This window comes from Kogia breviceps, chromosome 5, assembly GCF_026419965.1.
Source record: "Kogia breviceps isolate mKogBre1 chromosome 5, mKogBre1 haplotype 1, whole genome shotgun sequence".
NCBI lineage: Eukaryota > Metazoa > Chordata > Mammalia > Artiodactyla > Physeteridae > Kogia > Kogia breviceps.
Window position 1 is genome coordinate 124149414 of NC_081314.1, and position 72089 is coordinate 124221502.

Sequence of the window (72089 nt, forward strand, 5' to 3'; positions counted from 1 at the left end):
AGTCTAAGATCCTTGTATTATTCAGGGGAAGAGTAAAGATGTCAATTCTCTTCAGACTTTCAAAATTTCAATATTCATGGCAACATTTCACCCCAATTGAGGGCAGATTTTTGAATAAAGATGGAGAATTAAACACATGCATCTGCCTCTACTTCTCCCAAAGAAAACCTCGCTAAAATCACAGTAAATAGACTTTCAAAGGCCTCCAGGTATAAGGACAAAGAAGACAGAAGATGAAGTACCAAATTTTTGGAAACTGAAAAGCAAATGGGTGCAAGTTTACTGACTGAATGCACTCAAGAAAGCTGAATTCTAGGCCAGCAATGGTCCAAATGAAGCTTCAAATAGTTTCAAAACCGACAGGACCCCATGGGGCCCTCCAGGGTACAAATCCTTCCAGTGTCCCCATTTCTTGTTTGTAGGAAATAGGTTTCAATCAGCCTCTTTGACCTTCCCTGGACTTCCCTGAAGTCCAAAGGGCAGGTTCAAACAGTTGCTAATCAGAAAAGTGAGGGAATGCAGAAACAAAGGAAGAGCAATCAAGAAACAATAGCACAGCAATAAAGCAGGGTCCTGGTTCCTCCTCAAGGAATATACATAAGAATATCTTTGAGTTCTTCTGCAGGAACTAAGGCCCCCCCCACCCAGGCCCAGGAAGGTAACTCCAGGCTGAGCACGAGTCCTGGAGTACCAACCTGTCACCTCACCACTAACCAATCAGAAGAAAGTCTGCACACAAGTGGAAGATAACAGACTCTGAAATCCTCCCCAAATGATTCACTGCAATTAAATTCCCCTTTTTCCCTTTAAAACTTTCCATGGTCGAGCTGTCTTTGGAGTTGGTTCTTGAATAACTCCACCTGGGGAGTCCAATTTCTCCCCAGGTTGCTGGCCTGCTGAATAAAGCAACCTTTCCTTTACAACCAACACTTGTCTTGGAGTGCTTGGTCCCTAAGAAAGGGCAATTTATTTACTGGTTGTGTGCTATTTGTTACCTTGGTTTGAAGATACCAAACAATCCATAATTTGTACATTCCAGAATTAATGAGATTATCTCATTACAGATTCCAGGAGACATAGTTTCCAAGCTGACAACAATAACAAAGACTATTTAAGGTGTCATTAAGAAGTTTCAGACTACTGCATAATTTCAGCTGTTTATATGAAATAATGCACTCATAAGCCAAAGTCTAAAAATGACTTCAATTCAGATAACTTTTTTCCCCAGTTTTAATGTAATTTCTAAAAGAAAAATAGTTCACTAAATAAGATAAACTGCTCCTTTCAAAGTTAATTAAATCTTAGAGATGATACATTTGAAAAATCTGTGTTCAGTAATCTAAAGAAGTAGAAAACATTAATTTTGTGAAATTTACCTTTACTTGCTAAAAAGCTATATTAAGGTGTAATGATTTGTGAGTTATTGTACAGATATTTACAAACACTTTATTAATATATGAATTAAATATATTCAGTTCTACAAATACTAGAGAACCTACTATGGGCTGTGCTCCCAAGAGTAAAAAAGATGAATAATGTGCCTTTTGGCCTTCTAGGAATATTCAGAGTAACAGAAGTGATTGATAGGTATGAAAATGCCTACCACAGAAGGAGGCAAAAGGTAAGGAGTGTAAAACAAAGTACCAGAAGGAAAAGGATTAAGATGAAAATCCTTTCGGGTAATTGCTAAAGATTTCCTCTAGATGACCCCTGAGATGACCCCTGAGGGTGGGTTTTCTTTCTACTGAAGGAGACACTCAAGGTAGCAACCTGATAACAAAATGTGTGCTGCTTGGAAGTGATTTATACTAGAAGAGTCCTCTTAAACAGTCTGAAATAGATATGAATTTTAATACTTAATCTCTTCTAATCTCATAAAATATAACGTGGTGTGTAAAATTTCAAGTTCCAAATATTTTATACCTTCAATTATATCCAGTGGAATTCCTATTTCCTCAACTAATAGGAAGTCCCTAGCAGTTACTCTGGACTCTCCTTAGATCAGCCAGGATCCCACCAGAGACAAGTTAAATCAGGATCGCTGAAGTAGGGGTTCAGGTATTCGTTCGTATTTTACAAAATTTCTCCAGATAATTTTAATGTGCAGCCAGGGTTGCAAATCACCTGCCTAGATTGTAGCTGGGCAATTTTGGTCTTCCCAATAACTGGTTTACTTTCTTTGCTAGTTCAATAAATGACAAGAATTTTCCAATATTATTTATTATTAGCTTCCACTTTACTGACCACTTACTATGTGCCAGGCACGGTGCCAAGCATACTTTTGTGCATTGTCTCTAATTTTCATAGCTACCCTTGGAGTAGGTGCTGTTTCTAAGTTACTTGCCCAGTTACTACCTCATTCCGGAGCCCAAGAAGTTACCCACTGCACAATACTGCTTCTCTCCTCACTAACTGACTCCTCATAAGGAACTGTTGTGAACATCAAAGTCTCTCAGCAGATATAAATAAACGTTATCTGGAAAGACCAACGAAGAACAAGTAATGGAGGGCACCAGGAGGCAGAAGCGACATTGCAGGGCTGACCGGGAAATTCTGCTGAGATTCAAGATCTCTAATACCCTGGTCTCCCAGCTACCGCCCGCGACCCCCCACCGCCCCAAGCCTTTAACCGTCCCTACTTAAACCCGCTTTTCAACCTCACTGGTCCTTGTTGGCCAATTTCAGAGCTGGAATAACGTTTAAATACAAGGGAGGAAGCCCAATCCGGGTTATTTCCCAAATTAGCTTAGTCATTACTGGATGGGGAAAAGCCTTCTCTAGCCGCCTTCTACATCAGCCTGAAAGGATTCTACGAGATGGCAGCAAATGCCAGGGCTGCCCACTGGGATTCCTCTAGGGCCTTAGGTGGAAGACCCCGCCCCAGCAGCAAGCATCCAGAGATAGGAGGCGTGGCTGGAGGCTCCCACCCCTACTACCTCGAGGGGAGGGTGGGGTAAGTGCAGGCGGGGCTGACTGCTTTAGTTGCCTTTCAGGGTCCGGGGTCAGGTGGGTGAGTTTTGTCCCGTGCCTTGCCTTTAAGCCGGGGTGCGATAGCAGTTTCAGTCGTCTGGGGAGAGGGGCTCGCCCGACCCACGTGCACAAACCCAATTTAACTGAAGGCATTGAGGCGGGGATCCGAGTTCTGGCTTGGGGCGAGTGGCTGCCGGCGCACGTCAACGCCCGAGCTCCGCTGGCAGGAGTTCCTTACTCGCGTGGGTCGCAGGGCAGCCAGCCGGGGGCTCCCGGTTGCCATAGCAACCCCACGCGCCTGGGAGGGACGGAGAGCGCCGCGGGGCTTCGCTACTACCGGAAGTGACGTGTTTCACCTGCCGAGCGAGGGCGGGGTGGGACCGGGCTGCGAGGTGCCGCCGCAGCCAGCCGGTCGGGAACGCGCGGGGAGCTGGGTGACTGAGACCCCGGGTGAGAGCCGCTTACCTGCAGTCGTCGCCCACAGCTGGGCCGCCACCATGGCGCTTCTGCTGCGTTTCGTGCTCCTGTGCGGAGTCGCGGGTGAGTGGGCGAGAGATCAGTCCCTCGGGTCTTTATTGCCTGGCCAACCCTGGGGCGCTCGCTGCCTACGGCCACCCGGGAACAATGAGGCTTGGGGGAGGGGGCGGGCGCGATTTGGGGGCGCTGCGGCAGTGGTGGCGGTGCGCGCGGAATTGCACCGGGGTGATTTTGCCGGACCTGGCGCGCGAGCCCCGAAGGTGGGGCCGCTGGGAGGGGAGCCCTGCGGGGCCGTGGGGTACCGGGGGAGCGTTGGAGTGGGGGACCGAGCCCGGGGATGTGGGGCGGCGGTGGAGAGGGCTCCCCGGGAGCGGGTGGGTGGGCGCGGCGTGCCGGCTGCGCCTGGCGTCTCTCCCAGACTATTCTTTGCGGCGGGTGCGGGCTTTGCTTTATTTGCTCTTGCCCTTTCCCTTGTTAGCCGCGGTGTCGTTTCCAAAGGGGTTACCCGGTTTCAAAAGCCTTGGGCGGCGAGTTTTCAGGTGTCGAGCAGTCCAAGCCAGGAGACCGAATTACAAACGCCATGATTAAATGGACACTGAGCTTTTCAGTGCCTCAGATCGTCCAAGGTACCTCTAGGAAAGAGGCGCTGAACGAACTGTAGGCTGAGTATTCTTAGTCTCATGGAAGAGGCGAGCCCAGGCACGAGCTGTTAACTAGACGGTAACTCGACGAAGTGGACCGTGTAAAATCAGAAGTAGATTCCTGCAAAAATGCAGTATTGATTTCTGCAGTCGCGGGGCAAAGTGCAAAGGAGAAATTAGTAACCTTGGTTTTGAGTTTATAATGTTTTGATTCATTTTGATGATCAGATGAGTTGTACAGGGGATTTCGAAAGGATTCGCCAAGTAATACATGTTCGACTGCGCCTTTCTCGGCAGGGGGAAAAGGGCATTTAAAACTGCGTGGACATAAGGCATAATCGTTCGATATCTTTAAAAAACTGATTTGTTGCCAAGTCCGTGCTTTAACCAGCTGATATTGTTTTGTCAAAGTAAGCATTTTCGAACCAAAGTATTCATTAAACCAACCACCACAACAAAAAAAATCCATCGGTGGGACCCTAGGAGGCACACTTTGTGTAGCCTCCGGAAGGATAATTTTTTTAAGCGCTCGAAAGCTGGATCGAGTGGCCCTTTCTGTTGGGATGGCTCTCTGCTTCCTGTTGAAATGTTAATTCCATTGTTGGATGCCCCAGCTGTGAGCATTACTCATGGGATCAACATTCTATTAACAAGTCTAATCTTCAATATGAATCTCTAGCATTACCTCCACCTTTTTAATACATATCATTTAGACGTGGCTGAAATTTCCAAAGTAAAGCTCCCGGAAAAGCTAAGTCAGTAACCATTTTACATGATACGTTACACCTTATTTTGGTCAAGGACTAAACTGAAGTAGAAGTTGAGAACGTTGTGATCTCTGTGGAAAAAAATGTTTTAGCCTATATCTAGAGCAGAGAAGTGGAAGAACATAAACCATATAGAGGATCCCCACCCCCAGGGATATCAGGATAATTGTCTGGATTTCATTTATTTCTGAATGCCTCACTTTGGTAGGCACAATCTCATCCTAGGATATTTTGCTACATATAGAGTCATTATGCTCATAAGCTGTACACTGTGGTACAGTGAACATCTCTTTAAAGGACTGTTGGCTTCAACTACACTATTTTACTTCAATTTTCCAGCTTAGGAAACAACTCAAAAACTGTAATTGATGTATGGCTTTGGGCACTTTGGATACTTCTTGACATCTTAGAAATTTATTGCCATGAACTCAGTTTGAGTGGTAACACGATTGGATTCTGCAGTTGGCAAAACAAGGTGGAGGCTTACATATTAAATTGCAGTGCTATTAGTAGATCTTACTCTAGAGCTGTCTCTATGTGGGTTGTAGAGTTTTGTGTTGTACTCTGGTTGCTGATGGAACACTTTTTGATGCGTTTTTATCGCCTATCTAGTAGCAAGTCATACCACTAGTAATAGTAGTGTCAGTAGTTGTGGCACACGGGCTCTAGAGTGCAGGCTCAGTAGTTGTGGCGCACGGGCTTGGTTGCTCCTCAGCAAGTGGGATCTTCCCGGACCAAGGCTCGAGCCTGTGTCCGCTGCATTGGCAGGCAGATTCTTAAGCACTGTGCCAACAGGGATGTCCCTGATTACTCAGTTATTAAATGCCAGGCACTGTTCCAAGGGCTTTACATACACTCATTTAATGTACCTTGCAGCCCTAGAGGATATATATTATAATGATCCCTACTGTACAAGTGGAGAAACTGAGGCATGAAGTGGTTGTATAGCTTTACTTGCTAAGGTCACAAATTTCTTTCTGAATCCCTTTTCTTATCACTGTGCTGCCACTTTCCTCTTTGATTACCTCTAATCAACATCTTAAATTTATATCACTGGTTATCTGTCATTTATTAAGAACCTGCTGTTGGTTTGACCGTGTGCCAAGTACTGAAGGCTTTTGTCATTAGCCTTTTAATTTCTTGATCTTAGTTGAATACTTTCAGGCCCTCAGCGAACACGAGGATCCAGGGCTTGGACTGGTGGTGCAAGCTTAAATAGCCCATGACCCAGCAGCGTCATTGTCACCTAGGGATGACAGTGTTAAAGTTTGGGGTACTGCTGCTTTTCACGGTGTCAATATGAGTGAAAGTAAAGTACCAGCCAGTGATTCCGGTCTCCAAACCACTTGTTAGCCATGCAGTGGCGGCAGGACCCTGTTCTCTGTGCTTCAGTTGCTGCTTGTGTCAAGAATGGGAATCCCACTATATCAGCTGATATAGTGGGAAATGTTTATTGTTTTGCTTTACCTGGTGTTTTTTCCTTTACTTGAAAAAATGAAGATTATTAGATGTGAACTTTATTCCCTCCATATGCCTCTCTCTTAATTACATTCCTGTCATTATACCACCACCAGCGCAAAAGTTGCCCTTCTCCTAGGCAAGCCACCCAACATTGGCTCCTTGCCCTATCTGTTGTGGGGTTTCCGTAAAATTACCCAAGTCCCGGTGTTAGCTTGTGGCTCCTGGCAGATAGCAAGTGTTCAGCAAATGTTGCACGGCTGAACATTTTCAGCCTCTTTGCCAATAGGCCTATGTATGTGATATGGCTCTCATCAGTTATATCTCTTTCCCTTCTCATCTAATAAAGATGGTCCTCCACTAGTGATCATTCCACTAGCCTTACTTCATTCCATTGTTAGAAGTTAAGCCTCTGCTTTATCTCTGACCTCATTATTCCGTCTCACCCACCTGCTTCAGTTGCCAAAGGTATCAGTAACCACGTGCCAAATCCATTTATTTCTTTAGAGCTCCTCGACACCTGTTTTGGTTCTTTCCTACTCTGTTAACCTGCCCTTCACTACCTTCTTGAATAGGTCCCTTAAATGCCAGCCTCCCCCATGATTTAACCCATAGCCCTCTTCTCAGTCTCCATCTTAAACCTGGGTGACTTCATCTATCCATCACTGTACACTCAGAATTGTTGCTAGTGACTTAAAAATGTTGCCAACTCACCTCTCCTTTGAATTCTGGGCCACTATATCCAACTGCCTAACATTCAACATCCCACCTGAATGCACTTGAGTACCTCTGCAGGTCCTCAACTGAACTTAGCATTAATTAACTGATTAAATGATCCAGTCATTCAAATATCTGTGGCGTACTGTATACTATGGCTGTGCTAGATGCTCCTACAATAGTACAGGCGTTTGCAAGGTGCAAAAGGTTTGGTGGAACATTCCCAGCAGATGGAGATCTGAAAGGGTATGATGTGCCTTGGGTTCAGTGCCTATAAGGCATCTAACTAACACTTCTCTTTTTGATGTGCACCTGAGTCATTATAAGGGCGTGTGGGGTGGAGCTTGAGAGTTTACATTTTAACAGGTTCCACCTGACGTCACTGCTGAGTACACTTTGAGTGGACAGAGACCCAGAGACTGTGCCGAGAGCTTAGGAGAGGATCCCCCAAGAGTGGCACTGAGAAGCTCGTGGAGGTGTTAAAGATGTGAGGTTATACACTGAGATTTATTCTCTTGAATTGTGTAGAACTCTGCAGCAGTTCTGGAGGCAGGTAGGACCAATAGATCTAAGGCATTAATGCATCTGGGATGACCTGTAGACGAGCAGTCTGTGTTGAAATACAGCAGAGTGGTGCTGGGCTTCCTCTTTCATCTGAAAATTGTTGTGAGGGAGATGCAGAGGAACCTGGTATCTGCTTGATTGGATAAGTGGCAAGAAAAAGTTGGAGGGAGCCAGTAAGGTTTCTGGCTTGAGTGAATGATCATGTCACTAATCTGTAGGGAATAAAGAAAGGAGAAGCAAGTTTTAGGGAGATGACAGTGAGCTTTGGACAAGTCGTATTTGTGGTGCCTGAGGGGAATGGAGGTGAAAGATACCCAGTAGGAAGACTTAAGCAAAGGACTGGATCTCAGGAGAGAGGCAAAGAGGGGTGATACAGAATTGAGAATCACTGCTGATAGGCGGCATCTGTGTCTGGTTAACCAGGAAGAGCAGATAGGACTAGAAAAGAAGGTGAAATGTGATGCTGGGGAACATCAACATCTAATAAGTAGGCAGGAGGTGAGGAACCCGGAGACAGTGAAGAGTGATGGAGAGTGCAGGAGAACTAGAGGATGAGGGTGTCCCAGAAACTGATGAAGAAATGAGGCCAGTGGGCCTTACCTTAGGAGATGATTGAGAACATTTGGGAAGGGATCGAATCCAGAGGGAGGACAGTACCTGTACTGAGAGTAAAGCTAGATTTTAAGAGTTTGAGGAGAGGGCATCAGGTAAGTAGAGAATAAGAGATTACTTTGTACTTGCAGTTGGTTTAGTGCATGTTGCACGTATGGCCTTCATTCCAGGGGACAGTAGCAAACTCCATGGGAGAAGGTAGAAGCCAGAAGATAAGAACTCTAACTCGTGTGTGTGTGTGTGTGTGTGTGTGTGTTTATTGAAGTTTAGTTGTTTAACAATGTTTCAGGTGTATAGCAAAGTGATTCAGTGTGTGTGTGTGTGTGTGTGTGTGTTCATTGAAGTTTAGTTGATTAACAATGTTTCAGGTGTATAGCAAAGTGAAAGTGTATAGCAAAGTGTGTGTGTCTACACACACACACACACACACACACACACACACACACACACACACACTTCTTCAGATTCTTTTCCACTATAGGTTATTACAAGGTACTGAATATAGTTCCCTGTACAGTAGTCTTCATTGTTTATCTAGAACTCTTAACCTCCAACCACCCAGACATAGAACCTTGTTCACATGATCATTCTTCTTTAAAACAGTGAATTCCTCTTTACACTCATTTCGGGACTCTGCACCCTTTGGCTTCCTAGAGGATGTCACTGTCTCATCCCATCTCTTATGTAGGGATCCCATCAACTTTAAAAAAGCTTAAATATCCCTCCTGACGTGGCTTCAACCCTTATACCCCTCTTTCAGCACTTCCTGTCTCTCCTTTTCTCCACCGGATTTCTTGAAGGAGTTGGCTGCATTTGTTGACTCCATTATTTTCCTTCATATCCATTAATTCTTCCACCCTTTGCAATCTGATTTTCACCCCCCTCTACTCCTGTGAAACTGCAGTGGCCACTGTGGCTGCATCCAGTGGACACGTCACACCTTCAACCTCTTAAACCTCTTAGCAAGGATGGCTCTATTTTTTTTTTTTTTGTGATATGCGGGCCTCTCACTGTTGTGGCCTCTCCCGTTATGGAGCACAGGCTCCAGACGCGCAGGCTCAGTGGCCATGGCTCACGGGCCCAGCCGCTCCGCGGCACGTGGGATCTTCCCGGACCGGGGCACGAACCCGTGTCCCCTGCATCGTCAGGCGGATTCTCAACCACTGCGCCACCAGGGAAGCCCAAGAATGGCTCTATTGACTAACCTCTTTCCTCCTTGAGCTGTCCCTCATTCTCCTTTGTGGGCCCACTTTCCTCCCTCTACTTAAATGTCAGTTTCTGGCTTCAGTTACCATTTATGCCTGTACAGCCTCGAGTCTGTTTCCTGTCTCACTCTCCCAAAGCTTTGCCCATAATGTCAAACCACTCACTTGACAGCTCTGCTTAGACTTCCCGCAGGTACCACCAGCTGAACCTGTCTCCAAACCACTGTGCTCTCTCACATTAAATGGCATTTTCAGCCACCAGAATGCCCAGGTACAAATCTGGGTACCTTACTTGACTTTTCTTATTCTCTCCCCAGCTTACACCCAGTTTCTAAGTCACTTGTATCCCTCCAGCCACTCCTGGAGGGATACAGCGTACCTCAGTGTATACCACCATCTCTTAAGACGGTTGAAGTAGCTTCATAATTGGTTTTTCATTGAGTGAGGAAATAAATGGGGAAAGATGTACTAGGCAGGAATTTCTGTTTGTTGGCTTGAGAAAAGACCTGGAAGGGAAACAGTATTTGAAGATCAAGAATAGGTATATCGTTGAAGAGGGGAGCAGGGCTGGGCTCTGCGTCCTGCACAGGCCAGCTCTGTGGGTGTCAGCCCCGCCATGCGTTCAGTATTGGAGTGAATTTATGTTACCACTCCAGTCTCATTTTAATTCCCTACTTGCAGCCTGTTCTCTCTCCCTTCGTTTCCACCTTTCCTCTATCATACTCAAATCATTATCAGGTGTAACTAAGTAAAGGCAAGAATTGAGACTGGGAGCTTTTGATTTGCTTCATTTGGTGGGCAGGGAGTAATGGATGTGAACGTTAAAATAATTTAAAAATTATTAAAGTAATTATTAAGGTAACCTGGAAAATAATTAAAAATTATCTAACTGAAATGAGCTTATGGCTTTATCTTACTGTCATCTACGTAGCATTTTTATTTTTATTTACTTATGTATTTCGGCTGTGCCAGTCTAAGTTGCGGCATGTGGGATCTTTAGTTGCAGCGCACATGCGGGATCTAGTTTCCCCAGCCAGGGATGGAACCCAGGCCCCCTGCATTGGGAGCTCAGAGCCTTATAACACTGGACCATCAGGGAAGTGCCTCCCTTGCATTTTTTAAAGAAAACAAATCTAATGTTCTAGAATAATTGTTAGATTAGTTTTGGAATTAGATTGGTTTCTATTAAGAATATGATGCTAAGTGGAAGGAAAGAGCAGTAACCTTTTTTAGCCCTGGCTCCTTTATTTTCTAGTTAATTTCTTCAGTGGGGCTGAAATTACAAATGGTGGCGTGTGAGGAGGATGGGAGGACTTCACCTTGGCACACAGGAAGCTGGTAGTTCATGGTTTGGTGATCTCTTGGGGCTCATTTATTGATATTCTTTGTAATTTGTTCACTTTGTTGAATCCATTACTGTCTCTAAGTAAAAGAAAATGGGAAGGAAGTTGAAAATGTTTCTGTATTCAGTGGCAAAATGGTGACTTAAAGGAACATCTACCTCTTTTGTGCTTTCCCACTGGTCTTTTCTGTAGGCTTTCCCTCCCTTCATTGACTCACCCTTTCTGGTTTCTAATAATGAGTTAGCCAATTAAAGTTTAAGCCTTAAAGGCCTTAGCTTGACTCTGCAGTATTTGCGGTCTATTTTAATTGGCAGGGTGCTGGTGGTAGAAAAGGTTATTGCCTGCTCTGTTGACAAAGGGAAGGTAGGATAAGGGAAGGAGGGAAGGAGATAGTAACAGTCTATTTTTAGGGTAGGTGTGAGATCAATGGCAGGGTTCAGTTTGTCCTTTGATAGTTGGTGAGAAAAGGATTAATAGTCACATTAACCAATGTTTATACATACTGAGACAATGCAAATTTCTTTACAGACTATTAAATCACTTTCATTCTTTCAAAGATATTTTACAGGTTGGAATGGGAATGACTGTTTCATTTACTTCTAAGAAATAAAACTTTAGATTTCAGGAAAAAGCAACATAACTAATCATGATTACTTTTTCACTTCCCTATCGTGTAGCTGTATGTTCTGTGTGAGCATTTATTTATCTATCTATCTATCTATCTATCTATTTATTTATTTATTTATGGCTGCTTTGGGTCTTTGTTGCTGCCCGCTGGCTTTCTCTAGTTGCTGCGAGCCGGGCTACTCGTTGTTGCGATGCGCAGGCTTCTCATTGCGGTGGCTTCTCTTGTTGCGGAGCACGGGCTCTAGGCACACAGGCTTCAGTAGCTGTGGTACGCGGGTTTAGTTGCTCCGAGGCATGTGGGATCTTCCCGTACCAGGGAACCCGTGTCCCCTGCATTGGCAGGTGGATTCTTAACCACTGCGCCACCAGGGGAGTCCCTATGTGAGTTTTATAGGTTTCCCCAAAGGAAGTATGGTTTGGCTGCGCAGATAAAAATGCTCTCAAGGAATCTCAAGGAATATGCAGATACGGTGAAATCAAATGTGTTGAGCCACGTCTTTGTTGAATTGTTAGAGTGACTCTAGTTGACCCTCCTCAGTCTCTCAGATTCCCCAGTGAAGAGTGCTTTGAACTCTTGAATACCAGACTATTCCCATGGGGGGTTTCTTTAATGGACCAGACAAAAACTTCAAGTGTTTTGTGCCCTGGATAGTTCTACAGTAAGAATTGAGAAGACTCCTTAACCTACTTGGTTGTACACTGTGAAATCTGATACTTTTAGAATGAGCTTGTAACTCTGGGCTAGAAAAGTGATCTTACTGTGTTTTTAAAGACAGTTTCACACGCATCTCATTTGAATCCACTCTCCTGACAACCTATGTGTAGGAAGGACACATTTTTTTTTTTTTAAATAAGGAATCAAGTTGTAAAGCCAAGGCCTTAAGTTCAATAAATTATGGCATTGGTCCAAGACAATGCTGTCCTAGTAGAAACATATGTCATTTAAAATGTTCTGGTTGGGGCTTCCCTGGTGGCGCAGTGGTTGAGAATCCGTCTGCCGATGCAGGAGACGCGGGTTCGTGCCCTGGTCCGGGAGGATCCCACATGCCGCGGAGCGGCTAAGCCCGTGAGCCATGGCCGCTGGGCCTGCGCGTCCGGAGCCTGTGCTCCGCAACGGGAGAGGCCACAACAGTGAGAGGCCCGCATACCGCAAAAAAAAAGAAAAAAAAAAAAAAAAAAAAAAAAAAAAAAAAAATGTTCTGGTAGTCACATTTAAAAGTGAAAAGGAAAAATCAATTTGTATATATTTTGTTTAACCCAATATGTATAAAATATTAATTCCATATATGATCAAATTGAACATCAGTAAGATTATTATTATTATTTTTTCATACTAAGCCTTCAAAATCTGGTATTTTACCTAAAGCACATCTAAGTTTGCACTGGCCACATTTCATGTGCTCAGTAGCTGTGTGTGGCTAGCAGATACCCTTTTGGTCAGCACAGGTCTAAAACTTGGAGCTTTAGTTCCCAGTCACCTTCCACTATATTTAGTTTCAGAACATTCCACTAACTGAAATAGCATGGGTGTGGTGTGCCATCAAAACAGCTTTGTCAAATGGAAAGTGCCTTTGGAACTGCTCCCATGAGATTTTATCTAAAATAATTATTTGTATCACAGTATTCCCGTTGACAACAAGTTAAATGAAGTCTCTTGTTATTTAGTTTCTTGTAATCATCAGAGCATTTGTTGCACACAATATTATATCAGCTGTCCTTTTTTGGTAGTTATATGCATTTATATTTTAGGTATAAGGTAGAAAAAACAAATATATGGACAAAAATAATATTGTTAGCTTGCCTTTGGGGGGAATAAATGCATTTGTTTATTTCAATCTCATGGAGAGATTGAAAGTAAGGATAGAGTGGTCCCTGGTGATGGTTGCTAGGAAATTTGCATTTATTTTGGGATATTAGAAAGGAAATCATGCCAAGATTGAGGCAATCTTACAACAGTTAGACATGCTTACTACAGGGTTTTTTTTTTTAATTGTAACTAACCTTTTCTTTATTAACGTCAGTATTTTCCGTAAGTAGGTAACGTTTGCTTGTTTTGCTGTTATGTCTCTTTGCTTTTTTTTTTTCCTGTGATCTCATCTTTATAAGACACTTCACCTGAATTTCTTTGCTTTTTTTTGTTGTTGTTTTTTTGGCCAGGTACTCACTTTTCCTGTTTCATGTTAATTAAAGGAAGAAAAGAGAGCCTGAGGTTGTTTTTGAACAAGGAGGCAAAGGCAGATTTCTTAAAATGAAGTGATACATGTTATTTTACGAAGGTGATGAAAATATTCACTATGGCAACGGATTTGCTTTACCCATAATGCAAAATACCCTATTTGCATTTGTTTTGCCAGAGACTTCTGAAATTAGCATCTCTGTATTAGAGAACATGGGAAAATAATACACTACATAGATTGAAAACAGGCTGAGACTTAATTTTTTTTTCTAAGTTTTAAAAAAACAAAACTTTTATTTAGAAAGGCTGAAATGATTGCATACTAATTTGAACAGATAGGGTGTATAAGAAAATTCCAGTTTTGATACCCTCTAAGAGTTGGATTCCATTATGTGTGCTTTGCTCTTTCTTCAGACCTCTTACCTTCAGACTGGAGTTGAACAGAAATGTGGCTTACTCCTTTCCATTCAATTCACTGAGAATTAATTTTATTTATTTATTTATGGAAGGGTTTTCTTTTTTTAAAATTAGTTATCTATTTTATACACATATTAGTGTATATATGTCAATCCCAACCTCCCAATTCATTCCCTGCCCCGCTTTCCCCCCTTGGTGTTCATAGTTTGTTCTCTACATCTGTGTCTCTATTTCTGCCTTGCAAACTGGTTCATCTGTACCATTTTTCTAGATTCCACGTTAATGGAATATAGAAATTCCATTCTGACTTACTTCACTCTGTATGACAGACTCTAGGACCATCCACATCTTTATAGATGACTCAATTTCGTTCCTTTTTATGGCTGAGTAATATTCCATTGTATATATTTACCACATCTTTATCCATTCCATCTGTCAGTGGGCATTTAGGTTGCTTCCATGACCTACCTGGCTATTGTAAATAGTGCTGCAATGAACATTGGGGTGCAAGTGTCTTTTTGAATTACGGTTTTCTCTGGGTATAGGCCCGGTAGTGGGATTGCTGGGTCATATGGTAATTCTATTTTTAGTTTTTTAAAGCACCTCCATACTGTTCTCCATAGTGTCTGTATCAATTTACATTCACACCTACAGTGTGAGAGGGTTCCCTTTTCGCTACACCCTCTCCAGCATTTGTTGTTTGTAGATTTTCTGATGATGGCCATTCTAACCGGTATGGGGTGCTACCTCACTGTAGTTTTGATTTGCATTTCTCTAATAATGAGTGATGTTGAGCAGCTTTTCATGTGCCTCTTGGCCATCTGTGTGTATTCTTTTTTTTTTTTTTTTTTTTTGTGGTATGCGGGCCTCACTGTTGTGGCCTCTCCCTTGCGGAGCACAGGCTCTGGACGCGCAGGCTCAGCGGCCATGGCTCACGGGCCCAGCCTCTCCGCGGCACGTGGGATCCTCCCAGACCGGGGCACGAACCCGTGCCCCCTGCATCGGCAGGCGGATTCTCAACCACTGCGCCACCAGGGAAGCCCTGTGTGTATTCTTTGGCCCATTTTTTGACTGGGTTTGTTTTTTTAAATATTTTTTAAAAAATAAATTTATTTTATTTATTTATTTTTGGCTGCAGTGGGTCTTCATTCTGCATGCAGGCTTTCTCTAGTTGCAGTAAGTGGGGGCTACTCTTCGTTGTGGTGCGTGGGCTTTTCATTGTGGTGGCTTCTCATTGCAGAGCACGGGCTCTAAGTGTGTGGGCTTCAGTAGATGTGGCACGTGGCTCAGTAGATGGGGCTCACGGGCTCTAGAGCACAGGCTCAGTAGTTGTGGTACACGGGCTTAGTTGCTCCGCGGCATGTGGGATCTTCCCGGACCAGGGATCGAATGCATGTCCCCTGCGTTGGCAGGTGGATTCTTTTTTTTTTTAAAAGATGTTGAGGGTAGGAGTTTTATTAATAAATTAATTTATTTTTGCTGTGTTGGGTCTTTGTTACTGTGTGAAGGCTTTCTCCAGTTGTGGCAAGCGGGGGCCTCTCACTATCGCGGCATCTCTTGTTGCAGAGTACAGACTCCAGACGCGCAGGCTCAGTAGTTGTGGCTCACGGGCCCAGTTGTTCCACGGCATGTGGGATCCTCCCAGACCAGGGCACAAACCCGTGTCCCCTGCATTAGCAGGCAGATTCTCAACCACTGCACCATCAGGGAAGCCCTGTGCAAAGGTCCCATTTGTTTATTTTTGTTTTTATTTCCATTACTTTAGGAGGTGGATCAAAAAAGATCTTGCTGTGATTTATGTTAAAGAGTGTTCTTCCTATGTTTTCCTATAAGAGTTTTATAGTGTTTGGCCTTACATTTAGGTCTTTAATCCATTTTGAATTTATTTTTGTGTCTGGTGTTAGGGGAATGTTCTAATTTCATTCTTTTACATGTAGCTGTCCAGTTTTCCCAGCACCACTTATTGAAGAGACTACCTTTTCTCCATTTTATATCCTTCCCTCCTTTGTCATAGATTAGTTGACCACAGGTGCATGGGTTTATCTCTGGGTCCTGTTCCATTGATCAATGTTTCTGTTTTTGTGCCAGTACCATATTGTCTTGATTACTGTAGCTTTGTAGTGTAGTCTGAAGTCAGGGAGTCTGATTCCTCCAGCTCCTTTTTTTTCCCCTCAAGACTGCTTTGGCTATTTGGGGTCTTTTGTGTCTCCATACAATTTTTAAGATTTTTTTGTTCTAGTTCTGTAAAAAATGTCATTGAAAATTTGATAAAGATTGCATTGAATCTGTAGATTGCTTTGGGTAGTATAGTCATCTTCAAATCCAAGAACATCGTATATCTTCATCTGTTTGTCATCTTTGATTTCTTTCATCAGTGTCTTATAGTTTTCTTTCTTTTTTTTTTTTTTTTTTAAATGGTAGGCTTTTTTATTTTTTTTTTTAATTTTTATTTATTTATTTTTTTTTTTGTGGTACGCGGGCGTCTCACTGTCTTGGCCTCTCCCGTTGCGGAGCACAGGCTCCGGACGCGCAGGCTCAGCGGCCACGGCTCACGGGCCCAGCCGCTCCGCGGCACGTGGGATCTTCCCGGACCGGGGCACGAACCCGCGTCCCCTGCATCGGCAGGCGGATTCTCAACCACTGCGCCACCAGGGAAGCCCTATAGTTTTCTGAGTACAGGTCTTTTACCTCCTTAGGTAGGTTTATTCCTAGGTATTGTATTCTTTTTGTTGCAATGGTGAATGGGATTGTTTCCTTAATCTCTTTCTGATCTTTAATTGTTAATGTATAGGAATGCAAGAGATTTCTGTGCATTAATTTTGTATCCTGAAACTTTACGAAATGCATTGATTAGCTCTAGTAGTTTTCTGGTGACATCTTTAGGATTCTCTACATATAGTATCATGTCATCTGCAAACAGTGACAGTTTTAATTCTTTTCCAATTTGTATTCCTTTTATTTCTTTTTCATCTCTGATTGCTGTGGCTAGGACTTCCAATACTATGTTGACTAATAGTGGTGAGAGTGGGCATCCTTGTCTTGTTCCTAATGTTAGAGGAAATGCTTTCAGTTTTTCACCATTGAGAATGATGTTTGCTGTGGGTTTGTCATATATATGGCCTTTATTAGGTTCCCTCTATGCCCACTTTCTGGAGAGTTTTTATCATAAATGGGTGTTGAATTTTGTCAGAAGGTTTTTCTGCATCTGTTGAGATGATCATATGGTTTTTCTTCTTCAATTTGTTAATATGGTGTGTCACATTGATTGATTTGTGTATTTTGAAGAGTCCTTGCATCCCTGGGATAAATCCCACTTGATCATGGTGTATGAACCTTTTAATGTGCTGTTGGATTCTGTTTGCTAGTATTTTGTTGAGGATTTTTGCATCTATATTCATGAATGATATTGGTCTAAGTTTCTTTTTTTGTAGCATCTCTGTCTGGTTTTGGTATCAGGGTGATGGTGGCCTCATAGAATGAGTTTGGGAGTGTTCCTTCCTCTGCAATGTTTGGAAGAGTTTGAGAAGGATGGGTGTTAGCTCCTCTCTAAATGTTTGCTAGAATTCGCCTGTGAAGCCATGTGGTCCTGGACTTTTGTTTGTTGGAAGATTTTAAATCACAGTTTCAATTTCATTACTTGTTATTTGTCTGTTCATATTTTCTATTTCATCCTGGTTCAGTCTTGGAAGTTTATACCTTTCTAAGAATCTGTCTATTTCTTCCAGGTTGTCCATTTTATTGGCATAGAGTTGCTTGTAGTAGTCTCTTATGATGCTTTGTGTTTCTGCAGTGCCCATTGTAACTTCTCCTTTTTCATTTCTAATTTTATTGATTTGAGTCCTTTCCCTCTTTTTCTTGATGAGTCTGGCTAAAGGTTTATCAATTTTGTTTATATTCTCAAAGAACCAGCTTTTAGTTTTATTGATCTTTGCTGTTGTTTACTTTGTTCCTCTTTTAATTTCTGTTCTGATCGTTTTGATTTCTTTCCTTCTACTAACTTTAGGTTTTGTTTGTTCTTCTTTCTCTAGTTCCTTTAGGTGTAAGGTTAGATTATTTATTTGAGAGTTTTCTTGTTTCTGGAGGTAGGATTGTATTGCTGTAAATTTCCCTCTTGGATCTGCTTTTGCTGCATCCCATAGGTTTTGGATCATTCTGTTTTCATTGTCTTTTGTCTCTAGGTATTTTTTGATTTCCTCTTTGATTTCTTCAGTGATCTCTTGGTTATTTAGTAACATATCGTTTAGCCTTCATGTGTTTGTGTTTTTTACGTTTTTTTCCCTGTAAATGATTTCTAATCTCATAGTGTTGTAGTCAGAAAAGATGCTTGATATTTCAGTTTTCTTAAATTTACCAAGGCTTGATTTGTGAACCAAGATGTGATCTATCCTCGAGAATGTTCTGTGTGCACTTGAGAAGAAAGTGTAATCTGCTCTTTTCAGATGGAATGTTCTATAAATATCAATTAAATCTATCTGGTCTATTGTGTCATTTAAAGAATGTGTTTCCTTATTAATTTTCTGTCAGTGATCTGTCCATTGGTGTAAGTGAGGTGTTAAAGTCCCCCACTGCTATTGTGTTACTGTCAGTTTCCTCTTTTATAGCTGTTAACAGTTGCCTTATGTATTGAGGTGCTCCTATGTTGGGTGCATATATATTTATAATTGTTATATCTTCTTCTTGGATTGATCCCTTGATCATTATGTAGTGTCCTTCTTTGTCTCCTGTAATAGTCTTTATTTTAAAGTCTATATTGTCTGATATGAGAATTGCTACTCCAGCTTTCTTCTGATTTCCATTTACATGGAATATCTTTTTCCATCCCCTCACTTTCAGTCTGTATGTGTCCCTAGGTCTGAAGTGGGTCTCTTGTAGACAGCATATATATGGGTCTTGTTTTTGTATCCATTCAGCAAGCTTGTGTCTTTTGGTTGGAGCATTTAATCCATTCACGTTTAAGGTAATTATCAGTATGTATGTTCCTATTACCATTTCTTAATTGTTTTGGGTTTGTTATTGTAGGTTTTTTCCTTCTCTTGTTTCCTGCCTAGAGAAGTTCCTTTAGCATTTGTTGTAGAGCTGGTTTTGTGGTCCTCAGTTCTCTTCGTTTTTGCTTGTCTGTAAAGCTTATGATTTTCTCCTTGAATGTGAATGAGATCCTTGCGGGGAGAGTAACCTTGGTTGTTAGTTTAAATATATCATCATCACTTTAAATATATCATGCCACTCCCTTCTGCTGTAGAGTTTCTTCTGAGAAATTAGCTGTTAACCTTATGGGAGTCCCCTTTTATGTTATTTGTCATTTTTCCCTTGTTGCTTTTTATAATTTTTCCTTATCTTTAACTTTTGTCAGTTTGATTACTGTGTGTCCTGGCGTGTTTCTCCTTGTGTTTACCCTGCCTGAGACTCTCTGCACTTCCTGGACTTGGGTGGCTATTTCCTTTCCCATGTTAGGGCAGTTTTCGACTATAATCTCTTCAAATATTTTCTCGGGTCCTTTCTCTTCTCCTTCTGGGACCCCTATAATGCGAACATTGTTGCGTTTAATTTTGTCCCAGAGGTCTCTTAGGCTGTCTTCATTTCTTTTCATTCTTTTTTTCTTTATTCTGTTCCACAGCAGTGATTTCCACTGTTCTGTCTTCCAAGTCACTTATCCATTCTTCTGTCTCAGTTATTCTGCTATAGATTCCCTCTAGTATATTTTTCATTTCAGTTATTGTATTCATCTCTGTTTGTTTGTTCTTTAACTCTTCTAGGTCTTTTTTAAACATTTCTTTCATCTTCTCGATCTTTGCCTCCATTCTTTTTCCCTGGTCCTGGATCATCTTCATTATCATTAGTCTGAATTCTTTTTCTGGAAGGTTTCCTATCTCCACTTCATTTAGTTTTTTTTCTGGTGTTTTATCTTGTTCCTTCATCTGGTACATAGTCCTCTGTCTTTTCATTTTGTCTATCTTTCTGTGATTGTGGTTTTCGTTCTACAGGCTACAGGATTGTAGTTCTTTTTGCTTCTGCTGTCTGCCCTGTGGTTGAGACTTAATTTTAATCAGAAATGAAATTTGAATGCTTTCCTGCGATGAGTTATGTCTGTGTGTTTGTGAGGGGCCGGGGGAATAGTGGGTCACAATCCAATTTAACAAATACGTACAGAAAATCTATCTGTTTGTTCACATTCTTAACTTCTCCATTTGGTTTTACATTATAATTTACACTTTCCCTGGTCCTGATTTATAAGTTATATGTTAAATTTCTCATACAGAATCTCAATCCCTGTGGAAGAAGTTTGGGGGTTAAATAAATAATCTGTACATGTGGGTGAGACATTGTAATAGGTGCTTCAGGAGGTATGAGGAAGATGCCATTCCAGTACTGTTGGCACTCTTCAATCTGGAGGAGGGAGACTGACACTTATTCTTGAGTAAAATAAAACAAATAAATAAGTAAATAAATAAGGCAGAGAAGGGTACTGATTTGAGCAGATGTGTTATGTGATGTAAAACCATATGGTTTTCTGATTATTCTCTTTGGGACCCACTGGCTTCTCCAGATCATTTTCCCCCTTCACCTTGTGTACCAACCCTTCAGCCCACTGTTTATGCCAAACTTCTGGTTGCTTCCCCACATTGACCATGAAATGCCCTGCCTCATACTCACCCCCCACCCCCATCATAGCATTATCTTGGTATTTTAGCATTTTCGTCCTACAGTTCGCTTTTCAAACATCTTTACACCACAGTTCCTTGATCCCTCAAACAGTGATTTTCTGTGCATTTCATTTGGGCAGTCCTCTCCTTACACTTAGTTCTTCCTTTGAAATCTTGAACTCTATTGTGACTATTTCCCAGCTTTGTCAAATTTTCATGACACCTTGCTGTCATTGAGATCTCCAGAATTTCTTCACTAATCCTGCATCCCATAGTCAGATTTCAGCCCCCATTCCTGGTGTGGATCAATCCTACAGGCCAGTTTCTTTGCTCCTGCTCATGGACTGGGGTGCACAGCTGGAGAAAAAGTGCACATGCATAGCTGCATACATTAGGGAGACTGTTGGCTAGATTTTTTGGCTAGCCATTTGGCTAGACTTTTTTTTTTTTCCAATTACATTTATAAAACATCAGAACGTTTTATATATATATATATTATACACACACATATTTATACACACACACATATATATATATATTTATTTACTTTTTGGCTGCACAGCACAGCTTCCGGGGTCTTAGTTCCCTGACCAGGGATTGAACCCAGATCCCGGAGTGGGAGTGCCAAGTCGTAACCACTGGACCACCAGGGAATTCCCAGAACATCATATTTTTAACAAAGACAAAATGAAAATAACTTTTCTGCCTCTAACTCCTTCAGTTCTTTTAAAATTCATTTTTTAATAGACCTTCTATTTGAAGTATGACATTCATACATAGAATAGCATGCAGTTTAAAGCATTATTTACCAGTTTACAGGTGAGAACATTATTACAAAGCAGACCCATCTATACAGTTATCACCCAGATCAAGATATATTACATAACCCACAAATCAGAAGTCCCCTCATGCCCCTTACAGTCACTTCCTTCACTGTCTTCTGATTTCTAACAGCATAGATTAGTGTTGGCACTTTATATAAATGTTATACAAGTTTTTCTCCCTAAGCTTCCTATCACGCTTGTACAATTATTCCCATTGAGTAGCTCTAGTTTATTCATTTGCTTTGCTATATGGTATTGCATTGTGTGACTGTACCACAGTTGATTTACCCATTCTACTGTTGATGGACTTTTTTCCCTCCAGTTTTCTGCTGTTGTGAAAAATGCGGCTGTGACATCCTCATGCATTTGTTTTAGTGCACACGTACATATAGTTCTCTAACTATGAGTGGCTTTTTGGGGTCTTATAGATTATACATCTGTGTAGCTTTAGTTGATGCTGCCAAACATTTTCAAAAGTTAATTGTAGGACTTCCCTGGTGGTGCAGTGGTTAAGAATACGCCTGCCAGTGCAGGGAACACGGGTTCGAGCCCTGGTCTGGGAAGATCCCACACACCTCGGAGCAACTAAGCCCGTGCGCCGCGACTACTGTGCCCTTGCGCCTAAGGCGCGTCCTCTGCAACAAGAGAAGACACCTCAATGAGAAGCCTGCGCGCTGCAACGAAGAGTAGCCCCCCACTTGCCACAACTAGAGAAAGCCTGCGTGCAGCAACAAAGACCCAACGCAGCCAAAAAAATAAACAAAATAAACACACACACACACACACACACACACAAAGTTAACTGTACCAGTTGACACTCCCATCAGTAGAGATGAAAGTTGCTCCACATCCTCATCATAGCTTTTTTTTCATTTTGTCTGCTCTGGTGGGTGTGTAGTGCCACATCATTGTAGTTTTCTTTTTAAAACATTTTTATTATGGAAAATTTCAAATAAATATAAAACTAGAAAAAAATGGGATGATAAACCATATAACTTTGCTCAGCTTCATCAGCTATCAGCTCATCTCTGTTGGACTCGTGGTACCATTCTGCAGTCCTTCGATTCTTCTCCCATTCCTCTTCACATAGTTCAGACTTGAACCAGTCTCCAAAAACCCCTCTACCCACATTTTTTTCTGCCTCTTTTATTCTAAGTAAATACTCTGTGCCTCCTTTGTTACAGAGGAAATGTCCTTTCCTCGAATCTTATTTAAAGTTGTGTTATCTCCTGTTTTCTAGGTCTCCTTGTCTCCTGGGGTCTTGATCCTTCACTCTCTGAATGTTCTGTTCTATGTATTTTAACCTCCCATTCTATTTGCTCTTCCTTTTTGAGTTATAAACATGCTCTACATTTCTCATTTCGAAGTAGACTTTCCTTGACCACACAGCACACTGCTATCTCCTACTCTTGGGAGCCATGTTCCTCAAAAGAGCAGTCATTTTCTGTCTCTGCTCACATATTTCCACCTCTGCAGTTAGAAATATCCCATTGCACCCTCTCCCGACCCCCAGCCTTCAATAAATCAGATTTGGCCTAGGTCACCAATGAGGTTCTGATTGTCAAATCTAGTAGATACATGTCAGTGTCCTTTATTTACATAACAGATTTTGAGTTTGTCCTGTATGGAAGGCTCTGCTTAGTGTGAGGGATGAAAGATTAAAGGACACCTTCCCAACGCTACATGAATTTATTTCCTAGTAGGAATGACAGGCTTGGAAGATGATAGTCAGCTGTCATACTGGATACTGTCTATTTTATTTATTTATTTTTGGGTGAAGTAGAAAAGAATAGCTTTATTGCTTTGCCAGGCAAAGGGGGCCACAGCGGACTAATGCCCTCAAAACTATGTATCCCCAGCTGGAGGAGGTAATGAGGAGTTTTATAGTAATGGTTCAGAGAGGAGGGCATGGTCAGGTCATGGACATTCTTCTGATTGGTTGGTAGTGAGGTAATTGGGAGTCACATCATCGACCCGGTTCCAACTGGTCTGCTTGTATGCAGCACACAGTTAACTTCTACGTGGTAGGGGTTTCAGTATCTGGTCTCAGGACTTAATGAACCTCAGGTTCTTGAGGTTCTTGATGTCTCATCACAGAAAGAATTCAGTGAGAGGCAAAGTGATAGGTAAGAAGTGGATTTATTTAGAGAGAAACACACTCCACAGAGTATGGGCCCTCTCAGAAGGCCAGAGGGTCCTGGATACTGCTTATTGAAAGGATGATACCAAGTTGTGCTGGTACTGTTCTAAGAGCTTTACATGCATTATTTTATTTAATCCCTATAAAGAAGTAAGCATTGTTACTACTAATTCCGATTTTACAGAAAAAAGTTGACTTTATTTATTTATTTTTAAAATTAATTAATTTATTTTTGGCTGCGTTGGGTCTTCGTTGCTTCATGTGGGCTTTCTCTAGTTGTGGTGAGCAGGGGTTACTCTTTGTTGCAGTGCGTGAGCTTCTCATTGCCGTGGCTTCTCATTGTGGAGCACGGGCTCTAGGAGCACGGGCTTCAGTAGTTGTGGCTCACAGGCTCAGTAGTTGTGGCACATGGGCTTAGTTGCTCCATGGCATGTGGGATCTTCCCAGACCAGGGCTCGAACCCATGTCTCCCACAGTGGCAGGTGGATTCTCAACCACTGCGCCACCACTGGGGAAGCCCCAACATCAATACTTTAAAAGGCTAGAAACTTGCCCTGGCTAAGCATTTGGTAAGCTCAGTTTGAATTTGAATGCAGATCTGACTTCAGAGCCAATGCTATTTGTGGGCAGACCTGCTTGCATAATTCAGTCTGCTCATGTCAGGAATGTCTGCACTTGCTGTGAGGTGAACTCAGAGAACTGTCTACTGCCTTTGAGTTGTGCAAGGAGGGGAGGGGATGGATGTTGGGGGAAGGCTTCTTGTTGGTTGCTTGATTGATGGTCATATGTAGGACATATTTAGATCTGAAACAGATAATTTACTAACACCGTTCATTTATGTTTGAGCCCTAGAGAAACAACATGTCCAAAGTGATAGAACTTTTTTGTGACAAACTTGACAACAGATCCTGGTCTGGTATTTATTTCTCTGTTTAAAAAATGGGTCCACCCAAACTCCTGAACCATGTGCTACCCAAAATGCTGTCTTCTTGGAAATCTAGTACAGGAGGGGAACAACATAAATCCTGAACCCTCCTTCTACCAAGGTGATTGGAATGGGGTCTAATAACTTACTCACTGTGTTACTTTGTAGTGATTTTTAAAAGGAAATGTCTTATGTCCGGGGGTGTTGACTGGTGGACTTCTACTTGCAGGAGGAGTGTGGCTTGGGAGCCTATCTGCCTAGATTTGTATCTTGCTACCATAGTAGCTTAGATACCTCTCAGTGTCTCTGTTTCCTCATTGTAAAATCGGGATGATATTAGTACCTCTCTCAGAGTTGTTATGAGACTTGAAAGAGTTAATATGTGTAAAATATTTTGAAAAGTGCCTGGCACATAATAGGTACTCAGTCACTGTTAGTTACTATTTATAGTTAAGATGATGGTTTCCTCATTTCCGTCTCAGTTTATTTCCTGGGCACTTGCTTTTTGATTTCTCATTGGGGGTGGGGAGCTGAGAATTGATATTAAAAAAACAGCATAGAAAAAAACAGCATTAAGTAAGTATACTTAATGTCATTTCTCATTGTTATTATCTGACTGTATTATTTTCTTAGCTCTAAGTACATATTAACATCCTGTATTGAGTAACACATGGGAATTAAAAACTCCTAGACAGCAAAGAGCAGTAATTTTCTATCTACCTTCTGGTGTTTTCTTCTCTTCCCCAGCAATATTTAAAGGCCTAGTTGGGGTAATTAACTAGTGTTAACATACTTAAAGTGTTTTTCTTTTTCCTTTCTAGAAAGAAACACTATTTAGGTGAATTTCAAACATTGCTAATCCCAAAAGGACTCCCTGGTGAGAAGGAAATTGGCAGATTGGCATTATGGTCAAGGAACTGGTCTGGCAGTTGCATTTTTGCAACATTTAAAACAGGGTCTAAAGTATCTCAGTGACTTACTTGCTAACCCAGACATCTGATGTGTAGTATTTGTTATCAAACACACAATAGAATTGTACTTGTCATGATCAATCCCCTAAACATACCACTTCCTGATTTTCCCATTTTATTTTTTAACATTGTTCTCATGAATTATTATTGAATGTTACTGTGTTTTTATGTAAGTTTCCTGAATTCTATATTCTGAATTAAGCAGCACAATTGAACATCTTCTCTATTTCAAATAGTAACCTCTATGACATACTTTGGCATTTCTCACAAAAGTCAATATCACATACGTTCTTTGTAACAATTGACATGAAGGTCATCATAACACACCCCTTTTCAAGAAACCAAAGATGTACGCAAGACTTCTGGAATGTGAAGTTAAATTATTCTTATTTTTATTCCTAATTTTTCTTAATATCTTTGGAATGACTCCAGATTCTCTTTTTCTTTCTTTTTCTTTTTCTTTTTTTTTTTTTTTTTTTTTAATTTTTGGCTGTGTTGGGGCTACTCTTCATTGAGGTTCATGAGCTTCTCATTGCGATGGTTTCTCTTGTTGCGGAGCACGGGCTCTAGGCATGCGAGCTTCAGGTTGTGGTGCGTGGGCTCAGTAGCTGTGGCGCACAGGCTTAGCTGCTCTGCAGCGTGTGGGATCTTCCTGGACCAGGGATCAAACCCATGTCCCCTGAATTGGCAGGCAGATTCTTAACCACTGCACCATCAGGGGAGTTCAACTGCACATATTCTGAGAAACCACACATTGGTGTGTAACATTTTTCTCATTTTGCTTCATATTGTTCTAGAGATAGATAGACAAGCAACTTTTCTTCATCCCTAGTTGTGATTTTAGAATATTCATGAATAAAAGTTTTTCTTAATGTCATACTTCTTTCATGTTAATATAACTATACTTAGGGACTTCCCTGGTGGTCCAGTGGCTAAGACTCCACGCTCCCAATGCATGGGACCCGGGTTTGGATCTGTGGTCAGGGAACTAGATCCCATGTGCTGCAACTAAGAGTTTGCATGATGCAACTAAGACCTGGTGCAGCCAAATAAATAAATAGATAAATAAATGGGTACAATATTTTTAAAAATGAGTGACTGATGAGGTAGGCTGCTGTAAAATATACATATATAGGGCTTCCCTGGTGGCACAGTGGTTGAGAGTCTGCCTGCCAATGCAGGGGATACGGGTTCGAGCCCTGGTCCGGGAAGATCCCACATGCCGCGGAGCAACTGGGCCCGTGAGCCACAACCACTGAGCCTGCGTGTCTGGAGCCTGTGCTCCGCAACAAGAGAGGCCGCGACAGTGAGAGGCCCGCGCACCGCGATGAACAGTGGCCCCCGCTTGCCACAACCAGAGAAAGCCCTCGCACAGAAACGAAGACCCAACACAGCCAAAAATAAATAAGTAAATTTATTTAAAAAAAAAAAAATATATATATATAACTACACATAAAGTTGCATACACATTAATTTCTTACCACATTTGCTAACATTTCTTGTAACGTGAATATTGAAGTAGTAAGCATCCGTCTTTGCTCCTGTTAGCATACGACCAGGCTTGCTCGGCTCCCTCTGAGCTCCATGTATCTCCAGTGACTTCACTGTTCCTTTCGTTTCCTTCCCTGCGTGCACAATCTTCCCGAAAGGTGTCATGGTCCTCTCTCCCATCACCACTCCTCTTTCAAATAGCTCCTTCCCCTTCCCTCTGCTCTGAGCTCCCGCCCTCCACTGGAACCGGGCAGTTTCGTCCAAGGCAGGTCTGGGGTCTTGTTGAATTGAGCCTTGGAACATGCCCTCCAGAGATGAAACCCTGACACCCCGTTAAGCAAGTGAAAGTATGTGCTTAAGGGTAGGGACATGCAAACCACTGCCTTCAGTAGAGGTGCCAGTTGTGTAACTGAGAGGAGGAAGCAATTAACACTGCCTGTGGGGATCTGGGAAATCTTGGGAGGAGGAGGCCACAGGTGAGCGGTACTTTGAATGGCTGCAGGTGCTTTCAGTGGGAGAAAGCGGGCCTTTCAGACGAGGGAAATGTGCACCAACACAGGTGCTCCGCAAGTGTGCGCTTAACTCATCTTTTCCCCCTTGGTGCTTCCTCTGATTTCTTTGCTTTCCTTCTGTGATTGGCTCCAGACCAGGATACTTTCATTGTTGGGGTTCCATCTTTAATAGAGAAAAGTCTTAACGTATTTTCACCTACTTTTAGCCACATTACATCTTGTTGGTTTTTCCCCACTATTTTGAAATGAAACATCTTTCATTTCTGGTAGATCCTGTTTCCCTTCTCTTACACAAAGGTACTACTTGTGCCTGGTTTTTTTTTTTTGTTTTTTTTTGTTTGTTTGTTTTTAAGCTGAGCACCAGAAATTTTGCCAGGCAGTCAATGATAATCAAGAAGCTTTGGCTTCTAAATCAAATGCGACATATTCACTGAGGGTGTAGGGGAGGAAGGACACACAGTGAAGAAGCAACCTCAGTAAAACAGGGTAAGTACCTGTGATGGAGGCCTTATCAGCTGACTGAGGAGTCCACTGGACTCAGTCCATATTTGGGCACAAAGAAAGAATGCTTTCTGGGGAAGTGCCTGACCCTAGACCAAAGTAATAGAAGTGCGTCCAGAAGGTGGGATGGAGCAAGGAAGGCAGTGTTATAAAGCGTGTGGGTGCTCAGTGCTGCGGCGCCGCGTGCCGGTGCTGAGCAGCCCGAGGTGGGGAGGCGCCTGTTCACCAAGGGCCTTGAGGAGGATAAAGGTGTCTGGACCGGGGAGGGGCTGCCAGGGGTGTTCAGACATGGCAGTGGTATAATTTCAGAAACAGCTGTTCAGAGCACACGGGTGAAGCATGGAGGTGGTCAGGATGAGATAGAGTGGGTGCCGGGAAGACAGCAGGCTCAGCGTGTGAGAGAGATGGTAGTGGCCTGGACATAGAGAAAAATGGTTGCATTTGGGATATTTTACTTTGACACCAATTCTGCTGTGTGTGTGTGTGTGGGGGGGCCCTCCCCCCACGTCCACCAAGGAATTCTTTGACACCAGCTGGGTGTTCTGACATCATCCATGCGGAGGTAGCGTCGGACCCACAGGTTCATAAGGGCTCGGTCCTGTGAGACTGCCCCCCCCCCCCCCGCCATGCGCGCGCACACACACACTCCAGCTGCGCGTTCGGGGTGTCACCTATGCTTCTGACCAGCCCGCTACAGATCTGAGGTTGCCACCACCCTCTCCTTAGCTCGGTTTACTAGAGCGACTCACAGAACTCAGAGAAATTTTTACTTACTGGATCATCAGTTTGTTATAAAAAGGATATACAGCCAAATGGAAGATGCCTAGGGCAAGGTGTGGGGAGAGGCTTGGTGCTTCCGTGCTCTCTGAGCTTCTCCATGTGTGTAACACCCCAGTTCTATCCTAATACTGTCCTTTTGGGTTTTTATAGTCTTCATTACAAAGGCATGATGGATCGAATCATTGGCTGCTGGTGAATGAACTTAAATCTCCAGGGCCCCCCCACCCCCACCCCGAGTTGGCTCCCCCCTGGCAACCAGGTTCCTTAGGCGGTCTCCAAAAGTCTCCATTATCGTAACAAAAGACACCTTGATCACTCCTAGGAGCTCTGTGCGGGGCACTGGGACACAGACCAAATATATATGTATTGTAAATCAGAACATGAAAGTTACATTAAGGAGGTACCAGTTCTTATCGAATTAGGGCTCCGCCCTTCGACCAAAGGTAACATAATCACCTCCTTCAAGGCCCTGTCTCCAACACAGTCCCATGGAGGATTCATTAAGGCTTTCCGCAAGAACTATGATGGGACACGATTCAGTCGCTAGCACAGACCCCCCAGAGTATTATTATACTTGTATATTTATTATTAAACGTGTATGTTAAAGGTCATATTCTTTTTGAAAGATCTAATTTGATTAGATAACTATCTTTGCTGTCAGGTAAATGGAATTAAACCTGGTGGTGGCAGTGTTTAGTCGAACTTCCATTAATATAAGTGGGAGTCGATTTTACTACCTGAAAGCCATATTTTAGTCAGGTCCTTTGGCTGGAGCGGGCTCGCTCTCGCCTCATGTGTTTGCTCTAGTTCTTTGTCTCAGGTCGGAGAGCTTGGATTTCTCATCCTAATTCTCCTGCCTGTTATTATGCGTCTAGGTTGTTTTCGGATGCTGCCTTTCGTTGGACGTTGGGGTTGTTTTCAGATACATGCTTGCTGGTCGTATTAGGTCTTGTGAGTTCAGCCTCAATTCCTCAAAGTGGGTTTTTGCGCATTTGCATTTCACAGGCCTCCTGTAGTGTTGGTCCAGTAAGTTGGACTCGCCCTCCATGGGTGCTGCAATATTTCCAACACTTTTGCCTAGCTTGGCTCTTTCTGTTTCCATTCTCTTATACAAAGGTACTTGGGCCTGTGAGTTTCCTTTGCCTGTGCTGTCCCCAGCATATTGTGACCTGCTTACTTCGGGCATCCAGAACTGCTTGAATGCCATTTGATTCTGTTGTAGTGAAGCATTTCATTGATTGCTTAGATCTCTAGACAGCTTATGTAGGAGCCCCTCTCTCCACCCAGGTGAAAACACCTCACCCGTCACTGCTTGAAAGATCCCAGTGCATATGCCATCTTTGGTCAGACTCCACATTTAGTGTCTTGCTTGTATAGGTAAATATGTGGAAAACATGTTTCAGATCATTCCTTTTATCTCATTTCTTCAGTGATAGAATAGCAGAAAACCTTCCTTCGTTCAGCAAGTTTTGTTGAAAGCTAAATGGTGATTTTTTTAACCTAAGATTTTTAATAGAGTTAAATTTATGTGTTTTTCTTCATAGCTTTTGTGTTCTGTGTTCTCTAGTTTTCTTTAAGACTTCCCTCAGTCAAAACATTATCGAAAATTCTCACACATTTACTTCATTTTTTTTAAATCAACTATAAAGTTTCATGAGCACGTTCCAACTTCCTATGATTTTAAGATTGACAGAAGGAAAAGGTAGCTGAAGACCATCCAGGTTAACATGTATCTTAAACTTGAAAGGAAATGAAAGAAGTAAGGCAGGTTATCGGCTGCAAACGTTGCCTGCCTTCTAGAGGAGTACCGCCTGCCATGCTCTCCAGTTCTCCTTTCTGACTGTGGAAACAGATCGAAGGCCTCGGCAGAAGATGACAACATCAAAGCTGAAAAATACTCTGATGAATTCATGTCATTTTGATGCTCAGATAGAAGTCAGACTGGGCAGAAGAGAGGTTCCACAGACTCAAGTGATTTGGAATTTGGAGATTAGAAAAAGCAAGCAGAAAACTGGGAGATGTTATTTCAGTCACTGCCAAAAAGAGACATGATTCAGTCTGTTTATTTACATAATCCAGTGCTGAGCACTTATTAACAGGACCCTCTAAGTACTTGTGGTTGATCATGCGCTGCGTATTTTATCACATTCTGAATATGTTTGAATAAAACTATAGGAAGATTTGTTATTTGACTTAGTTTAGAGACCGTGTTTGAACTTACAAGCAGTTTGCAAGTTAAATTATCACTCAATTTGCTGCATAAATAGAATTGGGCAGTGTTAAGACTATCCAGAGACACCGCCCGAGACCAAGTGTCTGCCTTTTGTCTTCTACAATTTATGACTGATGCATACATCAGTGCTTGAAAAACTATGCCTTCGTGCAGAGAGGCCCCTTTAGTGTTGCTAGGAAACCCAATAACTGTTTTCTACCATCTTGAGATTTTAATTCATTTCTAGTGCAACACAATGAAGAGCAGTTGAATGTCTTAAACGTTTTTGGAAAAAGAAATGCTGAAAGCCATTTAAAAGTCTGTTTAAAATTTCTTTTAGCAGTATACATATTAAGGAAATCTCATTGTAAAGCTCACCTTTCTTAAAACCTCAGTTGTGAAAAATAACAGTTCGATATCTATCCAGATCATTTTTATACACATGTAACTGTTATAACATACTCTTTAAAAGAAAAGTAATTTTTATGTATCAAAGAAGAAAGAATGGGTGATACTATCATGAAAACGAAGTTACCTTTCATTCTAATGACTGTAGTATAAGTACTAAGAGCATGAATTAGGAGAATTTAAACTTTTACTCATTTCTTTTCTTTTCTTTTCTTTTTTTTTTTTTTTTTTTTTTTTGTGGTACGCAGGCCTCTCACTGTTGTGGCCTCTCCCGTTGCTCCGGACGCGCAGGCCCAGTGGCCATGGCTCACGGGCCTAGCCGCTCCACGGCATGTGGGATCTTCCCAGACCGGGGCACGAACCTGTGTCCCCTGCATCGGCAGGCGGATTCTCAACCACTGCGCCACCAGGGAAGCCCTAAACTTTTACTCATTTAGATATCTAACTGATGCCTCTAAACTTTTCATTTGATTTTGTACAAAATAAAAGCTCTAGAAGCACAGAGTAACGAGGAAGTTTTAATTGTTTTTTTATAGCAAATTTTCATTCTTACTTATATATTTTTGCCTCCATATTTTTGGGCTGTGTCTTGATTAGTTTGAAATGGAATTCTCATCCTGGACTGTACTTAGATTGTTCTTATCTTACATCATACATATAGTATTCATACCCAGACAAATGCAGACAATTGTAGGAGCTATAGACAGGAGATCTTCAAGTAGCAGGACCTTCTGGCAGATTAATTCTATTTTTCAACATTTCTAAAATTCGTCAAACTTACAATCCAGTCACCAGTTATTTTCTACTAATGTGAAAGGAACGCAACAGACGATAAAGGTATCCACAATTTCTGCTGACCCTGATGGAGTTAATGGTGAATCAGGGCATGCATTTTAAAAATTCACTTAAAATTACAAGGTAGTATGGGAAGATAAGCTCATCGATATCTAGAAGGTGGGACAAAAACCATGGAGCCGGGCTTCCCTGGTGGTGCAGTGGTTGAGCGTCCGCCTGCCGATGCAGGGGACACGGGTTCGTGCCCCGGTCTGGGAAGATCCCACATGCCATGGCCGCTGGGCCTGTGCGTCCGAAGCCTGTGCTCCGCAACGGGAGAGGCCACAACAGTGAGAGGCCCGCGGACCGCAAAAACAACAACAACAACAAAAAAAACAATCGTGTATTAGTTCGTGATCCTGTCTAGGGTCACTCCTGGAGCTGCAGGCAGCTGTTGTGGACTGAGCTGGTGTTTTATTTTAGGGTGGCTGCCGGTTGGGTACTTACAGCTGTTGGTCTGACACCTCAGTTCTCTCTGTGTGAAGCAGCAGCGCCTCTCGGATCCTAGCCTTGGGACTGGCTCAGCAGTACTCAGGCTACTTTCTGTTGGCCCGAACAAGGCCACCTCTGATTTAGGGGAGGGCCTGCAGAGAGTCTGTGTCCAATTTTAATTTGCTGTTGGATGAGTGCACTTAAATGTGATAAAAGCCTAGGATGGTGCCTGAATATAAATGGTCTTGAATGTAACCTGACTTTTCTTTCCTTCCCAATCTATTGGCTACAACCTTACTAACATTTCATTACAACTGATAGTCCGCATCTATTAAGCCTCTGCTAAGAGCTAATGGAAAGGTTCATATGATGGATAATAATATAATTCTTCATTGTGGTTTGTTCTGTTGGAATGTGTCCTTTGAAAACCAACAAAATCATCATTACGGAGAATTAGGACTTGGATACACTTTTAATTCTGTTCTGTGTTTATTTTTATGGTGTGAGGAGGGGGTGGGAAGTGGGGGAGAGAGGAAAGCCCCGTGTATCATAGTCTGTGTGCCTGGGGCCTCTTCCAGGTCATCATCCAGCCCTGAAAGTCAGGGTTGGGTGATGTAGAGGACCACGTTGTAGAGCTGCTGAACGGAAACCAGTGTATTCATTTGAAACTTCAGATCTGCATACGTTACACATTTGACTTTACCCATAAGAAAATGTTGGGTTATCACAAGAAAAACATACAGTGACAGACTAGTGTGGTTCAAACTTTTATAGTATAAATCGTTAAAAAAAAAAAAAAGTTTTGTGTGATAGCTCATTTACAGACTAAATTTACATTTTATATTAAGTTGTTGGTTGCTCAAACTGTAATCTTTTTTTTTTTTTTTTTTTTTTTTTTTGTGGTACGCGGGCCTCTCACTGTTGTGGCCTCTCCCGTTGCGGAGCACAGGCTCCGGACGCGCAGGCTCAGCGGCCATGGCTCACGGGCCCAGCCGCTCCGCGGCACGTGGGATCTTCCCGGACCGGGGCACGAACCCGTGTCCCCTGCATCGGCAGGCGGACTCTCAACCACTGCACCACCAGGGAAGCCCTCAAACTGTAATCTTTATTGTAAGACATAAGCAGTGAACAGATCTATGTGTGAATTAAACTTGGTATTTTTTCCCTTATTGGTAAGAAATAGCATTATTTTGCTCGTAGTTAATTTCCATCTTTTTTGCATGTAAAAGTTACTGATTTTGTTACAGTAAGTCATTAGCCACAAGGAGGAGATTTTTTTTTTCAATTCTTATGGGGTTGCAGTGGGTTTTAGCCATCTCTCTTACAAACTCAGCTGGAAGAAACTATGCTGGAATTTTTGTTTGGGGCTCAGGACGTCTATTTTTGCTTTTATAGAGTGTTCAAATATTGCCATCCAGCATTAGTGTGATCTAAGTGGAAGTTTCATAGAATACAAATTTGAGAATAGGTCAGGGAATTTTATGATGTCTTTTAAAACATGATATATACTAAATATGTCTGACTCTTTTTCATAAGGGAAATAAGAAGGGACAAACAGTAAGAAATGTCTTAAAGATAATATTGAGGTCAATTATTTGGTACATTTAAAAACATATAAATTGACAGTTTCTTCTCTTTTTGAATTGTCATCAAAATGTATTGTTTAGAAATATTTTTAAGCATTCAATAAAAGTTACAGAATCACATTTAATAAAAATCTGGAATAACAGAAGCCTTGGCAGAAAATGTGTCAAAATTCATCAGCATTGGGGCTTCCCTGGTGGCGCAGTGGTTGAGCGTCCGCCTGCCGATGCAGGGAACACGGGTTCGTGCCCCGGTCCGGGAAGATCCCACGTGCCGCGGAGCGGCTGGGCCCGTGAGCCATGGCCGCTGAGCCTGCGCGTCCGGAGCCTGTGCTCCGCAACGGGAGAGGCCACAACAGTGAGAGGCCCGCGTACCGCAAAAAAGCAAAACAAAACAAAATTCAAAATTCATCAGCATGTGCCCCAGTGGGAGTTCCAAGTGTGTCCCTGGCACCATGGAAGCGTGAATTCATGTGGCCCTGAATTAGTGTGATGTAATTGGCCTTTCACAGACTCTAGCCAGGTTCACTTTTAAACATCTGCTTGGATAATAGAAATCCTTTACTAGGTTCTTATAATTCATATGAGAATGCTGGTATTCCATATAATGTTGAGAACCTCCCAGTGTTCTGAAAGGAAATTGTATTGAATAAGATGGATATTAATATTTGTCATTCTATTTCTACAGAAGCACAAACTTAAAAACTGGGGAGCGCTGAGTTGGAATTTCATTACTCTGGTCTCAAATAAAATCCTGTTTTGCCCACATCCTGTGCTTCCTCTGATCAGCTGAGGTGTGCTGGGTGTGCTGCTAGCCTGAGAGCAGATGCTCAGTCGATACACGTTTCATATTCTAGATTTCGCCAGAAGTTTGAGTATCACTACTCCTGAACAGATGATTGAAAATGCCAAAGGGGAAACTGCCTATTTGCCGTGCAAATTTACCCTCAGTCCGGAAGACCAGGGACCTCTGGACATCGAGTGGCTGCTATCACCAGCTGATAATCAGAAAGTGGATCAAGTGGTATGTGTTGCTTACTCAGCAGATGCCGGGGAACTGGTCTTCGGTGTCTGTCACTGTGCCGATAACGTGTGGGGGGACCTGGGGAGCCATGAAGAAAGTCATAGCTTATGGTGTAGGTGAGGAGGGCACATGCTGTGGAAATGGAGGACACTTATGTAATGGAGTGAAGTGGATAATAGGTGACCTCCGATTTCAAGAGGAAGAAAAGGTCACCAGACTTCTTAGAGAAGGCTGCAAGGAAGAAGAGGAACTTGGGAACGTTCTGAAAATCTGGACTTGGAAGTATATGTGAGCCAGGGAGCAGGGGAGGCGACTATGGAGCAGGTATGATAGTGCAGCAGGAATGTGCATAATGTGTTAGGGGATGCCTGGTAAACTAGGCTTTGTGAAAGGTTAGGTAGAATTGAATTTTTACATTTCACACAAGGATTCCATTACCAGTATAAGGGTCGAGTCTGACAGTGTAATGAGGGTACGTGTTATTACAGTCTGCTTTCCATATTTTTGCAAGTTTAATATCCTATACATTGAATTCCTTAAAAAACAAAACAGCAGTTTGCCTTTCGTATCTATGGGTTCCCCATCTGTTGATTCAACCATTCATGGATTGAAAGGATTCGGGAAAAAAAATTCCAGAAAGTTCCAGAAAGCAAAACTTTGAATTTCCCACATGCCAGCAACAATTTACATAGCATTTACATTGTATTAGGTATTGTAGGTAATCTAGAGATGAGTTAAAGTATATGGAAGGGTGCATATACTTTAAATCATCTCCTAAGTATGCTATCTTGTATGAGAGGCCTGAGCATCTGTGGATTTTGGCATCTGAGGAGGGGAGGGGGAAAGGGAGGAGGTCCTGGACCACCCCCATCCCCACCCCCCACCGTGGGTACAGAGGAATGGCTGTATTATTATTTGTTTATTTTAATTTTTTTTTTTATAATTAAGATCTAGTTTCTTTTTTAAAAAATTTATTCATTTTTATTTATTTATTTTTGGCTGCATTGGGTCTTTGTTGCTGTGCGCGGGTTTTCTCTAGTTGCAGCGAGCAGGGCTACTCTTCATTGTGGCATGCGGGCGTCTCGTTGCGGTGCCTTCTCTTGTTGTGGAGCACGGGCTCCAGGCACGTGGGCTTCAGTAGTGGTGGTTCGAGGGCTCTAGAGCGCAGGCTCAGCAGTTGTGGCGCACGGGCTTAGTTGCTCCGCGGCATGCGGGATCTTCCCGGACCAGGGCTCGAACCCGTGTCCTCTGCATCAGCAGGCGGATTCTTAACCACTGTGCCACCAGGGAAGCCCCGGGATGACTGTATTATTATAGAATTTTTTCTAATTACAAATTAATAAGAGCCTAATGTGGAAAACTTGAAAAGCTAAAAGTAGCACAAAGGAGAAAAATTGCCCAGTAACCTTGTTACTTAACAGGTTCCTTTGCCTGACTTGCAAGACAAATGCTGCAAGACAAGAGCTGAGATGCCAAAGTTTGCAGCTGAGAAAGACTTATTCACAAGGTAGCCAAGTGAGGAGACAGAACAAATCTCAGATCTGCCTACCTGAAGGCAAGAGGCTTGACATATGAGATAAAGAAGCAGGGTGGGGCTTCCCTGGTGGCGCAGTGGTTGGGAGTCCGCCTGCCGATGCAGGGGACGCGGGTTCGTGCCCCGGTGTGGGAGGATCCCACATGCCGCGGAGCGGCTGGGCCCGTGAGCCATGGACACTGAGCCTGCGCGTCCGGAGCCTGTGCTCCGCAGCGGGAGAGGCCGCAGCGGGAGAGGCCGCAGCGGTGAGAGGCCCGCGTACAGCAAAAAAAAAAAAAAAAAAAGAAGCAGGGTGTTCTTAGGCATGGGGAAAGGTGTTTGGAGGCAGGAAAAGGTGAGGTCATCAGTGTTCTGTGCAGATATATCTTAGTTACATGCTTTTTCTTGAGATTCATGTTCAGAAATGGAGGCACTTAGCATGATTGAGGGTGGAGTTTTCAGCCCTCTGACGTCAAAAGGCCGTTCAATGGACACCTGCCCAGACTCAGTTTTAGGGTCGGTGGTCCCAACCAACCTTAGCCGGCTTGAACTGGACAGAAGCCAGCTCCCAGTTCCTGGAAAACAACTTAAGCTCCCCCCCCCCATCACTATGTGACCCATACATCAGCATTGTCTATAAAGGTGGTTAAGGAGTTAAAAAATAATTAAGGCGAGCTGGGTCAGAGAAGGTAGGGTACAAGTGGAGGGGATTTTGAACAAGCTGTGCTCTTACGTGCTGTTCTCTAAGACAAGCTCAAGAATTCCTGTTAGTCATCAGTCTCTGTTAACACTCTGGGGCACGATTTCAACCTCATCTCCAAACACACACATCATGCTTTGCCTTTTAATGGTACCAGAATATTCCACTAATTTAGAGTGCTTCATATTAGCTTCTCCTGATATATTTAATTTTAAAAATCAGTGTTAATAAATTATATTAAACCAGGGAGAGAAAAAGAAGTTCAAATATTTGGAGGAATATTATACATAATATATTTGGAAGGGAAATTTTTACTTGTGGTCCATATTAAAGAAGGGGTTATCCAGCCGTTTAATGGCTGAATCAGTGCAGTTAGGTAATTAACTATTTTTGGCAAATACAAGCAGTCTGTCCATGATGTATTTGTGAAGGAAAAAATTAAGGTGCTTTCCCAAGTTGTAAATGTCTAGGGCCAACCCCTCCAAGGTTATATCTCTGCCCTGATTCTGGTACTAGAACTTCCTTCTCTCCCCCTACGCAAAATACACTGAGCCTGACTCATCCTGTGTACTCAGCCCAGATACCCTGTCGCCTCCCATCTTGCTCTCCATCCCCTCTCTCTTTCCATGGCAGTGCCAGCACCCCGAGCGCAGGCTTCTACCTGAGGTCCTACACACCCCAGACTCCCTTGCCAGTGCAGTGCCCATCCCCCTTTAGAGTCCAGGACTCTGGTTCCGTGGTTAAGATGCATGAATGGAGAGCACGGGTCATAAATGCTTCTGGCTTAAGACTTACGGGTGAAGCCCTGTGACCAGGTACGTCTCGAGACCAAGAAGTCCAGCGTGCCCTATAGCCTTGCGTTTCTATTCCTGTAAGGAGACAAGGACTTCTATGCTGAGTGGGAGGCCCAGCCTTGCTGCCTACAGGACTTGTGAGACAAGTGTGAAACTAGAAACTGGGTTGAAGTGTCCATTTCTGGGTTAGAAGCCTAGCCTCTAACCTCAAACACAGTAAAGGAAGACCAAAAGAAAGAAGGGCTAGGGCGAGATTGATGCAGAAGAGGATGCTTACGTAGAATTTCAGCTACATTATAATGCTCGCCAAACCCTTACTTTAATATTTTTAAGCTAGCAGGCAGTGCGGTGGGGGACTGGGCTGGAGAAATTTCCGTCCTCATTCCCTGTGTGATCTCTTTAGTCAGCAAACAGTTACCATGTACTGTGCACTTACTGTGTGCTGGGCAGGACTTATTTGAGCCTTAAAACAGCATCCCTGAATGAGGATCATTACACATGTGAGGAGGAGGGAAATGAGGCCCAGGGATTTGAAGGAACAAGCCCAGGGTCACGCGGCTGGCAACCAGCACAGCTGGGTGTCTGAGCCGCAGTCTCTCTGACCTTGCCCTGCCCGCCACCCCCCAGCCCACACTGGATTATCCTCTGCACTAACGTGTACTACCTCCTCTGTTTCCTCATGTGTAAAATAGGACCAAGTACACCTGCCTCAGGGTTGTGGTACGAATTCCCTGAAATACTGCATGCATTTAGCATTTCGTAAGCCTTTAAGTCATAAAGAAATGTTTATAAAGCCAGTCAGTATACAGTGCCAGGCCAAATGGATCTGGTTTGCATCTCGGCTTGTGTGACTTTGGGAGAGTAGGTCTGTGACAGCCCCTGCTTTCCTCAGGTTAAAGGTTAAATGTGGATAGTGTCTCCATCGCTGCTGGGTTGTAAAGAGGAATCAAAATTGCCTGGTAAATGTTACTTCCCGGTTTCTTAACTCCTGTTTTATAAGACTGTTTTCATGGGAAAACGTTAAGTTAGTTTACAAAAATGACTGACAGTGGAGGCACATTTTATATGTCAGGCCCTCCTCGAAAGACTACCGAAGCGTGTGTGTAGCAGAATGCGGGACTGAACTTTGTGGCTCGGGAGAGTCCATAGTTTAATATAGAGAAAGAGACACTGTCTCATTTGAGGAGGTCTCAGCGTTGCTGCTGTCAAGTGGGTGCGGGGGAGGGGGGAGATGGAGCAAACGAAGTGAGGGCTTGTTTTACAGAGTAAGTCAGCTGTGGACCCTCCGACTGCTTCTTTTATTTACTTAGCAAACCGGTATTGAGTGCGTCTGCAATGCAGACGCTTCATACAAGCAAAAGATCTTTAGTGGATTGGGGGTGGGGTCAGCATGGTAGGGGAGGTGATAATAGAAGAACCCGAGTCTGTGCCCTGGAGAAATTCCTACAGGTGGCACTGATTCTGACCTTATTGTTCGTAATAAACATCTCAGATAAAAAATTATTTGCAGGATGTAGACTGTAGTTGTCTTTTCTGATTATTATTTGACTTTGGTACCACTGCTCTTTGGCTCTTGGGTCTCAGATGGCCAGAATGAGGGATTTTATTAGCGAATGAAAAATCATAAAGTGTGTGCAATTAATTTTAGTGATAGTTAGAGATGACTGTTATAAGTTCTCTGCCAAGTCAAGTTTAGCAGAATTTATTTTCCCTCCAAATCTAGCCTTTAGTTATTTCCATCAAAGCCTGTAACAGTGGTTCAGAAAACTGAGTGGAATTAGGAAAGGTCTTTGCTCTTAGTCACAGATTAATTGGAAGGGCCCGTTAACCTGGCTGGGCACACACATCTTAACAGGTTTATTTTTTTATTTTATCTATTAGAGTCTGGAAACTTCAAGTGCCTCCAACCTTAGTATATTAAGACAAAAAATGTTGTCGTTTTCTTTGTTTTTAAGTTCCACGGGTAAATTATCATAAGCCCTTTTTGGGCAATAGTGGTGGTTTGTACCTGATTTTATACAGTTGGTTGGCATACTGCATCCTCTGAGGCAGCTGAAAATAGAGTGTATCAGAATTCACAAATCCATGCTCTTGTGGAGTCTCACCGAATGGCTCTCTGATCGAGGGCTACGTTACTTAATCATGTGGCTGTCTTGGTTTCCCCATTTATAATGACAGTGTGTGACCATACTTAGGGATCATATTGTGGTTTCCTTCTGTTTTCTTAACCTGTGATTTGAATAATTGTAGATTCCTCATGATACTGTGTTCTTATTCTTTTTTTGGATCCTATAGTACCATGGTGTATCCAGAGCTCCTTTAATGAGACAGAGAGTTTGCTTGCTTGTTTGTTTTTTCCTTGTCTTATCTTGGCTTTCTTTTAGATTATTTTATATTCTGGAGACAAGATTTATGACGACTACTATCAAGATCTCAAGGGACGGGTACATTTTACAAGTACTGATCTCAAATCTGGTGATGCATCAATAAATGTAACAAATTTACAGTTGTCAGATATTGGCACATACCAGTGCAAAGTGAAAAAAGCTCCCGGTGTTGGAAATAAGAAGATTCAGCTGACAGTTCTGGGTAAGTTATTTGTAATAATGTTACTTATTAAACAGGGTGAGTGATCACAGTACTATAATAGCAGCATTTATGTGAGACAAAGCTTAGGTTTTTAGAGTAATAATTTTAAATACTTGACACATAATTCTAATGTCCTCTAATAGCATAAAACGTAAAGCTACCTTTTGGGGGGGGGCGGGTAGGAAAAATAAGCGACCAACTTCTTTGTGAAGTTCATGAAAGCATTTGAAAGTAAACGAAGGAGTTCTGTGATATGGGAGAAGAACCCGAAAGCAGGAGTTAGGGGATCCAGGCTTTTCCCGTTGTTCTCAGGTTTGCCCTGAGAATTGAATAGAACCTCTCCATGTCCTGGGTCTCAGCCTACATTTTCGAAACATAAAAATAATTATCATTAAATCTCTTTGCAGTCTTATTCAGCTCACAATTGTGACGTGTGCCTTAAGCCTTTTCGAACTGCATTTTCCAAAGAATAAATGAGGTTTCTATGAGGAATAATTGGAGTTTTTAGAACAGAGGAGATGGAACATGGTAGCTGGAATATTGAATTGGTGTAAGGCCTTTAGACCTTAGATAGTCCTTTAACCTCCGTGAGCATCACTGTTTTTCATCCTTAAAGTGAGATTAGACAGGTGGCCACTAAGATGCAGCTCTCCAGGATAGTTAAGAAGGAGATAATGTATAAACTGCTTTATAAACAGTCAAAGCCCGCAGAGTTTGTTATCCTCCTCTAGATTCTGTGGTCATGCACAAGCACTCCTTACCGCTGCAAATTGAGAAACCCTGAAAGGTACTGTTCATAAATATACTTCTAAAATCTTACCGTGGTAGGCTTTACCCAAAAGTACAATGGCTGCCATGGAGAAAATCTCAACTGTCTAGCACTATTCAGTGACAGTAAATTCCCCTGCGACCTAAGGTGTCAGCTTTGGGGGACACTTGGGCAGCCACTTTATGTAGGAAATGCTGGTTGCTGGAATCACCTGCCATACCCCTGGAAATAAGTAATCTGGACAACTCCCCCCCCCACATCAACTTCTACCTTTCGTTCCTTTTTGTTTCAGAAACTGAGCAGAGAGATTAAGTGCATTGGGTTCCAGACTCATCCTGAGTGGCATTCTTTTCTAAAGAATGAATATCAGAGCAGGTAGAGATTAGGTATAAGAATGCGGATTTCTTTGCACCCCAATGGCAACTCCAGGGGTTGTCTTGGTTGGTAAGGCAGTCTTCTGGCCACATCACTGAGGGGGGCACGCAAGGGGGTCCTGGTAAAGGGCACTCCATGCTAAATGGAACTCATTCAGAATATGTCTGTGGTATGAAAGCAAGTGAACCTGAACAAGGAACCAGAAAAAGGAATGTGGTAACATTGGAAATTCTAGCCTTTTGTGTCTACATTCAGCGAACCTGGAGTTGCCTTTCTTTTTTCTAAATATGAAAGCAGATAAAGTTTAATAATTTGTCCGAACTCTTAGCCCAGGCATACCTGGAATTATAACCCTCAGTATATATATCTTCTTGAAGCACTGCTCTCCAGGAAGCATTGAGTTAGGATATATATGAAAATTTAACTAGTTCATGCTGTACCAAGCAGACTTATACATATTTATCAGAATTATTTATTGTGAAATCCCTGTCTGATGGGGACAGGTGCACTGGGAGGAATGCAGTTGGCACATGTTCCCAGAAGAGGTGTGGACAGGCACTGTGTGTGTGTCAGAGGGAGAGAGAGAGAGATCCCTTAGGATCTCTCTGCTGCCTCTCTCTGCTGAGGCAGCAGCCATGACTGTCGCGCAGGAGGGATGGCCTTTTACATTAAACATCACACCCCTGACATCTTATTCCCCAGCCTGGATCTGTGGGAAGCACTGACACAGTAACTCCTTTTGTTAGCTCCGTGGGGCCTCACTGTGGCCAAGCAAACCCCGAAGTCAAATCAGGGAGGGAGAGAAGGATTAAAATGAGGGGTAGGGGAGGATGGATGGGGGCAGTGGTTGCTGAAGGGAAGCGGGGTTGACTAAACCTCTGACCTGGCGAGGCTGTCTCAGAGCCAGAGGAGAATTTCTGTATCTCTTCCGTGTTTCCAGGTGAGTCATGACCACTGTGGGAGAAAACATTAGAAGTTGCACTTGAAAGTGGGAGCTGGACAGAAGCCTAATTTGCTCGCTCTTTTCTGAAAATTCTGCTTAGACAATCTGGAGGAAAGATTAAATAAAGTGCCCTCTAGGGACCAGACTGAGTGGGAGTCCAGTGGAGCTCTTGCTTGGTTCACTCTCAGAGGCTCTGCCTGATACTTTGATTCATTTGTGGGAAACCTGAAGATGCCACCATGGTGTTCACGGAGTAATGAAAGCTCGTTCGGTGAGCCGTGGGCGCCGTGTGGACCGTCAGCTGCTTCGGTGTGAGGGGTGGTATGTTGCTATCCCTCGCTCCATTTCTGGGGCCACCCTGCTCTTTCAGATACACCAGACGTATATGTGGATGCAACTCAGGAAGGAAACTGGGCAGGGGTGATGATAGCAAAGGGAATTGACAGAGGGTTAATATGGTGGCCACACATTACCAGCACCATCCCTGAGACCTCTGAAAAAGCCTATTATTGAGACCTTTCTGGATAAATAGACGGGGTTGTTTTGCAGAGGGGAGCACGCACAGTTAACTTTCCTTCGTGCGTGTATATGGTGCGCTCAGACTGCACCCACATCACAAGAACACGTGGCAACAGCATGTGTGGGGTCTCAGTCAACACTGGGATTTTTTTTCAACTTTTTATTCTGAAATAATTTTAGTCTTACAGAAAAGTTGCAAAAATACCAGAAAGTTCCTGAGAGTATACCCATAACCTAATTTTTCCTAATGTTAACATTTTATAAAATCGTAGTACAACTACCAAAAGCAAGAGATTAATGTTGGGACAATAATATTAACTAGGGCTTCCTTGAGAGGAAGAGTTGGTTGAGAGGCCTCCTGCCGATGCAGGGGACGCGGGTTCGTGCTCTGGTCCGGGAAGATCCCACATGTCGTGGAGTGGCTGGGCCCGTGAGCCATGGCTGCTGAGCCTGTGCTCCGCAACGGGAGAGGCCACAACAGTGAGAGAGGCCCGCGTACCACACACAAAAAATTTAATTTAATAATAATAATAATATTAACTAAACTACAGGACTAATTTGAATTTCACAGCTTCCTGTTAATGCCTTCTTGTGCTGGGGTCAAATCTAAGATCCCTGCTGCATTGACATCTGTAGTCTCCAGTTAATGTCAGGGGGCACATGGTGTCGTCTTATTGTTAACCATGATCACTTGGTTTTAGTTTTATCTGATAGGTTTCTCCGCTATAAAATTACTACTTTTCCCTCTGGGATTAAAAAATAATCCCATGTTGGTGGGAATGTAAATTGATACAACCACTATGGAGAACAGTATGGAGGTTCCTTAAAAAACTAAAAATAGAACCACCATACGACCCAGCAATCCCACTACTGGGCATATATATACCCTGAGAAAACCATAATTCAAAAAGAGTCATGTACCACAGGGTTCACTGCAGCAGTATTTACAATAGCCAGGACATGGAAGCAACGTAAGTGTCCATCAACAGATGAATGGATAAAGAAGATGTGGCACATATATACAGTGGAATATTACTTGGCCATAAAAAGAAATGGAATTGAGTTATTTGTATGAGGTGGATGGACGTAGAGTCTGTCATACAGAGTGAAGTAAGTCAGAAAGGGAAAAACAAATACCATATGCCAAGACATATATATGGAATCTTAAAAAAAAAGAAATGGTTCTGAAGAACCTAGGGATAGGACAGGAATAAAGACGCAGACACAGAGAATGGACTTAAGGACACAGGAAGGGGGAAGGGTAGGCTGGGACGAAGTGAGAGAATAACATGGACATATATACACTACCAAATGTAAAATAGATAGCTAGTGGGAAGCAGCCACATAGCACAGGGAGATCAGCTCGCTGCTTTGTGACCACCTAGAGGGGTGGGATAGGGAGGGTGGGAGGGAGACGCAAGAGGGAGGGGATATGGGGAAATATGTATACAAATAGCTGATTCACTTTGTTATACAGCAGAAACTAACACACCATTGTAAAGCAATTATACTCTAATAAAGATGTTTTTTAAAAAAATCCCAGTGGGGGAGCCACTTTAACACTATGCAAATATCTTGTTTCCTCAAACTTTTGCCCATTGATTTTTAGCATCTATGCATGGATTTTGCCAGGAGTCGAGGTATTTTGAACTAAGCAAAAATATTCCTGTATGGATGACATGATGGTCAAAGCATATTCTGTCCTAAATAGAGATTTAGAGTGTTTCCTACAGACTGAGGCAGTGAGCCACTAGCATGGAGGGATGATGGTATAATAGACAGATGGAGCTCAGCATTGCTAGATCGGTGGGACACTGACCGAATACAAGTTGACGGCCACGTACCCTTAACTGAGAAGGACTTTTTATTAGCTCTGCTAATGATCGTGGTGGCAAATGTTCTGAGGACAATAGCTAGATATCCTGGAGCCCCAGACCAAAGAAACATTAGCGGGTAAGACTTTATTTGTGTTCCTTTTGTGGTTTCATCTTTCTTTCAATTCAGCTAAGTGCCGTGGATTACGAGTTCATCTTCCCGGCTTTATAATGGTGGGGCTGGCATGCAAAAGACTTGTGCTTTCTCCACCCAGCGGAAAGCAGGCAGCCGCTCCTAAGCACCGCTCAGAACCCGTGCTGGTAAAAATCTCGTTCTGCTGTGCAATAGAGTATGTTGAAATCTCAAACTCAGTGGGACCCTGATTGCCTGAGCAGCCACTTTAAACAGCTGCCTGTTATTGGATATGTTTGGGGAGGGGACATTTTTCAGTAGAAAAGAAGAAGGGTAAGGGTTAGAACTCTGTATTACCAATAGAAGTTCGATGTCCAAAGCATTGCTTCAGCATCTCACTCACTGCTAGTTTGTGTACTAAAGGATTTACTGGTAGTTTGAAGAAATGGAGAACAAGGCTCATCTTGTTGAAGACTCAGAGGATGAAATAATGTGCAAAACTGATTCAAGAGTCCAGTTGATGTAATGTCCAGGGCAACTGATCAATCAATCTGAAAAAGAAAGAGATTTGCTTAGGAAAGTCAACAATGCAGTGAAACGCATCTGTTGATCCTTACTAAAAAGTATAAGTTGTAACAAAGGGGAGAAATGCAATTAAATTTAAGAATTACCAGGAAATGTGTGAAGTGAGATCATGATTGACAGCCTTAGGTAAAGATGCCCCACTGCATATGACAGACCCTGTCAGCCAGATTTGGAAAACAGTTTGACACTTTCTTAAACATTTACTTACCTGGTATGAAAAAGGAAAACATGTACCAGTATTTACAAGCAGTGTTGTTCAAACTGTTCACGTAGTGCCACACTGTAAAACCCATTCACATTTATTCTTAGTAGTGAAAGAATAAAAGCCTACCCAGCACTTGAAAGAATGAAAATCAGAAAAACAGAAGAAAAGCAGTCCTGCCATTTATCAGACTGGGAGGAGAGATGCACATAGAGCCAGGTACAGGGTTTATGGGGAATGTTGCTCTCCCCCAAGGTCGTGGAATGCTGGGAAACGCTGCTGTCTCTTCATTGTTGCCTCCAGACCCACTTTGCACTGCTCATCCTTTGCTGGGGGTACTCTGGTTGCTAAATGGCCCTCGTCACCCGTTTAATCCCCGCTTCTCCTAATCCTGCCTCAGAAATGGCATCAGATTCAGAACTGATCTCTGCCTCTAGAAGACTCTTCTCAGAACCTTCAGAATTCCTCTCTCCCTTGTCACAGCTCCTCATAGCGCCTCCTCGCCAGTCAGTCTGATTTCCACAGACTTCACACCTGCTCCTGGCCAGTTTAGCTAATTAGGCTTTAACAGGAGCCCCAAGACAGAAAACAGCGTGCGTCAATACCTGAATGAAGAAGCAATGGGATACAACTCAGTAGTAAGAAAGAACGGACTACTGATAATATATACAGCAACATAGATCAATTGGATCAGTCTTAAAAAGGCCTTACGGTGAATAAAAGAAGCAAAAGTGCATACTGTATTTTTCCATTTATAGGACTCACGAAGAAGCAGAACTAATCTATAGCAATAGAAGTCTGATCAGCGGCTGTCTGGGACCCGGGTTGTGCAATGAGATCAACTGCAGTCAGCTGGAGGGAAATTGCTTGGGAGAGGATTGGAGTGGTGCTTAGTGTTGAAAGTGATCAGCTCACATGACTAAAATGTGTTAACTTTATTGTATGTGTATTAGGCCTTAATGCAGTTCAACAAGAGAGTATGAACTGCCACGGTGTTAACCGAGCGTTGACGTGGGTTTCACATAATGGAGTTAGCAGCTGCTCTAAGTGGTTACCCCGGAGAGACCTGGAATATAACCTCAGATCTGGCTTTTTATAACACTGCTCTCTGGGTGGTTTTGGATTGCTGTAAATGTGGAAAATAAGCGGTCCTTCCTGTACTAAGGAATTGTCCCTCTTAACAGCATAATGTATCGTCAACCCCCTGATTGTTGGGTTAACAGCACACAGAGAGTGATGTGACAGTGCACGTACTCCCAGAGGGCAACATGTCAAGCTCCAAGTAGAAGAATAGGTTAGGAATGGGGGGTGGGGGGAAGAAGCCTCCTTGGGTCTGAAGTAGCCCAGCGCGCATCATCCTTGCCTTTTTCACACGTGCCCCGTGGGATGGAGGGGCACAGAGCCGCACCTGAGACGCTGCCTGGCCGTGTGCAGTGGCTGCTTGCCTGAGTTCATTCTTGCCTGTTTTGTGCTGGATCAAGCTGAGTGAACTGGCGTGGTAACCTGCTGTAGTCGTTCAGTCTTGTGCACTCTGAACCCAGGACCCCCTGCTGTTGAGTTAGTGGTTGTGCGACAGGCTGTGTGTTTTAAGTAATCATGAGAAACACACATTCCGTTCTCCTATAAAGTTATAACTTATTTTCTTTTCTCAGTTAAGCCTTCAGGTACAAGATGTTACATTGATGGATCAGAAGAAATTGGAAGTGACTTTAAACTAAAATGTGAACCAAAAGAAGGTTCGCTCCCATTACGATACGAATGGCAAAAACTGTCCAACTCGCAGAAACTGCCCACCTCGTGGTTACCAGGTACCGCTGATTATGCACTTTGAATCGTGTGCCGTTGATTTGGCCTTAAGTCTAGTAGGGTTTGTGCACGTAAGTGTGTATTTTTTAATCCCCAGATACCTTCCCTTTTCTAGACAGAACAAACAGGATTCTGTGGGAATTAGTCAGTGTTTTATAACGACAACTCGCTGTCATGTAGTATAAGTGAAGACATATTTTTATAATGATCCCCATTTAGGATATTATAATTGGTTTCTTTGTTGTGTATTTTTTTAATTGATGGTGATATTGATGGAAACTGTTCATTATCATGAATTAGTGGTTAAGTTACAGCAAGAGTTGGATCTTGAGTGTTTTGCCTGGATTCGTGTTGAAGGTACGGTTATTTAACCATGGCATGTCTGTTAAGACAACAGAACAACAGCTGTGACTAACCCCAAAGATTCAAATTGGTTAAATCTGATTACTCACCTGTATGTTATAATTAACCTGTTATTCAAACTGGTTACCGTGCTCCACCCTCCTCCCTCCCACCCCACCCCGCTCTTAAGCAGGATCTCTCTCCACCTCTGTTTTTCAAACTAAGAGGCTGAACAAAACAACCCCCACTAACTTTCTTTTATGTTTCTTCTTTCTGGGCGGGGGGGGGGGGGAATGAAATACATTTTGTAAATCTTACTTCTGCACCTAAGAGCCTTTGTGGCACAGAATGTTTTTTATAATTAACGTGGCTCTGCTTCAGCAGAGGCTCTCTTTGCCTGGCTGGGAGGGGTCATGATTACCTTGGCTTTGACATAAATGAACTAGAGGCACAGTCGTTTGCATCCTGGAGACATGCACGTGTCTTGCCAAGTTCGTTCTGTATGTAGCTTCAGTTTGTCTCACATTTACCTGGATTGTCAACCAAGTAGAGTTTGCCTTTACTAAAAACTCAGCAATATGTTACTATAAGCATGGGTCTTGCTCCCTTACCCCCTTTCTTCTCATAGAAATGACTTCACCTGTTATATCCGTAAAAAATGCCACTACCGAATACTCTGGGACATACAGTTGTACGGTCAAAAACAGAGTGGGCTCTGATCAATGCCTGCTACGCCTGGATGTTGTTCCTCGTAAGTTATCCTCTTTCTGCTGTGATAGCTGTTACCTTTATACAGCCTCCTTTGGTTCCATCAGTGAGCGTGGGTCTGAAGAGCAAGGCGATGCTAACTTTGAGGGAAGCACTCTGTGGCGCGGTTGCTAGCTTTTCTAAGTCACGGAAGGAAAAAAAGTACTACATTTTATTCGTAACACCTTCTTCATTATTGTAGTGACATTACAGAGGCAAGAGTTGTCAAATTGACTCTTGTACCATATTTAGCCAATGTAAGTGAGGACAGGCTTGTTAGAACATTCTTATATGCCACCCAAGATAGCTGTGAATATTAAATCTTTTAGAGTGGTTTTACTGTTTTCATCCTTGAAATAGCTTACACAGTTCAGAAGAAAGTTCTTTTAGTGGATTTTCCCTTAGACCAGAAAAAGCTGACTAATTTGTCTTGTAATGTTAGTACATGCGATGAAATCAGTGTCATCGTGTATCCTCACCTTCAGTATGACTAGATGGAAGTTTTTTTGTTTGTTTGTTTTGCTCTTTTTAATATTAATTATTTTCTGATTAACATTTTATTCTAGCGTCAAATAGAGCTGCGACCATCGCAGGAGCCGTTATAGGGATTTTGCTTGCGCTAGTGCTCATTGGTCTTATCGTCTTTTGCTGTCGTAAAAAGCGCAGAGAAGAAAAATACGAAAAGGAGGTTCATCATGATATCAGGTAATTAAGTGGCACAGGAGTTGATTGATGTATACTCAATTTATTATGTCACTAAAGCGTCAATTCTCTTAACCATCTGAAGCATTTGGCCCTATGAGACTTGGATGGAAGCTATAGCTCTTCCCCTCAACACATTTGAAAGCTTTTACTTATTTCAAGTGTGTGGAGCCAACCAACCTACATTGTGCCCTCCTCCTCCGTTTCGGGCTCTACGTTAAGAACCGCTGCAAAATGCTCTTCTCAAGACTGTCTGCCTTCTCCCAATAAAGTACGGGCATGCACAGCAAAGGAAACCATAAACAAGATGAAAAGACAACCCTCAGTAGGGGAGAAAATATTTGCAAATGAAGCAACCGACAAAAGATTAATCTCCAAAATATACAAAAGCTCATGCAGCTCAATATCAAAAAAAAACAAACAGCCCAATCCAGTAATAGGCAGAAGACCTAAATAGACATTTCTCCAAAGAAGATATACAGATTGCCAACAAATACATGAAAAGATGCTCGACATCACTAATCATTAGAGAAATGCAAATCAAAACCACAATGAGGTATCACCTCACACCGGTCAGAATGGCCATCATCAAAAAACTCTAGAAACAATAAATGCTGGAGAGGGTGTGGAGAAAAGGGAACCCTCTTGCACTGCTGGTGGGAATGTAAATTGGTACAGCCACTATGGAGAACAGTATGGAGGTGCCTTAAAAAACTAAAACTAGAACTACCATACGACCCAGCAATCCCACTACTGGGCATATACCCTGAGAAAACCGTAATTCAAAAAGAGTCATGTACCAAAATATTCATTGCATCTCTCTTTACAATAACCAGGACATCGAAGCAACCTAAGTGTCCATCAACAGATGAATGGATAAAGAAGATGTTGCACATATATACAATGGAATATTGCTCAGCCATAAAAAGAAACGAAATTGAGTTATTTATAGTGAGGTGGATGGACCTAGAGTCTGTCTGTCATACAGAGTGAAGCAAGTCAGAAAGAGAAAAACATGCTGTGTGCTAACACATATATGTGGAAAAACAACAACAACAAAACGCTTCTGAAGAACGTAGGGGCCGGACAGGAATAAGGACGCAGACGTAGAGAATGGACTTGAGGACATGGAGGGGGAAGGGTAAGCTGGGAGGAAGTGAGAGAGTAGCATGGGCATATATACACTACCAAATACAAGATAGCTAGTAGGAAGCAGCCGCATAGCACAGGGAGATTAGCTCGGTGCTTTGTGACCACCTAGAGGAGTGGGACAGGGAGGGTGGGAGGGAGGCTCAAGAGGGAGAAGATATGGGGATATATATATATACATATAGCTGATTCCCTTTGTTGTACAGCAGAAACTAACATAACGTTGTAAAGCAATTATACTCCAATAAAGATGTGAAAGAAAAAACAAGTACAGGCATAAAGTTTTCAAAAAATGGAGATGTTAAGGTTTGGGTTTTTTTTTTTTTTTTTTTTAAAGATCTGATTATATCAAGTGACATAGGTAGTTAATAGAACTATGGGTAATGTGATTTTATTTTTTAAAAAAAATATTCTAAACCAGTAGATCTTAACTAGAAGTGAACATTGGATTTAGAACTTGTAAAAATAATAACATATGACCAAAGTAACACCCAGAAAATTGACATTTGGTGGGTCTGGGCACTTTTATTTTTTAAATGCACAGAAGTAGCTCAGATATATATTCTATGTCAGTGCTTAGTGTGAAAATTCTTATGCCTAATTCTCAGTTTTTGCAAACTTCAATCTGCTAAGTTTTCAGCTAAAGTCTTAGACGAGTGACTTTCATAATAAAAAGGATATTTTGTCTTGTTCTTTTTTTGGGTAGAAATATCTGCAGGTGTTAGTTAGTGCTTTATTGACTGTAGTGTTACATGACTGTAACCAGGTTATCTTGATCAGTGATACTAGAATATGAAAAGATTTGAAGTTTGTTCTTTGTAAGACAGCATTATAGAATCGCACAGTTTTGTAAAAAACACATTTCACTGTGTGTGAAGATAGAAACTGTAAATGATAAATTTGGGACAGATACACAGTTCATGACATTATGCCTTATTGTGCTTGTTTTTTGTGTGTCACACGCGATTTTATGTACTTAATGCTTAAATGGAGGCTCTTCCCTACCCATGATTCATAGCTTACATATTGTAGGTTTTTAGAGATTTGTTCTTTGAACGTGTGTTGGGATCTTTATTTCTAGGGAAGATGTTCCTCCTCCAAAGAGCCGTACGTCCACTGCCAGAAGCTACCTCGGCAGCAATCACTCATCCCTGGGATCCATGTCCCCTTCCAACATGGAAGGGTATTCCAAGGCTCAGTATAACCAAGTGCCAAGCGAAGACTTTGAACGTGACCCTCAGAGTCCGACTCTCCCAACTGCTAAGGTAGCTGCCCCTAATCTCAGTAGGATGGGAGCGGTGCCCGTGATGATTCCAGCACAGAGCAAGGACGGGTCCATAGTGTAGAGCCTCTGTACCCTTCATCTGTGCTCTCCTCTTGAGATGTGAACACCTGTTTTAATTTTTGCTACCAGCCTCAAAAATATATATATATATATATATATATATAAAGTTAACCAAAAACTGTAAGAATAATACTTCAAAAAGTTTTGTTTGGTTATACTGAAATAGTAAAGGCATTAAAGTTCTAAGGACAAATTCACCATCTAAATAATATTTCCTTTAAGAGCTTGACTTTATAGGTTTCTGACTATCAATACTTAAGTCAGGTGTGGCACTTTGAATATGAGATCATAGGTGAAGAAATAAATTGGTGAACTTACATGCATACCAAGTTGATACTTGAATCATCTGAAAGTGGTACTTTGTAATTTCTGTTATTTTTATATTGCTTTTTTCAATTAACTTATGACCCAGTAGTGTCCCCACCCCACCCCCTGCCAAAATTGGTAAAGAAAGATTCATGGCAAAAATACTTAATGTAGATTTATGTTTGTTCTTGTTTTTGCTTCTTTGAAAACTCTAAATGTGTTTGAAGAGTCTCTAATAACTAGAAAACACTACTAGAAGTCACTAGTTCTGAGTAATTCGTAAACCTTGTATATGAAATGGCTTAAGTATTTAATTGCTAGATTGCTGTTGGCAGCAGGGACATATAAGCTCTTTTGTATGCTAAAATAAAGGAGCATTTATCTGATTCATTTAGAAAATGTGTTGTCAGCTACATATAGCGATGATGCTAGTGGCGGAGTTGTGAGGATGAATTTTGTTGATGTTCCAATGCCCTGAGGCCTGTGGTGGTCTTCAGAACAGTGACCTGCTATCAAGGAAGTGTAGAATTTTGCAATTCCCAAGAAAATGCTGGTCCTCCACTTTAGGTGATAGTTTTCTAAAAAGAAAAAATGATAAAATTATAACTCATTTATTATTTGACAATTACAGGCTGTAATTTCGTAATTATTGGTTCTAAATTTAAATTTTTTTTTCCTGGTTCAGTGTTTTGTTTTTGTGATGGTGTTGTACATTATATGTTCTAGAAATGTAATCTTAAATTACCCTCTTGAATGCAGTTCCTGGAGGATATTTTCTTCATAGACTTAGAATGATGAAATACACTTTAAACTAGTAAGTGTCCTCTATCATTTCTGTGTTTCAGACTTGGGAGGATGTACAGTTGCTATTGTATGGCCAGCATGTCTTGTGTAGTTGCAGAAAATTAAGCTGAGCTTTGAAAAGTTTGTCTTAGTTTTGTGGAAGTGACTTAATCTTTAAAAAAAAAAAAAAAAGAAGAAGAGAAATGAAAGGAAAAGGAATAAAAGGAATACTCCTACCTGCCAAATGTGTTAAGTACTGTTTTAGTAGATGAAAGTGAATTTATTGTACTTTCCTTAAGATTGTGAGGGAGTGTGGATTGAGTAGAATGAGCTACCAGTTTCTTTATAGTAATACGGTCTGCAGTAAATTATTTCACTAGCTCTGAAACCTTTTCCCTAGATTTTAGTAGGGAGTTGGTTTCTGTTCATCTCTTTGGGTGCTGTGGTGGTAAATGCTACATTATAAATTAATGTTGGCATGAATTTATGATTAGGCAGAGTATTGTATACACTTTTTAATGGTAAATTGAAGCTGAATGTGTAATGGATTCGTGTATAGTTTTACATATTTGGAAGCATTTTACAAATAGGTTTTTAACATTACATAATATTGCTTTTACTCTGGTGTTAACGTTTTCATCTGTGCCTTTTGGGTAATTTAGTTTTTATTATGAATTTCTGGTGCCTATGAGCTAGCTATCGCCTGAAAGGTGCTTAGAGGTGAAGGTACTGTTCCTAAAAATGCATCACTGTGATACCTTTCTATCCTCATACTTTCAGTCTTGCCTCTTTTCTGATCTTTTTGGATGCAAGTTAACTGATTGTGTTACTCATAAAGTTTTTAAAATTTCAACATCCCCTACACTCTTTTGACTGTGTTTCTGATTTTATAATAATAACTATTTTTGAATACCAGGCCTCTGGTCTGTTTCATATGAATACAATTTATAAGATATTATTAAAATAAATAGCAGAGCACAGACATTACTGATAAAAATTTTGGTCCTCTCTAGTCCCAGTTTTCATATAATGAAAATTATGCTATCAATCAAAGTAGAAATTACTACAAAAGGTGGACATATGTAAGGCTTTCCTTCCCTTAGACTTTGTAGTTAGTCTAGGATTTGGTTATAAGTAAATCAGAATCTCTTCCAGAAATGCTTCCTTCCAGTTCAGGGCCATTACCACCTACAGCCTGAGAAAGGAGCTTGGAAAAAAAAAAACTACTGTTGTGACCTGAAGAGACCTACTGGATGTGGTTGAGTTTAGAGGACAGAACTCAGTTTTAGGTTTATGTCTCCAGCTACTCATTGTAAATTTCAGTGAATCCAAAAGTCAAATAGTACTGATAACTTCCTAAATAATTCTCAGTGGTAGTTTCTGGTGAACTAGAGATCAAGTATTTGTTCTAGAATTATTATTGGTAATCATCAAGCAAGTCAACAAAAAAATGTTATTCAAGCATTTCCACTAGAAGCCAAACATCAGTCAAGGACGGCACTGAACCTTCGAAGCAAAACTCTTCCATTCTACTTTATACCTAAGAGACTTGACACCATCTTTCTGAGTTATGCAGGATTAACTTCAAAAGAAATATCGTAGAGGATGTAATTCTGTGCTTTGAATATGTAGATTACAGGTTTCTTTCTCTTATGGCAACCTTACTAATATTTCCCTGTTAGAAGACCAAAAACAAAAACCTTATTGATAAACGGGCCAAATAACTTTATTTAAATTTGGGCTTTCTGCCGGGAAGTTGTTACAATGGAAACACAGACTGTGTCTTAGGGGGAGGTTAATTCAATAAACACAATTAGATTATTGGTATGAATTAATACCTGGTTTTTATTAAAAAGGCAATTTTTAGGATTGAGTTCTGGAAATTTGGAGCAAGTGAAGGGGCAAATAAACATTTTGATTAAATATGAAAAGAACTCATTGCATGAAGTTGGATGTCAAATTCTGTAATGTATGGCTTCTTAACTATTCTCTGTCTTTCTGTGTGTGTGCAGCATGTAAATCTGAAATTATATGAATGTTTAAAGTTTTTTTTTCTAATCTTGTTTCATCTCCACAGTGTTTAGGGCTTTCAGATGCCTTATTCCAGTGTGAACAGAAAAAGTCCTTATTTTTTGTGGTTACTGCTTTGATGTGTCATGTAAGGAGTGGTTTGTAGAAAATGTTGGCATAATTTTAACTTTTTAGTGGCTTGTGACATTATATATTATACATATGTATATATATCTTTATAATATTCCTGTGTTTAGTAGTATAAATGTTCTGGGCAAGTTTTAATATTTCAAATGCCTTTGAATATTCTTGCAATAAAGGCAACTTGTTCTGTAGTTAGATTTTTTTTTTTTTACTCATTTGACACTAAAATGGTCTATAACTGAGCACAAATTCTACCTAATAGAAGCAGGAAAGAATAATAAATAAATTGGTGAATTGTGGTTCTGTTTATCTTATGGATGGTAACACCAGCAAATATTTGCTGCATTTGGCTTCTCACTGTTCATTAAAATCCAGTTTTACAAAATACCCTATTTTGTAATTTCAGAGTGTGGTGTGAATATCAGTTGGATTTGGTTTTGACCCTGAACACTAAAAGCTCCAAAGAACTCTGTTTTCTACTAGCTTAATGACACAAGTGTTAAGAGAACCACAGTTCACTGATACACTGATTTTCATCCCTAACTGAATTTCTGTGACAAATACACTTATACTACTGAGAAGTAATATTTTGATACTTCACATATGCAAATAGAGAATTGATAGTGTCCGTTTCAAAAATGATTTTTTTGTATTTCAAGTTTCTGGCTTAAATATCCAATGGTGCAGATTTTGAAATTTGTAAGAACAAAATTTGGTTTTAAAAAAAGCCAAAAACTTGCTCTGGTTTTGTGACCTTGTGTAGCTTAAAAAAAAAATAAAATCAAGAAAGCAGTTTTCTGCCTCATGGTGTGGCTTCATTGTGCCTTTTATTAAAAAATGTCCTCTTTATAAAGCTTCATTATACTGTTCCTCCCTGCTTTTCTGAGCCAGGGTTTCCTTTTCCCCTCTCCTTTGCACCTTTTATTAAACAAAGTAAAGATCAGAACAGTAACATCAATGAAAACATATCAAACATATTTATAGAAACTTCTCCAGTCCTGTGCATCTATATGACAGTAAATAACAATGTATTTGGGGTTGAAACCTCCAAAGTTCTGTTATCGTATCACAATTTACAGTGTAAATTCAAGAGTTTTTCAGGTGAATTAAAATGCGCGTACATATATATATTAAATACACACACATCTAGTTATAATTTAAAGCTATTTTCATTGACTCTAAATGTTGATTTCAGAAAAAAAACAGGATGGGGTGTTAGCAGTGCTTTTGTAAGAAGGTATTTTGAGGAATATCTTGTTTATACTACAGTTTCTCAACCTTGGCACTTTTAACATTTTGGGAAGGATGATTCTTGGTTGTGGGAGACCATCCTGTGCATTGCAGAGTGTTTTGTAGCATCACTGGCCTTTACCCACTAGGTGCCAGCAGCTCTTGCCCTCCTTACCCCACATGTGACAACCAAAAATGTCTCCAGTGTTGCCAAATAGCCACTGCGGTGGGGGGCAGAACTGCTCCTAGTTGAGAACCAGTGGTTTATACTAACGTGAAGTTTTGTACTTGGAGGTTAAAAGAAGAGTATAGGCTTTGGAGTCAGACGTATCTGAATACCACTTATTACTAGATGCTTTACTTAGCTTCGGTTTCCTGGTGCTTAAAATGGGGATAAAAATACCTACATCACAGGGGGTGTTGGAGGATTTTGAAGGGATAGAATTGATATAATGAAAATTCTTTGCATTTGTCCCTGTTTGCTGGGATGCTGATAGTGGTACACAGATTTTCAAAGAATCAAGATTACAATAAAATATGCTAACAAACTACTAAGTATAATGTAATGCCTTTAATTTAGATCATATTTTAATCATGAAGTTCTAAAGGCCAGATCATATTTCTGGTTAATTAAGTACCAAATGGCAAAACTGTTGAAATTGAGTCAAAATTGAATATAAAACAATCTGTTGTTAAATATTGATAAAAAATGGTTTTAAGTCTATGTCATAAATAAATGTAGTTTCTAAATGCAGTAAAGGCAGCTGAAAAGATCAGGAAGACAGTGCTAGGAATTCGGCTCGGTATTTCTTGCTGATATTTCTGCAGTATAAATCAAATGGGATTTGTTGTTTTGTTACTTAAATGATGTTTCTAAATTTTATAACTATTTTTAGGGGAAAAAATTGTCCTAAGGTAACTGCAGAAAAAGTAGAATTTCTGAAGTTAATGAAGAACTGAGAAATAAGTTTCAGTCTAGTTAATCAAGGGCTTGATCAGTATGCTTCTCGTTTCACTGCTGAGCTAGGAAATTCTAACTCTAATGGAGAATGAGAGAGGTGGGAGGAGATACAGGAAATTACAGAGGGAAAACCTGATGTCAGCCCTCAACAAAGTGCTAGAAGCCGTCGTGATCTTGTCTTTCCCCAAGTCATTCATTGTCCACAGTCCTAGTGGATTAGTTGTTTTAAAATGGCAGTCTGATCATATTAAAAACCAGATCATCTTAACCTGACACAAACGATCTCTGATGACCATTCTATTTCTCTGTGGTTTATTTTTTACACACCTCTAGGTGCACCTTTGTGATAGTCATACTCCATAGCAAAGGGGCCGTGGTCTCATACCTTTGTGAACATGCAATTTCCTCAGCCAGAGAGGAACCCATCCTTGTTTACCTGCCCAGGGCCCTGCAAGTGTCAGTCCAAACTCTGTCTCCTTGGAATCATTTTTCCTATTCTTACCCCTGCCCCTCACTCAAGTTAAATTAGGGGTGCATCTGGGCCCTCTACATTGCCAGTATGAGTCTTTATGGCACAAAAACATTTTTGCATTCTAATTATTTAACATTCTTAATAGACCTCCTTGATGAGTTTGAAGCTGGTTCATTCACCTTTATCCCCAGTTCCTAACTCTGACTTGCATATTGCTCAGTAAATGCTGAATGAATTTTTAGAAGGGAAGTTATGGGCATCAGGAGCCAAGTGTGCATTTATCAAGTGTGCGTCATGTGTTCTGCAAGGCAGCGGGCCTGGTTTCTTCCAAGAAGGCAGTGTCAAGAGAAAAAGGGTGAATGTGTAGGCGGGTAAGGGAAAATTCTGCACAGGGCTTAAGAAGTTAACTTGTACAGATAAAGACTGGGTGACCTGACTCAATAGGACCCAACACAAACAAACCTAATGATTATACAAACCTAGAGAAGTGGAGAAGCATTGGAGAAATAAGCTTCTAAAATCCTCCTCAGAGATTCTGAGTAGGTTTGGGGTAAGATCAGTGGCTGTTTCTCTCCCAGGTTATTTCAATAATCATCCAAACTTGGGAACCTCTGAATTGTTTAGGAAACTATGTAGATGACTGGTGTCCATGCTAAATCACTAGTAGGTAGAATGTTTTTTCTTGGACCTCACAAACTTTCAGAAATATTTGAGTACACCTTTAGTAAGGCCAAAAAACTTACATGCTTAGATATCATTGCCTAATTTGAATATAGTAATATTTCAGAATTTTTAGGGAGACCTACTTAGATAGATAAAACCATATCTTGGAAGATTTTAATTTTTAAAAAATGACATAATGTTAGTTGTTTTCAAGTCTTTTAAAATGATTAGTCTCCTGAAAAGACTAGTCATTTATAATTAATTCTGTGTATAATTGTATTAGTTTGCTAGGGCTACCATAACAAAGTACCACAAATTGGGTGGTTTAAAAAACAAGTTACTGTCTCACAGTTCTGGAGGCTGAAGGTCTGAGATCAAGGTGATGGTAGAGTTGGTTCCTTTTTTTTTTTTTTTTAATTGAAGTGTAGTTAGTTGATTTACAATATTAGTTTCAGGTGTACAACATAGTGATTCAATATTTTTATAGATTATACTCCATTTAAAGTTGTTATAAAATAATGGCTATATTTCCCTGTGCTGTGCAATATGTACTCGTAGCTTATTTTGTACATAGTAGTTGGTACCTCTCAATCCCATACCCTTATCTTCCCGCTGTCCCTCTCTCCACTGGTAACCACAAGTTTGCTTTCTATATTTGTGAGTCTTTTTGTTTTACATATTCATTTGTATTATTTTTTGATTCTGCATATAAGTGATATCATACAGTGTTTGTCTTTCTCTGACTTACCTCATGAAACATAATATTCTCTAGATTGTCCATCCACTTTGCTCCAAATGGCAGAATTTCATTCTTTTTTATGGATGAGCTGTATTCCATTATATGTGTGTGTGTTATATATAGCTATATATATATGTATGTATATATATCACATCTTAATCCAATCATCTGTTGATGGGCACTTGGGTTGCTCATGTCTTGGCTATTGTAATAGTGCTGCTATGAACATTGGGTACATTTATCTTTTCAAATTAGTGTTTTCATTTTTTCTGGCTGTATACGCAGGAGTAGAATTGCTGGATCATATGGTAATTCTATTTTTAGTTTTTTGAAGAACCTCCATACTGTTCTCTATAGTAGCTGCATCAATTTACACTTCCACCAACAGTGCAAGAGGGTTCCCTCTTCTCCACATCGTCCGCAACATCAATTTGTAGACTTTTCAATGATAGCCGTTCTGACAGGTGTGAAGAGATATTGTGGTTTTGATTTGCATTTCTGATGATCGGTGATGACCATTTTTTCATGAGCAGTTTTGGCCATTTGTATGTCTTTGGAAAAGTGCCTATTCAGTTTTTCTGCCTATTTTTTAATCAGTTTGTTTTTTTGATATCGAGTTGTATGAAATATTTATATATTTTGTATATTAACCCCTTATTCGTCTTACTGTTTGCAAGTGTTTCTCCCATTTAGTAGGATGTCTTTTCGTTTTGTCAATGGTTTTCTTGACAAAAGCTTTTAAGTTTAATTAGGTCCCATTTGTTTATTTTTATTTCCTTTGCCTTAGGAGATAGATCCAACAAAATACTGCTACAATTTGTGTCAGAGTGTTCTGCCTATGTTTTCGTTTTGGAATTTAATGGTTTCTGGTCTTATATTTAGGTCTCTAATCCATTTTTAGTTTAGTTTTGTATATGGTGTGAGAAAATGTTCTAATTACCTTCTTTTACATGTAGCTGTCCAGTTTTTCCAGCACCACTTATGGAAGAGACTGTCTTTTCTCCACTGCGTATTCTTGCCTCCTTTGTCACAGAATATTTGACCATAGGTGTGTGGGTTTATTTCTGAGTTTTCTATCCTGTTCATTGATCTGTGTATCTGTTTTTATGCCAGTGCCATACTGTTTTGATTACTGTAGCTTTGTAGTATAATCTGAAATCAGTGAGCATGATTCCTGCAGCTGTGTTCTTTTCCCTCAAGGTTGCTTTGGCTATTGGGGATCTTTTGTGGTTCCATATAAATTTTCAGATTATTTGTTCTAGTTCTGTAAAAAAAAAATATCATGGGGGGCTTCCCTGGTGGTGTAGTGGTTGAGAATCTGCCTGCTGATGCAGGGGACACAAGTTCGAGACCTGGTCTGGGAGGATCCCACATGCCACGGAGCAACTAGGCCCGTGAGCCACAACTACTGAGCCTGCGCGTCTGGAGTCTGTGCTCCACAACAAGAGAGGCCACAATAGTGAGAGGCCTGTGCACCGCGATGAAGAGTGGCCCCCGCTTGCCACAACTAGAGAAAGCCCTCGCACAGAAACGGAAGACCCAACACAGCAAAAATAAATAAATTAATTAATAAACTCCTACCCCCAACATCTTCTTTATTTTTTTCAAACTGTATCCAGCTTTATTAAAGATACTTTTCATAAAAAATCATGGTATTTCAGGCAGGACATGGGCTGACAGTCGTTAACAGTATACAACAACTTTCAAATTCCCTTTTGCAATGGACTACCAAAAATCAGAAAGCCACTATAAAACCCCATGAAGTCTTCATGTGATGCTCTGAACAGGGGAAGTTTAGAGTAAGGGTTGACATTTCGCATTTAGTATGTTGTTTAACAACTTTTCACAAGCCGACCCTGACTTTTCAGGAAATGGAAATGAAAATGGCAAAAGTATCAATCTGAAGATCCACAATCTAAAAAAGGAACCGCTGCTCTTTTGAGGGACGCCATCTCAGTGGTGACAATGCAAAGTCCAGATTGCCTGACATACTGGTAACCAATTTTGGGGGGTCAGGTTCCAACAGGTCTCTGGGTTTAAGGGAGTCAAATCTATGCTGAAGGTGGAGAGGGAGAAGAGGACATAAAAACTAATTTTCGTTTTTCCACACCACAAGGCGTTTGTGCCAAGGTGGGTACTGTGTGTCAACATCAAGGAACCCCTCCTTCCTGGGAACCAAGATGAAGTCTCTCAAAACCAGACGGGAAAGGTGTTTTTTTCCCACGTCAAATCCAGCTTCAGAGACAATCTATTAGTGACGTGTTCTTCCCCCAAAAAACAACAATGAAGTGTTCTGTATGCTAACAACATAGCTTAAAAAAAAAAGAAGTAAAACAAAATTCTGCATTTTTATAAAACTTGATAAAAAATAGTATTTCAAACTGTACAGTCACCAGAAGTACACAGTTATCAAAAATGCACACTTCACTTGGCATCTCCAGCATCTTCAGCTTTCTGTGCCTGGTCTGTTTTGGCATCTCCGTTTTCTGCAGGGTTATTCCCATCCTTGCCAGCATCAGCTTTCCCCTTTTTCCCTTTGGGTACCTTCTCTCTCTTCTTTGCAGGGGCCTTTTTAGGCTTGGGCTCTGGCTTTGGAGGAGCAGGTTTAGCAGATAACCTTGCAGATCTTCTCTGTGGTTCATCCTTCACCTTGGTTTTATCTCCTTTAGCATCACCTTCAGCCTTCCTCTTGGGCATGGTGGCGACGGCGGCAGGATGTAGGCGCTGGACACGGGGATGCAGTGGCGCGTGGCTTTGACCAGTCCAGGGTTTGCTCTCTCTTCTTCACACTGCTCCCCAACATCTTCTTTTAAAAAAAATATATCATGGGTATTTTGATAGGTATTGCATTGAACTGGTAGATTGCCTTGGGTAGTATGGACATTTTAACAATATTAATTTTTCCAATCCATGAACATGGAATTTCTTTTCATTTAATTGTATTGTTATCAATTTCCTTCATCATTGTCTTACAGTTTTCAGAGTATAGGTCTTTCATCTCCTTGGTTAAGTTTATTTCCAGGTATCTTATTCTTTTGGATGCTGTTGTAAGTGGAATTGTTTCCTTGAATTCTCTTTGTGATAGTTCATTGTTAGTGTACAGGAAAACAACAGATTTGATATTAATCTTGTATCCTGCAACTTTAGTGAATTTATTTATTAGTGCTAGTAGTTTTTTTGGTGGAGGGGGTTGGTTCCTTCTGAGCGTTGTGAGGGAAGTTCTCTCTCCTTGGCTTGTAGATGGCTGTCTTCTCTCTGTGTCACTTCATGTCATCTTCCCTCTGTGTGTGTCTATCTCTGTCCTAATTTTCCCTTTTTATAAGGACACCAGTCATATTGGATGAGAACCCACCCTAAGGACCTCATTTTAACTAATTGTATCTTCAACAACCCTATTTCCAAATAAGGTTACGTTTTCAGGTACTAGAGATTAGAACTGCAGCATAGGAATTTGGGGACACACAATTTAATTCATAGCAGAAATGATTGGAAATTGTTAAGCAGGACTAATAAAATAGAGAAAGTTGGTACGGAATACATTCCCAAAGAGTTTTTTTTGCTTAGTTGGTACAATAGAAATAGCAGCACCTGAGTAACTATGCCAATATAGTTATTTCATGGTTCTCAGTCTCCCCCAACCTTACCCTCAGGAGTATACTATTTTTATTTCAAATATGCAGTGACCATAATACGCTATTAACCTCACCTCTGCTTGTCAAGTGAAAAAGTAGTTGATGAAATGATTATGGATTGTCTTCTTATGAATCTTGCTGACAAGAAGAAACTATTTATCCAGGGAAACAGAGTTTTAAAAGTTCTATATTTCAAGTTGTTTATATAATGTTTGTGAAATGAATGTTTTTTAAAAATGTTTCAAATATTAACCTCTATACTTCTCTGTAACAGTAAAATGAGGATAATAGCATCTATCTCATGGAATGGTTCTGGGAATGATAAATTAGTACATGTCAAGCACCTAGGCTGGCACGTGTCAGTGCTCTGTAAGCACTGGTTGCTCTCATCATCATTGTTATTGTGTTATAATAGCAATATTTGCCTCATGTTATAGGATTAGGGGACTATATCCCAGTTTTCCCATGACAGTTCTGTCTTATGCCTATTATCTCACTGTAATTACAACAGCAATAGACCTTTTGCTCTAGAAAGTGTCTCAGATTGGACAGTAAGATCTGTGGTTACCCTACCTTTGGCGTTTATAGTCATAGTGCTCTAGTACTTGGCACGAAGAAAGTAAAATATTTCACCCAAATGACATCGCTACCAAAAACCTTTGTTTTGTTTCTCTTCTAGTATATTTAAGTATACATATTATTTTTAAAGTGAATGTTCTCTGTTAGTTTCTTTTATCAACTTGGTGTTGAGTCATACTTGTATGTGTATCTTAGCTATTGTTAGAAGTATTTATATATATCTGTTTTAATAGCTGCAAGATGTTTTATTAAGTTGATGTTCCATAATTCATTTTTTTCTTATTTGTGGACCTAGAGGCTTCCAATTTTCTGTTATATGGTAATATTGCTTCCTAGAGTTTTTCCCCATTCTTTTGAGGTATTTCAGCACACAGGTATTAAAGCAGTGGGTTGTTAGGGCAGATTAAGTTGTCGGATTTAAGTGAAAGCACTATGAAGTTGTTTCTTACACACAGATCATTTCACAAGCTACTTTTTGTGGATGCAGTGATCTCTAAACTACAATTTGAGGAGACTGGTAAAGAGAAAAAGTGAAGTTCTGGCCTTTTAAAGCCAAAGGCATGTGTATTAATATGTTAAATCTACAAAAAAGGGTGCGATCACTCAGGAAAGAGTGTTTAGAATGAGAAGAGGACACGAGTCAGCCCCCTGGGGCACAAAAGACTGAAAAAGAAACCATTCTGGGAATGAAGTCACTCATGATGACAGACCAGTTCTGGTGGAACAGCTGTGCCAATCCTTAGTTCCATGGATTGAAGCGTGGATGAGAGCTAAGGAAGATCTAGAAACATAGTTAGCATGCAAAACATGCCTTGCTGAGATGAAATCCTACAGAGCCCAAATTATATAAAGGATGAAATGGCTATTGTTTGTCTCCCCATAGGATCCCCACCAGCTCCTAAGACGTCTGATTCACAAGACGCAATTTGAAAACGATACTAGACTATTCTTTCAATATTCCTGGCCATGAAGGGAAGGAGGAAGCCAGAGGAAACAGCAACTAGAGTAGGGCAAAGGTTAGCTTGTTCGTGAGGATGGGAGAGACTTGAGGCTGTGGAGAAGGGGCGTGGAAAGAGGAAGGAGCCAAAACGGAATGTGGGCAGGATTAACTTGAAGAGGGCAAGGAGAACATCTTCCCCAGAGGTTGAGGGGGAAAGTCAGTGAGATTGGGGGCAGATTTAATAGGTTTGTGGTTGTGTGGACGGGATATAATTAGATGATCTCACTTTCCTCCAGGAAGTAGAGGTGAGGTCATACTCTAGGAGCGTGGGAGGAAGGTTGCTAGGTAGTAAGAGGACTGAGGGAAGAGGTGAAACTAGGAAATTTCGGGTGAAGCATGGGAGAGAGAGAAGAGTCTAACACACGCAGAAAAGGAACCCTGAATGGTCCTGAGAGGGCAGATGAGGTTTGGATCATGACTTATGCCTGGCCTGTTTAGCATCTGGTACTATAGCTGACTAAAATTAAGTATTCAATGAAAGCGTGCTTGTATGAATTTATGATTCGTTTCAGTTCTGCTGCTTTTATAAAAAGAAACATCATTTCCCATTCATTTACTACTGCTTGGAGAGGACTTGGAAGCATCTAATCTCAGGAAGACATGAAGAGGTGATGGACCCCTTTAGATAGAAATGACCTACCTGACAATAGAAGCAAGTAGATGACCATTTCTCTACAGGTATTTTTTTTCTAGACAAGAGTTGATTAAAACTCTCCAATTCAAAGTTAATTTTCTTAAAACTTTAGGTTCACTCCCTTGCTTGAAAGCTTTCCTGGACCTCTAACTTAAAGTCTAAACTCTAGCCTAGCTTTTGACTTTGATGGCTAGCCCTCCACTACAACAACACTGACTCTGTGCTTAAACTTGCATATATATATATATGTGTGTGTGTGTGTATATATATATATATATATATATTTTTTTTTTTTTTTTTTTTTTTTTTTTTGGCGGTACGCGGGCCTCTCACTGTTGTGGCCTCTCCCGTTGCGGAGCACAGGCTCCGGACGCACAAGCTCAGCGGCCATGGCTCACGGGCCCAGCCTCTCCGCGGCATGTGGGATCCTCCCAGACCGGGGCACGAACCCGTGTCCTCTGCATCGGCAGGCGGACTCCCAGCCATTGCGCCACCAGGGAAGCCCCTGTATTTTTTTTTTAATAAGGTTTTATACACACTTGTTTTTTTAATTTAGCAAATCCTCAGATCATTCTGTATATATGTATTATCTATCATTTATATATCTACCTATCTAAAAGAACCTTATTTGTTTTCAAAACTATAATACATCAACTTGCTACACTGTAACTTATTTAGCCAATCTCCAAATGGCCATTTAAGTTGATCCCATCTTTTTGATATAATGAGTTATAAGTAGTATATTTGTATATACATCATTTTTCATATGTGCAAATATATCCTTAAATTTCTAGAAGGGGAGGTACTGAGTAAAGAGTATTTTGACAGCTATTATTACAGTATCTTCTTAATAAATGTATCAGCTTATTCTTGCAGTGGATGAGTGCTCATCTCCCCCCAAATCCTCACCAATACTTTTATCTGACTTTTTTATCTTTCCTGATCTCTGAGAAGAAAAATTTTTTCATGGTTTAAAAGTCTATTTCTGTTTGGTCAGTCGAGCATCTTTTCCTATGTTTAAAAACCATTTGTGCTTTTGAGAACTATGTTCATATGCTTTGCCCATTTTTCTTTATATTACAATTCTGCTAATTTGGAGGAGCTCTTAAATGTTAATAAAATTAGCCCTTTGTGATCTGAAATACACCCCCCCACCCCCCCTTTTTTTTTCTTTTGCCAGGTTATCCTTTTTCTTTGACTTTGTTTATAGTCTTACCCTTTTCTGACCATGTAATCCTAATCCTTTCTAAGATGTTCTCCTAACTTCTCCCTTCTTGAGATTGTAACCTCAGAGGAAGCTGAGGGTCACCTGTCTTCATGTATCTGTCTCCTCTCCCTAAGCAGATGCCAGACTTCTCAAAGGTGGAACATGTTTACATCTAAATGATCAACACATAATAGATTCTCAGTGTACTTTGTTGATGATAATAATTGCAGCAGTTCTGGCTGTGTTCGCATCAAGTCATTGCCACAAGTGTTCCCATCACAGTGTATTTCTTCGTCATTTATCTTTGGTTTCTTCAAGTTTTTGCCCAGAGCAGTTTTATGGAATAAGCACAGACTGTTAATGGAGAAAATTAGTTATCTTGCACTTGAAAAAGAAGATGTGTTGGTCACATGTTAGGTGAGCTGTCACACACTGTTCCAATTTGAATGTTGGCTACTGGCACTGTGCTCTTTTCATGTTGCTAAGTAGGACATTTTTCCTCATGGAGTCCCAGAACTGTCAACAGTGAGAACATTTCTAGAGAACAGTAGAATGACCTTGCAATTCTGAGAGGAGACAGTGTGATAGCGAAGATACAGTAGTTCCCCACCTTGTTCCTGGGGGGGGTACAAATCCAAGATACCCCAGTGGATGCCTGAATCTGCAGGTTGTACCAAACCCTAGGTATACTGTGTTTTTCCTACACATACATATCTATGATAAAGTTTCATTTATAAATTAGACACAGTAAGAGATTAATAATAATAATAAAGTAGAACAGTTATAACAATATGCTATAATAAGATTTATGTGAATGTGTTCTCTCTCAAAATATCGTATTGTACAAACTTAATACATTTTCCATTTAACTAAGTACTTAACCACACACTGTGGCTATAACTTTTTCAATTTGAAGTGTGACAGCAAAACCAGCACAAATTTTTTTCCTTCACAATTTCCCAGATAGAAGATTTATTCTTACTGTAGATCTTAGCAACCTCGGCCTTCTTTTTCTTTCCCTGTTAAGTAAAGAACTCTCACCTTTTCATTGAAAGGAAGCAGTTTACAGCTACTTTTGGGCATATTAGGATTACCGGCATCACTATCCTTGCACTGTAAGGCCGTTTTTAAGTAAAATAAGGGTTACCTGGACACAAATGTCCATCTGATGACTGAGAGGGCCACTAAGTAACTAATGGGTTGGGTACACTGGACAAAAGGATGCTTCACATCCTAGGTGGGACAGAACAAGATGGTGCAATATTTCGTCACACTGAACAGTGTGCAGTTTAAAACTTATGAATTGTTTATTCATAGCAATAATATTAAATGGAAAATTGTTTGGACCTTGGTTGGCTACAAGTAAATGAAACCGTAGAAAGTGAAACCATGCATAAGGGAGGAACCACTGTGCCAATGATTTGCAACCTTTTGGAAAATCACAGTCCTCCAGTGTTCAGCCTCCACCAGGCTTTTGATCTCCTGACAAGAGGTAGACATTTTATATGTTCACAAAAACAAGAGAACACAAAGTAAAATAATTACATGAAATGAAATGTAATCTCTGCCTTGCCAACTAAAAGATACAATCTTAGGTTCAGGACAAGGTAAAGATGCACTGTATAGTAGCCAACAGGACTTTATAAACACATGTTTATGTAGGTTTGGTTTTTGTGTGTGTGTAATTTTGTAGCATTTTCGTTTTTGTAATATTATGGGCAAAAGATTTGTAATATAGTTAAGTGAAGAAAATTTACATAGCAGTTCAAATGTGGTAAAAACAAAACAAAATCCCCCAAATACCTATGGGCTATGTTATCTAGTTCAATATCATTTTATGAAAATATCAAGATTCAGAAAGGTTTTGATTTCCCAAGGCCAATAGTTAGGAATGAAATCCAGGTGTCCTGGTTCCTGGTCTAGTGTCTCTCTAGGAACCTTGAGTCCTTGGCAGTCCTGCCCTGAGAGAACTATATGAAAGGAAAGAAGAAGGGAAGAGGTGGGAGGTGTGGCTCTCCCTCACCTCTGATCCCCCTTCCCACAACACCAGCCTAGGAGAAGGCCCATGAAAGGAGAGGAGACTGGCCTAAGCACGCCCTCTGCTCCCCACAAACGGGTCCCCACGCAGGACGCACTGACTCTTCTTGACAATACCCGTGGAGGCCCCGGTGGGCTGTATGATTGACGAGCGTCCGCTTTGTTTGGTACCAAGCCTGTTTATGCTTGTTGTATTGCTGATGACATAATTAAAGTAAATCGTATATATATCAACTGTACTAGATATAGTGAAGACATGATAATCAGAGGGAATGATTCTGCTGGCACATTGCTTCCAAAATATGTTGCTTTCACTTGACTGCAAAGAAACCAAACTTTAAATTAGTATCAATATATTATGGATGTAGGTTATGGAGAAAAGAAAACAGCTCCTAGAAATAGACCCATATTCTAAGAAAAATTCTTAACTCTACATCAAAAATTTGGTGCCTGAATGTATATTGATACATTTTAAACATTTAACTATTTAAGGGATGTATCATTTTTAATGGTTTCCCACTTAAGCTTTTTTGATTGGCATGGCACTCCTAATTGTGCTAGGGAGAGGGATTTTACAGTAAATCTGCATGCCAAATCCCTATATCAGATCTTGCATCTTAGCTTTTTGTGTATTCCTTTCCAGATTTTACAGTGACTGTCAAGCATCACAAATGATCTTTTCAAAATTATTTACTCAAGGATCTCATTAACTATCAATATCAGATTTTAAATATAGTCTGTTTTAACATTGGCAATATTAGGAAACATGAAATAGATTTCACTTTAACTCAGATAAAAACTGAAGTTTACATACTTCATGTTCCAGTCACCTTAGACAAAGTTTAAAAATTTTAAATACAAAGGGTTTTTTTTCCGTTGAATTTAGTGAAACAGTCAATCTATTTTTCTGTTGAAATTTCACAGCTTTACTTATTAATTTGACTCTAAGAAATTTATCATCTATAGATTTTTTGTATGTAAATTAAATTGGCAGTTCTAAAATCAATTTGCCCATTTATTTCTGGACTTCAAAGGAATACCCCCCTCTCTCAACCCACTCCCAACAAAGGAGTTATATATTTAGATATACGACTGAAAAAACATTTCCAAAAGAGATCGGTAGCTTAATAGCTAATGATAAAGATTGGTTAAATCAATTAAGGCAAAATATATGAATACTATGAAACTATTAAAAATCGTGTTTTAGGAAAAAATTAGTGACATAAGATGTGCCACGTTTCCAAATTGTTAGACCATAAAATGATTATATTTCATAACACAACAAATCAAGAGTCTAAAAAAGAGGGAGCTAAAGTAAAAACTCCCTCTTTTAAACATTCCCCCATCCACTAAAATATTAACGGTGGTTATCTTTGCTGGAAGGGTTATAGGTAATTTTAATGATCCCTTTGTGCTTTTAGGTAATTTTATTCTCCCAAATGAACTATTAATTTTTTTAACTAACAAAAATAATTCTAATAAATAAAAGTTGTATATAATAACTATGGCATACTTAATTAACATTCTCCATTAGCAATGGCAATTTCTGTATGTACATGCATAGGAAAAGCAGTGATTTAAACTATAACCACTAATACTTTTCATGGAGAGGGGAGATTACAACCTTTAGCTTGGAAGTTGGAAAAAGAACATCTGATGCCCTCTTGTGGCCAATAATTTTTATAAAGTGATTTATTCTTTTTCATTGAAATCCAGTCTAAGCTAAGAGAATAATACCAAAATATCTATTCTATTGCTTTCTAAAAAATATTGCTTATACACTATTATTAACAGTTTTAGGGTAACTACTAGAAACAGTTTAGTGTATCTTTCCAACCCCCTATCTTGCTCTTAAAAGCATGTGTCCTGGAGTCATACTGCTTGGGTTTGAAGCCCTGCTAGTTTAGGTCACCTGGGACAACTTAACTTGAATACTCTGAGACTCAGTTTCCTTATGTGTAAGGTGAGGATAATACTAGAACACACGAAAGTTTATCATCAAATGGAAAGCACTTAAGTACCTGTCAAATGGAATTGCATTTTGCTGGATGAAATGCTTTATAAACATGTATGCAGGGCTTCCCTGGTGGCGTAGTGGTTAAGAATCCACCTGCCAATGCAGGGGACACGGGTTCAGGCCCTGGTCCAGGTAGATCCCACATACCGTGGAGCAACTAAGCCCGTGCACCACGACTACTGAGCCTGCGCTCTAGAGCCTGTGAGCCACAACTACTGGAGCCCATGAACCTAGAGCCCATGCTCCGCAACAAGAGAAGCCACTGCAATGAAAAGCCCGGCAACACAAAGAAGAGCCCGCTCGCCGCAACTAGAGAAAGCCCACGTGCGCACGCAGCAGCGAAGACCCAACACAGCCATACATAAATAAGTAAATAAAATCTATTTTAAAAAACAAGTATGCAGGGCTTCCCTGGTGGCGCAGTGGTTGAGAATCCGCCTGCCGATGCAGGAGACACGGGTTCGTGCCCTGGTCCGGGAAGATCCCACATGCCACGGAGCAACTAAGCCCGTGAGCCATGGCCGCTAGGCCTGTGCGTCCGGAGCCTGTGCCCCGCAACGGGAGAGGCCACAACAGTGAGAGGCCCGCATACCGCAAAAACAAACAAACAAACAAACAAAAAAAACAACAACAAAAAAGTATGCATATGTATGAACTATTAATGGTTAACATTATCCTGTGATAACTTACCTAGATTCTATTGCCCTCACTTTTTGTACCTATTTTCATCCTTCATACATCTTACGTAAACATAACAAAATTTATTGAGCATTTGATCTTTGCCATGTATTGGAGTGTTTTATATTAATCATCTTATTTCATTCCATGATAAACCTATCAAGTTCTATTACTATCCTCACTTTTTGTACCATTTTTACCCCACACACAATATGGTGGACATCTTTCCACAACAGATACAGATCATTCTTTTATTGGCCTCATGCTCTTACATAGTATAAATGAATTATAATCTTTTATTATATAAAAAAAAAGGCTGAACCCATTGTACATTAATTTTTATACATTTGTGAAAGTATTTCCATAGGCTATGTTCTATATATATAGCATTTGAATTACTAGGTAAGAGAATATACACATTAAAAAAATTTTTTGACATTGTTAAATTGGCTTCCACAAAGAATGCAAGCCACTGTCTTTTCAATGTCAATTTGTTAGGTGAAAAATGGGATTTCGTGGTTTCAACTTACACTTCGTCATTAGTGTGCCATTAGCACCTCTTAATTTTTTAGCCATTTGTATTTCTTTATATTTATTTGGCTCTGCTAAATAATGATTATACGTAGAAGCTCTTTGTATATTAAGAATACTAATTCATTTTCTTTTATAAATTCTGTAGAAAATTTCGCCCTCTTTGGAGTTTGTCTTTTTTTTTTTT

General features: G+C 40.9%; 1 protein-coding gene and 1 pseudogene across 1 annotated transcript; one reads left to right on the forward strand and one right to left on the reverse strand.

Annotated features, from left to right (window-relative positions):
• Positions 1–2955: 2955 nt before the first annotated feature.
• CXADR (CXADR Ig-like cell adhesion molecule) lies at positions 2956–54962 on the forward strand. Its single transcript, XM_059065619.2, has 7 exons — positions 2956–3510; positions 35086–35252; positions 40644–40848; positions 47841–47996; positions 48965–49087; positions 49650–49788; positions 52016–54962. The coding sequence occupies exons 1-7, from the start codon at positions 3468–3470 to the stop codon at positions 52278–52280; spliced, it is 1098 nt and encodes a 365-aa protein (XP_058921602.1). The 5' UTR covers positions 2956–3467; the 3' UTR covers positions 52281–54962.
• Positions 54963–61862: 6900 nt separating this feature from the next.
• On the reverse strand, positions 61863–62284 carry LOC131757800 (non-histone chromosomal protein HMG-17 pseudogene; annotated as a pseudogene).
• Between the last annotated feature and the right edge of the window lie 9805 nt (positions 62285–72089).

Excerpts from the sequence above, each read along its gene's own strand:
- CXADR (XM_059065619.2), top strand. The coding sequence starts at position 3,468 with ATGGCGCTTCTGCTGCGTTTCGTGCTCCTGTGCGGAGTCGCGG. Across the intron at positions 3,511-35,085 it reads GCTCCTGTGCGGAGTCGCGG|ATTTCGCCAGAAGTTTGAGT; the intron begins GTGAGTGGGCGA and ends TTCATATTCTAG. Across the intron at positions 40,849-47,840 it reads GATTCAGCTGACAGTTCTGG|TTAAGCCTTCAGGTACAAGA; the intron begins GTAAGTTATTTG and ends TTCTTTTCTCAG.